This window comes from Miscanthus floridulus, chromosome 7, assembly GCF_019320115.1.
Source record: "Miscanthus floridulus cultivar M001 chromosome 7, ASM1932011v1, whole genome shotgun sequence".
Lineage (NCBI taxonomy): Eukaryota > Viridiplantae > Streptophyta > Magnoliopsida > Poales > Poaceae > Miscanthus > Miscanthus floridulus.
This window is the reverse complement of record NC_089586.1, coordinates 72,576,474-72,648,562: the sequence shown is the minus strand read 5'-3', so window position 1 is coordinate 72,648,562 and position 72,089 is coordinate 72,576,474. Positions and strand designations below refer to the sequence as shown.

Genomic DNA, 72,089 nt, shown 5'->3' with positions numbered 1-72,089 from the left:
ACTGCCTAAGGAATGGGGCGAGGCAGTGAGTGAGGCTACGAGAAAATGTGATGTAGGTCCCAATCCCAACTTTTTTCAGGTTCTTAGGCACACTGTTGGCATTCCTCTGAAATATGCAGGTTCAATAGAAGAAGTTTGTTGATACGCTAATACGAATTTAAGAACTTACAAGCCAAGCTTCGCTGATTATGCACAAGTGAAATAATTTTCTTCGGTCTCTTCTCCATTTTACGAATAAGTTTTAGATCAATTTTCCTCATTCTTCAGTGGCAAAAAGAAGACACTAGAAAGAAAAAGTTTCTCAACTCCGCCTGTAAGAATATTGGCCATCGTTCATTGTGCATCTATTCTCAGGCCTTTTGTCGAGTGTTTCCCTATGCGGTCATCCATACTGCAAAGCGTCGTATAGGCTTGGTTTTGAGATCTGGAACTTTTCATACCGTGGGTACAATTTAGATGAAAATCAATTTCTGAATATTTGTAGTGTAATCCAGAGTGATTGTAACGCGTTGATATACCCAGCTATTATCTAATATAATTCTTCTTTCGTCGAAAAAAATGGAACATAACATAACATTATAAGAGACGGGCGCTTTAATTAGGGCGTATTCATTTTGTTCCGATTAATATTTAATAAGACTTGTATATAGATGTCTGTATTTGCATCCACTTCTGATATGGATACTAAATAGATGTATTTTAATCCGCTTTTGGTTATCATTTTCTATCTAATTTCATATCATGGAATATCCGATTGTTATCCCTGTTCATGGAAAAAACTAGACAATGGCCCCGTTCGCTGGTCTGAAACTTGGCTGAAACTAGCTGAAAAATACTGTTCCGGCTGAATTGTTGTGAGAGAAAAACAATGTTCCGGTTGAAAAAAGAAGCCGAACAAGCCATTTTTAAGACAAGCGAACAGGGCCAATACCCCGTACGTTGTTGTGGGAATTTTGCAACAATTTACATGAAATTTTATTTGAGTATGAAATGATGAAACCATAAAAATAAAGCTCCCTCGCACCTGATATTGGTTTCTCATGTGACAAAGAACACATGTATGGGATCATGAAATAGACATGAATTGTTGCTCTGCCCACAGCGAGACTCTACCTGAAGCAATTCCATCTCACGTACTCTCTATCCTTCCATGTCATGTCATGTCACTCCCATGGAAGGACCCTGCAGCCCCAACCTCATGAGGGACGAAAACGAATCGGATACGGACGGATATCACTGATATTACATTTGTTTTTATATTTCTGTCCGGATTCGGATTCGAATACGGATAGTGTCAACTATGTCGGATAGGATACGATTGGATATCGATATTATAAATATGCGATTTGAGTATTCGGATACGGATACGGTATCAGATGTTAGATATCCAGACTCGGATACGGACAGATCTCAACCCCTCTAAACGGATTTAGTTTCGAATACGATCGGAAAATATCCGTAGCGTTTTTGTCCCTAGTCCTGACGTATCCTTATCATTGTAATGCACATACAATTAACTTTGGCTCCTCGATCGTATCGTCGCCCCTTGCTGCCACCGTGCCTGCGCCCAGCACAGCGGCTACCCCGGCCGAGCCACATACGCCCACATAGAGGAGTACGTGTAGGCGGTCCAGCGCGTGGGCCACTGGGGAACCGGTGCCCAACCAAGTTTTCACTGCTAAATTACCTGAAAATCAGGAGTATGTTGATCCATTTACTCGTTATACGATGGAGATAACCATGCCACACCTTTTATGGAATTGTTGACGGGATCAAGCATTAGGATTTTGGTGGCTCGACTGGAGATGGTTTTGGTTGTCGGTGCCGCTACGGGCTGGGGATCAACGTCGAGCAGCAGCCTCATCCCTGTGCAGCAGCAGGCTCACATCCCTGCGTGGTGGTGGTGGTGCTGGCGGCGATCAGGCGTGAGAATTTGGTAGTTTCACGTCCCTGTGCAGCGCCAGAGTGGATATCAATGTCAGGCAGCAGCATGAGGATCAAGCAATGGCTTCACGTCCCTGTGCGGCGGGCTCACGTCCCTGCGTGGTGGTGGTGGTGGTTGTGACTTATAGCTGATGATGAGCATGGAGACTATCCGGCTCCGTTCGGCTTACCCCATATTCAGTTTGTTTGGTTTATTTTTTTAGTCGAAATAGTGTTTTTTTTCTCACAATAATTTAGCCAGAACAGTATTTTTCAGCCAGTTTCAGCCAAGTTTCAGACCCTCTGTCTTCTTGCGTTAATTGGCTGGTGGCTGGCCTTGTGGATTCGATCCATGAGGATAATGGAGACTCTTGAGTTTTTTACATTGATTGTTGTGGAGTATTACTGTCAAGTGGAGCAGCAGAGGAATTAATGGGGAAATACCTTGGGGTGGTGTCGTGGGGTCGGAACCACGACAAGCATTGTTGTTCGAGTCGGTGTCACAGTACGAGTCTCCGGTGGCTCGGGTGGACTCAAGAACACAAAAGAATCACATAGAGGATGCAATGGCTTATCCTGGTTCGGACCGATTGATGCCCTACGTCCAGCAGCTGATGATCCTTATACTCAAGAGCACCAAAAATCAGGGGTTACAATAGATTGTACATGAGAAAGAGAAATTTGGTAAGAAGTTAGCTCGGTGCTAATCCTAAGGTTGCCTCGCCGTCGGTAGAGCCTTCCCCTCGTCAGAGAGGAGGAAGACGACGGGTGCGGTGGAGGAGCACTTGGTGCCCCTCTCTAGGTTGCTCTACCCTCGGTGCCGAGCAGAAGCGGATCGGTGAGGAATGGAATGATCTGTCTCGGATCATCCCCCCTTTAGAATCCGACCTTACCCCTTATATATCGAGATAGGTCAGCTATATGGCAATTTGGGGGGTTGAGCCTATGGTCTATATGCGCCGGAGTCTAGGAGGGTCTTCACAGCGGTGCTCTGTGGACCGTGACGATATTGTGGAGCCCAAAAAGCCCTAGGCGTCATCCGGCTGGCCTGTTCTGACACGCTGAGCGTCAGGCTGTGTCGGCTTGGACCGGCCTCCCCCAGGCACGCCTTCTAGAGTCTTCTTGGTGGCGAGGGAGGTCGGCTTGAGGGGCTGACGCGCGGGCCTAGAAGCCCTCGAGCCCCTGGAGGCTGAGGAGGAGCTTGTCTTCTTCTGTCATGCCCCGTGCATGACCCTGTCGGGGGAGTGGCCGGCGAACCCGCGCCCAAGGTGCAGCGTCAGGGAGCCCACGAGTCTCGATGGCTTGGGGCGTGTCTTCTTGCGCCTAGGCCTTAGCTAGCATCATAGTCCCAGCAAGAGCAAAGGATCGGGCTCAAGCTTCTCGTCGGTCGGGAGCCTAAGGCTCGGACGAGCCCCTGAGCCCTGAGTAGAGGCGGTGGCGTGCTCAGGCTCAGTCGAGTTTTTGATCTGAGGGTGTGCGCGAGCGTACCCGATGGGTATAGCCCTGAGCCCTTGGACAATCCTGGAGGGGTTGGTCAGGAACCATTGATCCTGAGGCTTAACATACCCATATGTTAGGATCTCAAAAGGAGCCCTCGAGCCCTTTGGGGCCTCACTTGGCCTATTCATGATGGCAATGAAGGGCTGAATTTGATCTTCTGGTGACCGAGCTAGCCATGGCAGGAATGGCTTTCGCTGATGTGTGTGATGCCCTGCATAGGGCCCTCTCCCTAGTGTGATGGGGACGCATGGCTGTCAAGGCTGAGTGATAGTGGTGCTGACCCCCTTTTTGGTCCTATGTCGCGTAAGTCTGTGGCCCGAGCAAGGGTTCGGTGAACTCATCTAGGAGTTACCGACTTTAGGCCTGGGGCACCCTTCTTTTTGGTCAGAGCGTGCCATGGGTCGGGTGATCAAGAGCGTCTAGGCTCTGGCTCGAGGCCACCTAATCATCCGACGCACCACGCCCTTCTAGGGGCTTTGGCAGTAGGCCCCGATCCTCTTGGGTTGGCCTTCTTAGGCCGACCTTCTATAGCCATAGGTCAGGGCGCAAGGAGTGCACTGAGCTCCGACGGGGGACCCTTGTTGGGCCCACTCAGCAGCTCTGGACCCAACTTCGGGGAGTTGGTTGGTTTTGGGGGTGCGCTGCCCTAGTGCCCATCGATTAAGGGGCCAGGTTTCTCTGTCTAGGGAGTCGATGTAGCCCCTGAGGCCATTGTGGGCCCTCCTTGCCAGTGGGAGTGGTGGCTTGTAGGCACATCCCTCCCACTGATGCTTTGCTCAGGCGATTGATCGTGCCTGGGCTGCCGCGCCTGACGGAGGAGTTATGGCGTGCACTCCCGCGCTGTCCCACTTCATTTGGGAGATGGGACGTCGGGCCATGTGGAGCAGATCTAGCGGAGGAGAAGCCATGACAGTTGGTGCACGTGAATCCGGACCATTGATGGCAGTCGATGGGCTTGAGGGCAGTCAGATCCCCTCAAGTCCCATGAGGAGGCATGCGCGGAGTGGACGGCGTGCTTGGGTTGGCTCGAGGGGTCGGGCCGATAGGGATGCAGCGGTTCATGTTTGCCTTGGGTCTGACAACCGCCGCCGCGTCGTACGATCACACGTGGGATCGTGGGAGCATGGCAACCACCGCTCATCGAGTACTAAAGCAAAGTTAGGGAGACAGGGAGGTGGAGTTACCTTCTGTTCGCAGCGAAACCTTTTCCTTGCCCTTGCTCATCCGCCAAGCTTCAATGGTGAGATGCTGTTGACACTTCTTAGCATAGCTACTAGGTTTGTATCCCTAGTAACAGCGCTGGAAGTGATTGTTGGCATTACTTAGCAACATCACTAGTATGTAGCAATGCTACTAAGAAATAGTCTTGATAGTTCCTTAACAATTTTAGATATTTATCCGCAAGCGCATGGAGCTATCATTGTAGCATTTCAACCGAAAAGTATTTAGGGTGTCATTATTTATATTTTCCCAAAGAAAGGCATTTGATTAAGAGTCTAGTATGGATATGAACATGAATAATAATGCTTGCAAGTACACCAATGTTTATAGCAGGGGTAAAAACGGTGATTTCAAGATAGTGGACACACACTTAGCATTCCTCAAAGGATAAAATAAAGAGAAAGAATAAAAGAATAATCCTAAGTCAAGTAGGCATTGGTCTACTATAGTCATACAAATATTAGTTAATGATCATATAAATTACATAATTAGTTTTAGGACTAAGTGTGAAGCAGGTCAGGAGGCCACCGAGTACTGGTCTGCCAGCAACCTCATGTGACAATTTAGACTCCTACACCCCAAACAAACATGGGGGATTACTAAGGATGGACAGGGCTATCACCATCTGCCACCTACCACCTCAACCATGGAGAGGGACAATGCATTCACCTGTAGCTCCATACCCAAGCACCACACTTGCATATATAGAAACTACCCAAATTCTGCTGGGTCCCTAACCCTACGGATCGATAGGTAAAGGACTTAGACACACCCGAAAGCGTGATGAACCACCACCTCAACTTAGCTCTAAACCTGATTATATAAGTTATATGAGTAGTTAAGCATAAAGTCATGTATGCTACTTTCATGACACACAAACTATGGGCTAGTTCATATATCAAGATCATAATATAATAACTATACTCTAGTTTATAAGTATGACTATAAATGTAAGATGAGAGCATGACTTTGGAAGAACTCATATTTCTATTCATACCCAAAGGTCTCTTCTTCCAAAGAGCCAAGCTCTCCAAGGTAGCTTTGCCTTGCTCTAAACTACTAAAAATAAAGCTACAAGCTACTAGAGAGGAGAGTGATGTTTGATCAATGTGTTGTGGAGTATGCCAAATGGTGTCTGTTGTAGAGGGGGTACCCCTCTATTTATACAAGGAGCTAGGTGCTGGTGGAGGCTATTCCTGGTATGAGGACCAAGCTGCACCGCCTCAGCATGGAGCCATGCCACCGCCCGTCAAAGGAGAGGCAGAGGAACATCGGCAAGGGGTCGCTTGCCCTAGGGGTCGGTGTGGCAGAACTGCCTAATCTAATACCTCCCAGGAGTACTTGTCTTCCATTAGACACTAAGTACTCAAGAGAGGACACTAAACTACGTAGTTCCATCGAGCGCACCCTAAGGGAAAACTCAAAAATCCATATTTTTCCATCAGGATTATAAATGAGAGAATAAAGCTTATAACATTCTTAAGTCATTTCCTACATCACTTTATTACAGTAGTAGAATATTACCTCAATTGATTATAACAGCGGAATATAACAATGTTATCAGAGTTACAGAGGAAGCAAAGATTAATTTAATGACATGGTGGAGCATTAACATAGTGGACATTTATATACAAGAGATGCTAGCAGATTTTACATCTTTTCTAATAAAAGTCTTTAGGGAGGGTTATAAATAAACACTACAGTCTAGCGTGAAAGGAATCCTCTCTGAGCCCACCAGGAGGTTTCCACACATAAGAGTCAGCTCTAAGTATCCTCCGATCACCTACAACAGGGGAAATAAAACCCTGAGTACTTAATTTTACTTAGCAAGACTTACCCGACAGGAGGAAAATAAAAGACTCCAAGGATATGCAAGGCTTATTTGGCTTGTGTGTTATTGCATCTACGGAAGCATTACTAAACGTGCGTCCTTATATTCAATTTTATTAGTAGTCATCATTAGTTCATTAACTAACCATTCTATATAAGCACCTATGCTACTTTCAAGCATGTGGTAAGCAATCAGAACCATTTTACCATCTTTCATATTCCAATTCTTACTATGGTGCTAGACCATAGCCAAGTCATACCGTCTCATAGAAACGGTGATTCGCGAATCAATGTATCTCAACTAGGTACCTCAAAACACACGCCTCGCTTGTACCCCAGGCACAAACAAGACCAACCCATTCCACTCCTGTCACGGGGTCTAGGTCCGCGTCCAAACTTGGACTCCAAGCCCCTACACTTGAGACCCGGTCGCAGCATAGTGCTTAGACCTCCACCTTTCCCCACCTCCAATCAGTCGGTTCAAAAAGAGCTGAAATCCACGACAAGAGCGTAATGAGCATTCCCGCTCCCATAAGCAAGTATGTGCTCAGGATAATAAGTATGTGACCTGACTACCATCCACAACAATAAACGATCCTCAGTCAACACAGGCAGAACAAGTGCAATCTGAGCCTCGCTCATATTCCTAACCAAGTCTAGATATAAAGTACCATTCCGCTCGATCTCCAATTATCCTCCATATATATTCCATGTGATAGTAATATAATAACAACAATAATATCTTTCCTATCTCTCACGAGTGATAGGTAATCACTCGACTTCTACCGGATCCTATAGCATAGCAATCTACATGATCCTAACATATATATATATATATATATATATATGCAAGTGGTTTCGTTCAACTCCTTAAAACTTAATGCACAAGCATAAAATAAAGTGCAGAATAATAGGGGTTATGCATCGGGGCTTGCCTGGGTAAGATATAACCAAAATTTGGCATTCCTTCATGGTGACATGATCATCAAGGCACCATCTTTTCTGCTACTTCAGTCGACTCCATGATCCATCGTTGTTCCTACTATGATATACGTGGATGCAACGCAGAGACATAATTAATCAATGGTAACCACAACTCTTAAAAATATGATTACGCCTCTCAAGCTAATGAGCTAGCTCTAACGACTAACGTACTAGGCTACGTACCATGTTGTCGAGCAAGGCTTCTTCTCCAGAATAATGTTTTAGTTCTAAAATCTCAAGGTGTTTCGGCCTTTTATTGATTAAATATATATTTTTGAACTAGGGCTCATTTAGCTACCTTAGTAAACTAATCTTTCTAGAGCTGCAAAAATTACAGTGAGGACCTAATAATGTTAGGAATTTACTGTGAAAGTTTTAGAGCCAACACTATCACCAATTTATCATAAAAATTTCTATAAGTTTATATCTTACAATATTAAGCATCTCAAATTAATTAGATAACTCCTAAAAATATTATAAAACTATGTGAACAAAATATACTAATAGATAGATCATGATTTTAGAAACCTAACAAAATTGGTTTCACAATTTTCATTTAACTACACAATTTTATATTGAATTTACAAGTTTACCTTAGAAACTAAATTATAAAATGCTTTAGAAAACAAAAAGGGCCGGTGGCAAGTATTTGGCCCAGCAGACCCGGCGGCCCAGTGTGGGATGCAGCCACGCTTGAGACGGCCCACGGCGGGGAGCCTACATTGGCACTTTAGCAAATGAGCCCTTAAACTTTTCCTAAACCACGACTAGGTCATAATACCATTTCTTCCTTTCTTTGATGAATTCACTTAACTCCCTAGATTTTTCCAAATTTCCTCGCGCGCACCCCTGACCATCCCGTGCATGGCGGCGCGGCGAGCCATGGCACTGGGCGTCCACGCCAGCCACTAGAGGCTTGCGCGGACCCATTTAGCGGGTCAATCGCCATCTATGACTAAACGCGCAAGGATGGGCGGCGGTTAGGGACTCAGAGGCACACTATCACGGGCTGCAGTGGCGAGTGGCTATCTACGGCGATAGCATGACTATTCTAGTGGCCTAAGGTTCTATCGGGGTGGTAGAGATAGCGGGTAAGCACCAGTAGCTCACCGGAATCCATGTTGCGGTGACGATTGAGGCGGAGGAGTGCCGAGGTGGCCTGGCCATGTGTGAGCCATCAGGGCAGCGGTGCTTCGAGATGGACACCCATGTGTCACCCCGTCTTTGGCAAGCGCCCTGGCAAAATGGCGCGAGCACCAAATAGAGGAGGTTAAAGTGAGCTCGTGGATATAAACAATTGAACCCATTCAGATCTTGCTTCAATTTCACTAGCACGGCGGCGCACCTGGCTAGCGGCGTGAAAACACCAAATTGGTGGCCAGTAGTGCTTGGCTAGGCATGGGGAAGATGGGGCGTCTAGTTGACTTCTTATGCCACCTACTGGTTCGAGGAATCAAACTATGAAGCCCTAAGCTAGGCGAATTACAGGGTGGAAAGGCAGAGCTCAAGCTATGGTCATGCCATGGAGAGGCACACGAGTGAGCACGAGCGGATTAAGATAGGCGGCTTCAATCGATAGCTGCAACATGAGCACATGCGCACAGGCGACAAGACAGTGGAGGGCTTAGCGCGACGCGTTTTAATTGGAGCTGCCAGACCTGAGCAGGGCTCACCGACGTCGGCTAGCGGGTCAGGACGAGGTAGGGAGGCATCCCATCGCCATTATGACTGGGGTCATCAGCCTAGGCATGACGAGCAGTGGAACACGCTCGGGGGTTTGGTGGGGTAGGTGGATCAAAAGGTGAGGTGGGCACCACGTTGGTCGAGCAACGACCACCATAGCCTAGGCTTACCCTACGTGCAGCATCACGGCCAGCCACCCGAGCACGATGCACACGTAGCAGCGAGAGCCAAGCCATAGCCAGCCGGGACCGGCCAATGTCGGGCCATTGGGGCTACGCGGCATCACTCGGGCGAGCGAGCTAGCTAGCGCCAGCAGCGCCCACACGCGCGGTGACCATGAACTCGGGCCGAGAGGTAGCAACTGGTGGCGTGCACGTATTTTAAAGCGAAGCAAAAGCTGCTAACGATCATGATCGAGGTTCAACTAATTCCCCTAACCTAAAGTCGATACTAACACCCAACTGGTGAAGCAAACCTCATGTCTAGAGAGCGACCAGAGAGGAAGAAAGGGAGGTGCCAACATGAGTTCATCACGCTGAACGCCGGTTCACGAACCGAGCACCAAATCATGGTTCACAATGCGTTCTAAGGAGGTTTGGGCAATTTTTACGAGAGCAACGTGACATCCTACACAACTTCGACCTACACCATGCTCAAGTGCTTACTTAGAAGTAGTCAATAGTACAAAAACATGGATCTAGTGTTTAAATATTTTAGTTAGAATTTAAATGTCAAGATGGCATTGTCTTACTACTTTTCCCATACTTAGAAAAGTTAAGGTTCAATTCGAACTAATAGCCATTAACACTTTTGTTACAAATTTTAAAAGGCCTAAACCCTATTAACGGCTACCAACAAGTATTTCATGCAATAGTCCATACCTTATACTAACCCATAGGAACAAAATATTTAAGCATTAATTAATTATTTCGCTCAATATAATTCGCAAAAAATAGTATTTTAAACAATAGTTCAAATGTTTGCTGACTTAACAAAAAGAGTTCATCTTAACGTCAAATTTGATTTTTGAGCTCCCAAGAGCACTAGTTAACACTATTTATTTTGATTTTTCCCAACCACAAAAGTGAGTCACATAGAATTTGTTTATCATTTCACGTGCGTTATAAATTTTTAAAACCCAAAAACTTGTTTGGCTAATCACTCTCGTACCTAAATCTCGGTGCTAAGCAAGCTCGTAACACCAGGGGTGTTACAGTCGGCCGCCCCTTGACCACGCCATCTCACCACCGCCTTCGCATGGTGGGCTATGGGCTAGACATGGATCACTCCTTGTGGGTGCTTTGCCCCAGTTGAGTTGAGTTGATGGGCGTCTCCCTTGTTCCTTCGCGTGAATCAGCGTTAGAAAGCGCCTTTCAGTGAATTATTCTATGTATTTGTGTTTGTGACCTACAAAATAATATTCTTCAAACACATGTAGAACTTGGTTAACAGTAAATGCATATATGTGTAAGGTTGCTAATTTCTCCTCTTTTTTACCTTAGTTGGCGGTCGGATTGGATCGTTAATGACCGCCAACAAAATCCCCCAAGTTTAACCTTTGCTCGTCCCGAGCAAATAGCTAAGTTATTGGTTGTTGATTAGGAGTTGCTACTATGCTGAATATAATTCACAAGTGCCATGCCTATAACAAAGTATTCTTCCTTAATTTAAATAAGTTTGGCATTTTATCCACCCTTTTAACTTAATTCCTGCGGGGCTTATTGCTTTTCTAAGTATTAGGTGGTTGCAAGATAGTATTATTTTAATAGAATTACCAATCATTCATTCTTTGATCAACCTTCTATCTAGAGGTTTTATGAGTTTTGCAAAATAAAATGTAAGTTCCTCAAATGATTCACTCGATTGCTCAATGTGTATGATTCTCACCAAGGCATTGATTTGTCTTCTTTTCATCCTATCTCTAAAAGGCTTTAAGTAAAATTTTAGGTAGGTATGAGAGGCATACTTACATCACATATATTGCTAAGTCAAAAACTGGATCCAAGGAGATGCAAGTCATATACTTTGATCAAGATGTGCAAGTGTGTGGAATATATTTTTTTTTCTAATCCTAATATTTTTTTGTACTCCTTTTGATCATGACTTTCTCTCTTTTGATAATTGCCTTAGAAGTTTTGGCTATCCATCTCTTTTTTCAATACTTTGGAATCTTCATGTATTCCATTCTTTTTCTTATTTTCTTTTGCTATTTTGAGAGCTTCATGTCTCTCTCTCTCTTTTTAGCATAGCCCCATACTTTTTTTTGGCATATGAAAACTTTAGAGAAAAAACTCATGACAAATGGATTGAGTTTTTATTTGGTGGATGGAAAATTTGTTTTTGTGTAACTCTCAGTGTAAGAATTAGTATTTTTTTAGGTGTACGTGAATCTTGATCATGGGTGCATGACTAGAATCTCTACAAGGGTCACAATAATTTGACAAAACTAAATGTGAATATAAGTAGCATATGACTAGGGTTTTGAATTTAAATGTGTCATATGGCTGTGGTAGGAATTCATAGTCACTGAGGAACTTTTGAGTTTAGCATTTTTAAAATGAAAACTCTGAATGTCAAGTTTCTCTTAGAATAAAGTCATAGCATATTCTATTTATCATATCATCACTTGCAACAACTTAGAAAATGATTATGCTTTCGTAACCCACAAGTTTCAAGTTTTAGGATAAGATATTTTTAGCCAACCAACTTAAATCTTGGAGAATATTAAGTTACAGCCTAGTCATAGATACTTCCTTTGCCAGAAATGTGTGGCAGAACCTCCTAAATTATAGGGCCCACATGCACCTGTCACTGTCCGACGACCTTTGACAACTATGCATATGTTTCCGTTAACTTAAGAAGACTGTCGGGTGTCCTCGGGGAACCTCGAATCATCCACGATTTCCGAGCAGGATCACATTACAGAGTCATTGCAGTATTACAACATTTATTCAAATATCTACACCAGAGTAAAATAACGGAAGTCTTACGATAACTTAGTTTACAAACCAGTTGTTTCAAACCATACAAACTAAGTTCGATAATTATTACAAACCATAATAGTAGTGGAGTGGCATAATTAACATAAACAAACACACAAAATAAAATTGTCCTGCCCAAAGACCACACATTTACTTCTCATCGTCAGATCGAACAATAGTCATGCAGCACGATCCAAAATAGATCTGCTCATGAGGCTCACCGGCAACAAGGGTCAACGAACCCTGAGTACAAAAGTACTCAACAAGACTTAACCGAAATAAGAACTGATAAACTCAGGAATGCAGGCTCAGGGATTCAAGGTATGGCTTTAGCAATAATCAAAGTTATTTTTGCGTAAAAGCTCTTTAACAAAATTCTTTAATTCGACATTTAAAACTTCATACCATCATATACAAAGCTGACACGATCCGTATGGAGATCATGAAACTTCATATCAACACTTTCTCAGACCAGCCTCAAGTTCCAGTTATTAATACTACGATGATGAACAGTGAGTTGAGTCTCCATAATCGAGGAGCAACGATGATTCGAACCGATTATAAACCCAGCTGGGAATTCTAGACCACACGACATATGCAGGTCCCCGACCTACATATACCAACCTACCCTCAGGTCTTCTAAAACAAGAATGGGTCCGCGCCACCCGATAATATAGTACTCCACCATTCCAGCCCATGGCCACGTGGGTATATGCTATTCCCGCCATCTCTCCACTCCCAGTGCGCAAGTAGTCATTCTCGTACTAGAATTGCCAAGTTAAGGCTTACTGGAGTATGTGGTTAGTACTATAAAGTCTCACCTCATGCAATTCAACAATGGTACTGACCTTAATCAACGCAGGCGGAAAGAAGCCGCTCACAAGACCTCCATGTCTTGTGGCTCACACACCGAGTCCGCCCGGTCTAGATTTATTACTTCCCATGCTCATATCTCATGATAACATAAGTAACCAAAGATCCATTTAAAATTCTCAGATGACAGGTAATCACCCAGCTAAGCATAACTAGTCATTTATGAAATAAAACTGGTAACAAGGTAGATATGGAACAAAACAATGTTGGTAATGCACCAATTAGGCTTCTACTTAACTCTTAATCACTTAATGCAGTATAGAAAAGCAAAAGCGAAATTAATTTGTAAAACACAAGGTAGGGTTGTATGCATCCGAGGCTTGCCTTCGTTGACGGAAAAGTCCGGTTCCTACGAAGTTTCACAAGTATTTGATCCGACCTCAATAGACGGACTAACTTCCTCAGCAACTTGGTTAACTATCATGTGTTCACCTTCGTTCACTACACATAGTAGCAATACCATGTTTAACATGATGCATAATACGAAACATGATGCTTGATGATGGATTCAAAAGTTAACACTGGAATACAACTTTCCTTCGCGGTATAGTTACAAGTCACACTAACTAAACCTATCCAGAATACTAACATCAATTGCCAAAGATCATTACCAACTAATGATCCAACGACATCACTCAATCAAAAATTCAAATAAAACCTAAATCGCTAAAGGTTACTATTTGCTTTTATGAATTAATTAATTAATTAAGAATTATGAAATAAATCAACTTGTCCCAATTGACCTCAAAATTTTTGTAAATGTTTATCACATGATAACTAAGTGACAAATTTTTTTTCATAATTTTTGGATAAATAAATAAGCCTAGAAAAATCATGGAAATTTATTTATTAATTAATTAAGCAATTTTCATCACATTCAAAAAGTACTGAAAAACATTATTTTATATTTTTATTAAATAATATACATCACAAAGAGGTCACACAAAAATTTTCATAATTTTTGGAGCTCTAAATAAATGTACACAAAAATAACAAAAACAGACACTATTAATTCATTCCAGAAAATAGAAAAATCCATTTATGAACTACACAGTTACAGACATCCCGACCCCACCTGTCATCTTCAACCTCAGGCTTGACTCCAGCGACACGCGCGCTGACCGGCGATATCTCGCCGATGGCGAGACCAACGGTGACGACCAAGGTACCAAAACACTACCCTCGACTAGACGCATCGATCTAGGGCACAAGCTGGACCAGCTACGGACTGGACCGAGCACTACGCCGGCCATGGCGGCCACGACGGCACGGATATGCTACTCTAGCGATGTGAGACTTGTAAAGCTTAAACAGATGGCCCAGGAAGCATCAACAGCTCACCCCAAACGTGACTAAGTAGAGCACAAGGCCGGAGGAGCAACGGAGAGGTGGGTCGACGTTCCGAGCAGGCATGGCGGAGCAGACCGTCGTCGGTGATGATGCTCCGGTAGCTGTGGTGGTCAAAATGAGAAATCAATGGGTCATAGAGTACCATGGCATCGTGGCGAAACTGAATCATGGCTCGGTAAGGACAGAGACTCACCGCAACGCGCTGACCATGACAAAACGAGATCGTGGGTGAGGTTGCCGGCCGCGAGGAAGAAGAGCGCGCACCGCGAGTTTTCGGTGAAGACAAGCGACAAAAGCAGGTTGGTTGGGTGTGCAAGTAGTAGGCGGAGCTATGACAAGCTTTGCAGCGGCTAGAGTGCGCTAAAGCGATGGTGAGAGCTCGCCGGAGTTATGGCCATGGCGTCGGGAAAACAGAGCAAGAGAGCGGAGGCAAACGGCGACGGCCAAGGCTAAGTAGAGCGGCTCAGAAGCGCAAGGAAGCTGCGCTGTGGCCTTCACCATGCCAGCGCAACGCCAAAGACGGCCACGACCGCGCCTAGAAGCGAACCGAAGGTCGCCGACGGTGTAGCTAGAGCGGTGAACACTATTCACAGAATTTACAGAATTGCCCTTCGTTTTCAAATTCAAATTACTCCCAAATTTGTGTAACAACTCAAAAATCTCCAAAAATAAAAGTTGTTCAAAATCAAAAGTTCTATAGCTTTGCTTTTATAACCAACCCCTAATTCGGTCTACATTTTGAAATGAACTTTTGAATTCAAATAGGTGACATTTAACGAATTACGCCTTTTCGAATTACTCCAAATTTTTCATAACAACTTTGAAATCTCCAAAAACATACTTTGTATAACTAGACAAGCTCTACACTTTTGCTTTTGGACTCAACCCCAAAATATGCTTAGATTTTGAAATGAGTTTTCAGGGTAGGATTTAAATACTGAAAATCAGGGTTTTCGGGAAAATTCAAATCCAAACCAAATTTTGACTTGATTCAAACAATTCAATTCAACACTCATAACATAAATGTAAACTTGTTTTAGTGAATGCATATCAAAGTTTTCAATATGACCAAATGCCTTGCAATGCATATGATGACATGTCCTATTTTTAATATTTAAACACCCGAGGTGTTACAATCCTTCCTCCTAAAAGAAATCTCGCCCCGAGATTCAAAGCCATAGGGTAAGTAATGGAAAAGGAAATGTGTCAGTCCAAAAACATCCAAAACTTGTCCATAAAACAACTGAGGTCCCTTTACAAAACACAACTTGTACAACCGAGCTCAACTAACATTACTCTATTCTATATTGACGCAAGAAACTCTGGAAATTTTTCTAATAAGTAATCTTCTGATTCCCAAGTAGCTTCTTCTTCTGAATGTTGATTCCATTGTATCTTATAGAACTTTATTGTCCTTCTTCGAGTAACGCGATCTTTTTGATCCAACACTTGGATAGGATATTCAGAATAAGTCAGATCTGGTTCAAGTTCCACTCCTTTAACCTCAACATTCTGCTCAGGCACTCGGAGACACTTCTTCAATTGAGAAACAAGGAACACATCATGCACAGCTGTGAGATGTTCAAGTAATTTCAAGCGATATGCCACTTTTCCATGCCTCTCCAAAATTTGATATGGTCCAATATATCGAGGTGCCAACTTGCCTTTAACACCAAAATGGGTAACTTCCTTCATTGGTGATACTTTCAGATATACAAAATCTCCTTGGTTAAACACCAATGGTCTACGTCGTCTATCCGCATAACTCTTTTGTCGGGATTGAGCTATCTTCAAATTACTTTGTATTTGCTTAACCTTGTCTTCTGTTTCTTTCACAAGGTCAACCCCAAAGAATCTTCTTTCTCTAGGCTCAGACCAACTCAGTGATGCTCTGCACCTACGACCATAGAGTGCTTCAAATGGAGCCATTCTAATGCTTTCCTAATAACTATTGTTGTATGAGAACTCGGCCAAAGGCAGACATTCATCCCACTTTTTGGAATAGTTAAGAACACAACATCTTAACATATCTTCAAGTACTTGATTGACTCTTTCAGTCTGACCATCAGTCTGGGGATGATAAGCTGTATTGTATAGAAGTTTGGTACCTAATGAAGCATGTAAATGTTTCCAAAAGCTGGAGACAAACTGTGTACCCCTATCTGACACTATGGTCTTTGGTACTCCATGTAAGCTCATGATTCTTGCTAAATACATCTTGGCATATTGGATCGTAGGATATATAGTCTTGACAGGAAGAAAATGTGCTGACTTAGTGAGTCGATCTACAATAACCCATACTAAGTCAAATCCTTTGGATGTCTTGGGTAGACCAACAATAAAGTCCATACTTATGTCCTCCCACTTCCAAGATGGAATAGGTAATGGTTGTAATTCACCAGCAGACCTCAAATGTATAGCTTTCACCTTTTGACAAGTATCACACTTTGCTATATATCTAGCAATCTCTATTTTCATTTTAGTCTACCAGAATCTTTGCTTCAAGTCATGGTACATCTTGTTGCTTCTCGGATGGATAGATAACCTAGTAGCATGTGCCTCTTCTAGAATTGACTGCCGCAACTCAGGAACTTTTGTTACCACCAGGCGATCCTTGAACCATAGCACACCTTCATCATCTATGCTAAAGCATTCTGCTTTTCCATTCTTGACTCTTTCCATGATATGGGCTATACCTTTGTTTTCCTTCTGAGTAGCAATAACTTGATGTCGAATAGTGGTTTCCACAATTATGTTAGTCAAACAACCTTGTTGAATTATCCCTATACTCAACTTTTCCATCTCTTGGCATAAAGTCAAACCCATTGTTCTCACTACCAGACAATTACAATAACTTTTGCGACTGAGAGCATCTGCAACCACATTTGCTTTACTGGGGTGATAATGTACTTCCAAGTCATAATCCTTAATCAGTTCTAACCATCTTCTTTGTTGCATGTTCAACTCTGACTGAGTAAAGATATACTTTAAGCTCTTGTGGTCTATATAAATATGGCACGTATTACCAAGTAGGTAATGCCGCCAAATCTTCAGAGCATGGACCACAGCTGCTAACTCCAGATCATGAGTCGGATAGTGTTCTTCGTGTTGCTTAAGTTGTCTAGATGCATAAGCAATGACTCGGCCTTCTTGCATCAACACACATCCAATACCAATACCTGAAGCATCACAATAAACATTAAATGGCTTCTCGATATTAGGTTGGGCTAATACTGGTGCAGTAGTCAACAATCTCTTCAAAGTCTGGAAAGCCTCTTCACAATCAGATGACCAGACAAACTTGACTTGGTTCTTCAACAATTCAGTTATGGACTTTGATACTTTAGAGAAATCTGGAATAAACCAATGGTAATACCCTGCCAATCCCAGAAAACTCCAAACTTGATGAACTATGGTTGGCGGTTTCCAATCAAGCACATCCTTCACTTTGCTTGGATCAACTGCAACGCCTTCAGCTGACAAGACATGTCCAAGAAATTGTACTTCCTTAAGCCAAAAATCACACTTGCTGAACTTGGCATATAGTTGATGTTCTCTCAAGCGGGTCAGAACAATTCTGAGATGTTCCGCATGTTCTTTCTTATTCTTGGAATATACTAGAATGTCATCAATAAACACCACTACAAACTTGTCTAGCTCAGGCATGAATACTGAGTTCATCAGATACATGAAATGAGCGGGAGCATTTGTCAAACCAAAAGACATCACCAAGTATTCATATAATCCATATCTTGTGGTAAATGCCGTTTTGGGAATATCTTCAGGCTTTATCTTGATTTGGTGATATCCTGACCTCAAATCTATCTTGGAGAAAACTTTTGCTCCGGCCAATTGATTAAAAAGCAAATCTATCCAAGGTAAAGGATACTTATTCTTGATGGTCACTTCATTCAACGGACGATAGTCAACACATAACCTCAGGTCTCATCTTTTTCACAAAAATTGCCGGACATCCCCAAGGTGAGGAACTAGGTTGGATAAACCCCTTCTCAATCAATTCTTATAACTGAGTCTTCAACTCGGCCAATTCCTTAGGTGGCATCCTATAAGCTCTCCAAGAAATTGGAGCTGTTCCAGGTTGCAACTCTATGTTAAACTGTACATCTCTATCAGGTGGTAGACCGGGTAAATCTTCAGGAAACACATCCGGAAATTCACACACTACCGGGATATCTCTAATCTCTTTGACAGCAGTTGCACAAACCTTGCCCACTGATCTTCTTAAAGTTGGAAGTTGGATGAGAAGTTGAGAATTACTATCAGGCAAACTCACCCTTAATGTCCTATTCAAAGCATCTATAATAGCCTTATGCTGATACATCCAATTCATTCCCAAGATTACATCTATATCCTGATCCTTAAGGATAATCATGGTAGTGGGAAAAATATGCCCACCCAGGTTTACGGGTACCTGGTATACCATTTCCTTAGTACACAGACATCCCTCGGGCGACTGTATAAAGAAATTTTCCTTTGTTGCCCTAATTGAAATTTCATGCTTTACCACAAATGTTCTATTGATGAATGAATGAGATGCACCCGAATCAAAAAGTATAACTACAGGGTGATTGGCAACAGGAAACATACCCATCATCACTGGCCCCCCTTTCGGAATTTCTCCAGCTTGAATATAGAACACCTGTCCTGTTTTCCTCTCATCTTTGCCCTTCTGAGCATTCTGATTGGGGTTCTTGTTTGGTGCCTGACCCTGTTGTTGATTGGCAGGGGCCTTCTGATAATTTTGATTAGCCTGCCTGGGATACGGACATTCCCTAGAGAAATGACCGGTCCTTCCACAATTGTAACACGGATAATTGTGACCCTGGGACGTTGGAGCATTGCCACCAGGAGCATTGGTCGACTGTGAATTCGGGTAGGTTATAGCAGGACGGACATTTGACTGTTGCCTGGCTTGAGACTACGGCGGACGATAAGGAGGACGATTATGATGTACTGGATGATAAATCACCATCTACCTCTTCTGATTTCCCCCAAAAGATCCAGACAGCATACTCTTTTTCTTCTTGAGCTCCTTATGCTGCCGATACTTTGCCTCTGAAGCAATTGCAATATTTACTACCTCATGGTAAGTGACATTGGTACAAGTGGTCATTATAGTCTGCAATTTGGTATTCAGATCTCTCATAAACCACCTCTTCTTCTTGGCATCAGTATTAACATGTTCAGATGCATATTGTGACAGGTGATTGAATCTTCCCACATACTGCATCACTGTTTGATCTCCTTGCTTCAAAGCAAGGAATTCATCCAGCTTCATAGCCATAACCCCTTTAGGGATATAATGGGCTCTGAAGGTAGTACGGAACTCAGCCCAAGTTATTGGAATGCCAGCTGATTGCATAGCCACTAAGTTTGCCCACCAAGCACTTGCTGCTCCTCTAAGTTGCTAGGCGGCAAACGTAGGTTTCTGATACTCCGTGCATGGAATAAGATCAAATTTTTGCTCCATGGTTCGAAGCCAGTCATTAGCCTCCAATGGTTCATCTGCCTTGGTGAACACCGGTGGTCTTGTGTCTGTAAAATCAATATATGTAGCCTCCTGTCTGTTATGGTGGTGACCACGATTTCCGTGCATCTGATTCTGATTACTCTGAGATATCTCATGAAGCAAACGAGAATTTTTGGCTGTCACATTGACAAGTGCGGTTATAGCATCAGCCAGATTTGTCGAAACTGGTGGCGGATCTAGAATACCGTCCTCATCTTGTGAAGTTCCCGGAATATACGAACCCCGCGTACGACGCATCTGCTCATAACAAACCAAACTTTATTCACAAGTCTTTATTGAATTGCACAAAAGCTTACTCCAGACACATTACATAGGGTTTACTAATATAAACACAAATCCGCAAATACCAAAACAAGACTACATAACTAAAACTAACTATTATACAATTCTACTCCTATCCTTGATTACTTCAAACTTCAAGCTCAGTATCCATTCTAGAAATATTACCATCTTCATTATCACTTTCATCGACCATTACTAATTCTTCAGGATCTTCTTCTTCTTCCTCTTCCGATTCGTCATCATCGGCAAGGATGACACCGGGGTCCATTGCATCAGCTTGGGGCTCATGATTTGGATTTAGTAGATTGCTAAGCCTATGAACTTCCTCATGTAGATAGGTATTATGTTCTTCTAAATCTTCTACATAGAATTCTAGCTCATGAGCTCTAGCTACATTTTCCCTATGCCAAGCTTCATTCCTTACTTTCACCGTACGAACTAACATGCTTTTGCAGTTCCTGTGCGCGGTGGTGAGACACCTCAATTGATCATGTAATTCTCCTACCTATATAGCATCCAAAGCCCTATCTCTAGTAGCTTGTGCTAACTCTCTAGAAATCCTCTGTATCTCTGCCTGGGGATCAGGCCTAGAGCTGCTACTGCTAGCACCATCATTCCTAGGGGCAAGTTGGTGACGAGGAACTCCTTTAGGTCCAGTGGACTTATGGGGCGTCATCTTGGTACGAGCCATACTGTAGGAAGCCAATTTAATCCAAGTAAGATCATTGATCAAAGTCTAAAGAGCAGTTAGGATGGATTACATTACTCAAACCAGACTCACTACTCAACTCTAGACTCAGAGGTGAAGGAAGTAACTAGTGAATTAATCATGATGCATGAATCGTTCTTATGAACAAAAACATCAAAGCTTATAATGCACATAAACAACATTTGTTTTTATATAGGGCATACTAAGATTACTACTCCACCACATAAAACCTTTTTAATCAAATAAGGAATGGTGAGAAAGAAATAAGATAAGTCAGAAGCAATTTGGACCAAATTATCAAGTTAAATTTAGTCATCCCAAATCATTTTGAAGTTTTTATAAAATAATACAACAAAAACCTTGTAACGATAGCTTTGATACCATTCTGTGGTAGAACCTCCTAAATTATAGGGCCCACATGCACCTGTCACTGTCTGACGATCTTTGACAACTATGCATATGTTTCCGTTAACTTAAGAAGACTATCGGGTGTCCTCGGGGAACCCCGAATCATCCATGATTTCTGAGCAGGATCACATTACAGAGTTATTGTAGTATTACAACATTTATTTAAATATCTACACCAGAGTAAAATAGCAGAAGTCTTACGATAACTTAGTTTACAAACTAGTTGTTTCAAACCTTACAAACTAAGTTCGATAATTATTACAAACCATAATAGTAGTGGAGTGGCATAATTAACATAAACAAACACACAAAATAAAATTATCCTGCCCAAGGACCACACATTTACTTCTCATCGTCAGATCGAACAATAGTCATGCAGCACGATCCAAAACAGATCTGCTCATGAGGCTCACCGGCAACAAGGGTCAACGAACCCTGAGTACAAAAGTACTCAACAAGACTTAACCGAAATAAGAACTGATAAACTCAGGAATGCAGGCTCAGGGATTCAAGGTATGGCTTTAGCAATAATCAAAGTTATTTTTGCGTAAAAGCTCTTTAACAAAATTCTTTAATTCGACATTTAAAACTTCATACCATCATATACAAAGCTAACACGATCCGTATGGAGATCATGAAACTTCATATCAACACTTTCTCAGACCAGCCTCAAGTTCCAGTTATTAATACTACGATGATGAACAGTGAGTTGAGTCTCCATAATCGAGGAGCAACGACGATTCGAACCGATTATAAACCCAGCTAGGAATTCCAGACCACACGACATATGCAGGTCCCCGACCTACATATACCAACCTACCCTTAGGTCTTCTAAAACAAGAATGGGTCCGCGCCACTCGAGAATATAGTACTCCACCATTCCAGCCCATGGCCATGTGGGTACATGCTATTCCCGCCATCTATCCACTCCTAGTGCACAAGTAGTCATTCTCGTACTAGAATTGCCAAGTTAAGGCTTACCAGAGTATGTGGTTAGTACTATAAAGTCTCATCTCATGCAATTTAACAACGGTACGGATCTTAATCAACATAGGCGGAAAGAAGCCGCTCACAAGACCTCCATGTCTTGTGGCTCACACACCAAGTCCGCCCGGTCTAGATTTATTACTTCCCATGATCATATCTCACGATAACATAAGTAACCAAAGATCCATTTAAAATTCTCAGGTGACAGGTAATCACCCGGCTAAGCATAACTAGTCATTTATGAAATAAAACTGGTAACAAGGTAGATATGGAACAAAACAATGTTGGCAATGCACCAATTAGGCTTCTACTTAACTCTTAATCACTTAATGCAGTACAGAAAAGCAAAAGCGAAATTAATTTGTAAAACACAAGGTAGGGTTGTATGCATCCGAGGCTTGCCTTTGTTGACGGAAAAGTCTAGTTCCTGCGAAGTTTTACAAGTATTTGATCCGACCTCAACAGACGGACTAACTTCCTCAGCAACTTGGTTAACTATCACGTGTTCACCTTCGTTCACTACACGTACTAGCAATACCATGTTTAACATGATGCAGAATACGAAACATGATGCTTGATGATGGATTCAAAAGTTAACACTAGAATACAACTTTCCTTCGCGGTACAATTACAAGTCACACTAACTAAACCTATCCAGAATACTAACATAAATTGCCAAAGATCATTACCAACTAATGATCCAAGGACATCACTCAATCAAAAATTCAAATAAAACCTAAATCGCTAAAGGTTACTATTTGCTTTTATGAATTAATTAATTAATTAAGAATTATGAAATAAATCAACTTGTCCCAATTGACCTCAAAATTTTTGTAAATGTTTATCACATGATAACTAAGTGACAAAACAATTTTCATAATTTTTAGATAAATAAATAAGCCTAGAAAAATCAAGGAAAATCATTTATTAATTAATTGAGCAATTTTCATCACATTTCAAAAGTATGGAAAAACATTATTTCATATTTTTCTTAAATAATATACATCATAGAGAGGTCACACAAAAATTTTCATAATTTTTGGAGCTCTAAACAAATCTACACAAAAATAACAAAAATAGACACTATTCATTCATTCCAAAAAATAGAAAAATCCATTTATGAACTACACAGTTACTGACATCCCGACCCCACCTGTTATCTTCAACCTCAGGCTTGACTCCGGCGACACGCGCGCTGATCGGTGATATCTCGCCGACGGCGAGACCAACGGTGACGACCAAGGTACCAAAACACTACCCTCGACTAGACGCATCGATCTGGGGCACAAGTTGGACCAGCTACGGACTGGACCGAGCACTACGCCGGCCATGGCGGCCACGATGGCGTAGCTATGCTACGCTGGCGACGTAAGACTTGTAAAGCTTAAATAGATGGCCTAGGAAGCATCAGCAGCTCACCCCAAACGTGACTTAGTAGAGCACAAGGCCGGAGGAGCAACGGAGAGGTGGGTCGACGTTCCGAGCAGGCACGGCGGAGCAGACCATCGTCGGTGACGATGCTCCGGTAGCTGTGGTGGTCAAAATGAGAAATCAATGGGTCATAGAGTACCACGGCATCGTGGCAAAACTGAATCACGGCTCGGCAAGGACAGAGACTCACCGCAACGCGCTGACCACGACAAAACGGGATCAAGGGTGAGGTTGCCGGCCGCGAGGAAGAAGAGCGCGCACCGTGAGTTTCCGGTGAAGACAAGTGACAAAAGCAGGTTGGTTGGGTGCGCAAGTAGCAGGCGGAGCTATGACAAGCTTTGCAGCAGCTGGAGTGCGCTAAAGCGACGGTGAGAGCTCACCGGAGTTATGGCCGTGGCGTCGGGAAAATAGAGCAAGAGAGCGGAGGCAAACGACGACGGCCAAGGCTAAGTAGAGTGGCTCAGAAGCGCAAGGAAGCTGCGTTGTGGCCTTCACCGCGCCAGCGCGACGCCAAAGACAGCCACGACCGCGCCTGGAAGCGAACCGAAGGTCGCCGGCGGTGTAGCTAGAGCGGTGAACACTGTTTACAGAATTTATAGAATTGCCCTTCGTTTTCAAATTCAAATTACTCCCAAATTTGTGTAACAACTCAAAAATCTCTAAAAATAAAAGTTGTTCAAAATCAAAAGTTCTACAGCTTTGCTTTTATAACCAACCCCTAATTCGGTCTACATTTTGAAATGAATTTTTGAATTCAAATAGGTGACATTTAACGAATTACGCCTTTTCGAATTACTCCAAATTTTTCATAGCAACTTTGAAATCTCCAAAAACAAACTTTGTATAACTAGACAAGCTCTACACTTTTGCTTTTGGACTCAACCCCAAAATATGCTTAGATTTTGAAATGAGTTTTTAGGGTAGGATTTAAATACTAAAAATAAGGGTTTTCGGGAAAATTCAAATCCAAACCAAATTTTGACTTGATTCAAACAATTCAATTCAACACTCATAACATAAATATAAACTTGTTTCAGTGAATGCATATCGAAGTTTGCAATATGACCAAATGCCTTGCAATGCATATGATGACATGTCCTGTTTTTAATATTTAAACAACCGGGGTGTTACAAAATGCTTCCCCGGCAATGACGCCAGAAATGCTTGTTGACATTTCTTAGCGTCGCTACTAAGAATAGAGTTGAATCTAGTCTCCGACAATGGCGTCAAAAATGCTTGTTGACATTTCTTAGCGTTGCTACTAAGAATAGAGTTGAATCTAGTCACCAGCAACGGCGCTAGAAATGTTTGTTGGTATTTACTAACTTGTCACTTGTTTTAAATAGTCACCTATTGCTTACCTACAACTCCTAACATTACTTTACTAGGTTGTCATCCCTAGTGATGATGCCAGAGATGCTTGTTTATACTACATAGCATTACTACTAGAATAATACTATATAGTTCTTTATTAATTTATATGACTAGAAAGAATAGATATGAATATATATATAGGGAGAGTATATTCAGTAGCCAACTACAAAATAAGTTATTCTGTAGCCACCTCTATTTACGATAATGTCAATACATATTTACGATAGTTGGGTTACTATAACACATGGGGATATTTACCATAACGTTATAGTAAACCACTTAGTAAGGAGTTACTATAATCTCGTAAATTAACATAGTAATTATTGTAACTCAAAAGTGGCTATAAAATAAGATATTTTGTAGCCAGCTACAGAATAGTAGTTATATATATATATATATATATATATATATATATATGAAAGGAATATGCAAGCGCACAGATAATTATACCATTATAGCACTTCATCCGGGAGTATTTCAGGTATTGTTATTTATATTTTTACCACAGAGAAGGTCTGACACAGACATGTATTGATAGCTTATACTATTGATAGAGAAATAAACCATAACCAATGTTCTACTCATAACCGGGTAAGTCATAGGATAAGATATATATATTGATCAATGATAATGATAAATCACTCAGAGTACTTCTTTCTATGGCATTAGCATGGTCAGGTAGAATATTAGAGGAATAATTCCTAAGTTATTCTTAATTACAAGTCAAAGCATACATTGATTAGTTCAATTATACCTAGTAGTCATTGCTAAAGATCATCTTTATATCTACACATAAGGGATATTACTAAGGAAAATTAAGAACAAAGCTTGTTCTTCCTTCGTAACCAGACCCTACGTGCGCCTATATTCGGGAGTGGACTACAAACGACTCAACAGGAGTGTCACATCCGCGATGTATCACATGACCCAGAATATAGGGTGTATCCGTAGGTAAACCACGTATAAGCACCACGCTTACACAATGTCGACCACTCACCCATGGCACCTTAGAGTGAGCGCTATACAAACTTATGTATGAACATGATGATAATCTAACTATACTAAGCATATAATCAAAGTAGACAATGAATATTATAACGACGAATATGAATAAGATGAATACTAATATTGTCGTAACAATTGTAACTAGCATATAAAAGTAATGGAGGTACAAAAGAGAGGGGGTACAAAGATTAACCAAACCACGCTCTTGACATGATCGGGAATCCAAGCGAAGCCTGCTTGCCCCCCTCTAGACCTAGCCTAACTAGCTATGCCCTAGAATATGGTGGAGCTCTAAGGATGATTAGGGTTTCTGTCTTCACAAATGACTTGATGACTGGAGTTATGCCTAGGGGCTGATATATATAGTCTAGAGCGTCCAACATGAGCTCTTGGCTCAAACCAACTTAAAGGACGGCGTAGATGCAACCTAGGAGGTGGTGGAGAATTGACATTCGAAGGAGGGGCTATGTGGGCCTAGGGGTCCGGGCGGCCTATAGGTGGTAGTCTCTGCCTCTCTGCCTCGACATGGAGTCTTCTCGAGTCTTCTAGAGTCTTCTGGTGTCTATTTCGCTGTGGATAAGCATGATTAAATCTAACATGTAGGTCCACCTTGACGGTTTTCGGAATAAACCTTGTAGAAAATACAGATTCACCAAAACTCATGGAATTTTTTAGTTTAAACACCTAGACCTTCGTTGGTGATTATATTTATGTCCTTATACATGTTATACCTTTGCTAGTCCCTTAGCAAAGCTAAACTTAGTAAATGGATCAGGAGTTGCTTCAATGCTTTCACTCTTCAAAAGTACACATGCGTTCAAACAAGAATTCTCCTTCGGATTAGAATGAACCAATCTGACTTTTAAACTTACCCATATTACCTTCAACCATGGGGCTTTTTAGCCTTCACTTGGGTATTGAGCAATTGAAAGACGGAATGATCAAGTCAAGCACTATGTCTCAAGTTCTTTGCTCAACCATTATTCCAGAGTTTTTATAGATTTTTTCAAAATAAAACTTAGAGCTTCCATTGTATGACACTCTCAAGTCTCTCAATATATGTGGTATTTGTGGATCCTCACCAAGGCTAAAGTAATGTTATGCCTTTCTTTCTTCCTACAACTAAAGCTCATGTGGAGCTCATAGGAGTGGAGAAAGCATAAAAGAGCTACTTGCAATTCATATATTGTAAAATCAAACCTCAGATCAAAGAGAGTTGAGTCATACAATCAAATCAAGATGTGCATGTGTGTGGATGTATGTGGTAGATATATATGGTGGCTAACCTATTTCTACTATGCTCCTTGAAAACATATCTCTCTTTTGAAACTTAGAAACAACTTTGTAAGAGAACATGGGCTATCTTAGTCATCTCTTCTTTCTTTCTTTTCAAGCAGGCATCTAAGTACCCATTGTTTTCAATATCTCAGACACTTGTCCATTTTTTCTCATCTTTTTTTATGAATAGCTTTTGCATAGCCATATGCTTCTTTTCTGCAACAAAACTTTTGAGAGATAGCAATAAGAACTTAGAGCGTTTATTTGGTGGATATCTTATCAAGAATATTTTTTGTGTTTACTCCCAGTGTAGGAGTAAAACATTTTTGGGTGGATCTAAATGGAATGGCATGTTGTTGTGCCTACCCCCAGTGTAGGAGTAGTGCATATTTGGGTAGTGTGTACGTGATCTTGATTTTAAGAGCATGGCAAATCTCTCATATTTCTAGGATAGTTAGCAAGCGAAGGGATTCTTCCTGAGAGAGTTTATCACTTATGATCACAAGAGAATCTTGATCATTATTTAGAAAAACATATTTAAGACTAGAAGGTAGGGGTTTAAGCTCAATGGGAGGCTTTGGTGGTTCCTTCAATTCATCTAAGGGTTCAGGTTCTACAAATTCATCGTCTTCTTCTTTGATGAAAAACTGATTATCTTCTTCAAGATTGGACTTGATCAAATCATCAAGAGATGTAGCCATAACCTCATCCATTGGGTCTTGCTTGGGGCTTGGCTTAGTCTCAGTATTTAGAGAATGAATGATGGGTAAGGAAATTTTAAAGTTTTTCTAGAGACTTATATTCAAACTCCTTATTTTTCCTTCTTCAATAAGTCTTTCAATTGGTTGTCCTATCAAAAGGTCAAACTCCATGATAACAAAGATATAAAAGCTCAAATGAACCAAGGTTTCGTTTACCTTGATAGGAAGGACATAAAGTATACCCAAACTTGAGAGGATGTATCCTGAAAGATTTTTTCAAAAACTTTGTTGTTGAGGTTAAAGGCATGCCTTTTAAGAATGTGCGAGCAAAAGATTTAGACATGACATTAGCACCCACAACTAGATTATAGAGAGCATCGAAGGGAGTTTTATTAATTTGGCAACGAATAGAAGTAGAAGGTGAATCTAAGCGAATCACATCAGAGCAAAGCTCTAATTCTTCTAACCATTCATTGCTTATGATTGCCTTCCTCATAGTATGATACTTTGAGGTGTTTCCGTATTCAGCAAAAAGTTCATCCTCGAATCAAGCATGAAATCCAGAATTGGAGTCTCCTCCTTTTCCATTGGTTCGGGATTTGGGATAGCTAAAGTTTGTGTTGGGCTAGGCAATGATTCAGGCTCAACTATTTGGGATTCCTCCTTTGGTAGCTTATCTTCTACTTCTTCAGGGAATTCATCGTGTATGCCAGTGAATGGGGTGTTTTCTAAGATTTTATGAAGAATGCTTCTCCCCAAATTAGCAGAGACATGCAAGAACAAACCTCTTGAAGTTATGTCAAGAAACTATGTGGTTTCCTTACTAAGGCCCATATAAAAGTGTTGAAGAAGAATAGGGTCTTGAATAGTAAGGTCAGGGTCAGTGGTATTAAGATCATTAAAACAAGCCCATGACGCGCCAAGAAATTCTTTATCTTTTTTTTAAAAGATAGAACCTCTGAACGAAGACCGACTACTCTAGAGATGGGAAAGAAAGATAAGCAAAAGCTAGAGCATAAAGCTTACCAATCTCATTTGCATACTTCCTATGGTTTGATTATACCAATGTTTAGCTCTTCCCATCAAAGAGAACGGAAAAAGCTTCCATCGTAAGGTTTCATCTGACATGCCCACAATGTGCAAGCATGCACAGGTCTGCTCAAACTCACATAGGTGGAAGTATGGATTTTTATCATCTTCTCCTAAAAAGGATTGTTCCCGGACCATGTTAATTAAACACGAGCGTTGTTCATAGCCAGGTGTTAGGACAGGCTTTGAAGATTTTGGTGGCTCTAGGAGTGTGCTTGTATGTGCAGCGTATTGATGGATAGGAGTGGTTTCCATTATAAAAGGATAAAAGATATAAGGTTAAGCTAGGTTCGAAGTTAACTCAGCAACTGTTTCTCCGATAATGGTGCCAAAAATGCTTGTTGGTATATTTTAGATGCACACAGGTTAATCTCCAAGCGCACGGATACTGATGTAGCACTTCAACGGAAAGTATTCCAGAATATTGAACTCAAGGAAACGTGTATGAATTACTAATTCTAACTTAACCGGGGGTAGCAACAAGGCTAAGGATAAACATGAGCGTAGAGAGGATTATTAAGGTTGTCTTCTTCTAACTTGGGCAAGCTGTCTTCTACTGTTTAACTGGGGACATTACTAGGGAAAGCACAAGCAAAGTATGCTATTCCATAGTAATAGGGTCCTACTTGGCCTAACAAACGGGAGATGGACTGGACTCAATGAGGCTATCACCCTCGCGATCTACCACTAATCCGAAATGTAGGGTGCATCCACGAGTAGCTGAGTCTAAGCACCACGCTTACTACTTTAATCCAAGAGCTACAAGGATTAAAGTACTCAAAAGAGATTTGCGATCCTGATGAACAATATAAACACTTATACTTACTTGAATCAGAAGTTGATTATCAGAGATATCTCAGAGGCAATAAGCTCAAATAGAACTTGAATCCTCCAAGGTACAAGCCGTAGAGAGCGCACCAATAGACCGGTACTTCCTCCAAACTCTTTCCTCACTCTCTATCTCAGTATTTCTATTTACAAAGGATAGTATCTAATGTGGAGAACTATTCTTCTCTTAATTGCTGACATGCCTCTGGAGTTGGAGGTATGGGGGTCCTTTTATAGGGGGCACCAAGAGTCCTATGGGCCAATGAATCCATGGCAACATCAATCTGGACCCTCAAATCGAACCGACCTTGAGCAACAGCGTAGATTGAATCTTAGAGGCGGTGAGAAACCGACGTAGCAAGCGGAGGCTGACATAGGCCGGCCAGCCCCACACTTTGACATCTGGGGTCAAGTCTCAGTGGTTTGTCTTCTACGATGATTCTAGACTCTTTCAAGTCAGTTTCATCGCGGATGATCGTGATTTGCTTTGACGATTGGGTCCACTTTGCCGGTTTTCTGATTAAATCCTCATGTAGTCATGAAATTACCAAAACTTGTGGAACTCATCAATTTAAAATACTATACATATGTTGGTGATCCATTTTGATCATATATGCAGGATATATTGACGGTTTATGATTGACATTAACTACCGTCAACGTCCCACGAGGCTTCGAAAGAAAGATTAGTACTCTTAGGAGCAAGTGAAGTGAGACCAACACTGCTCAGTATATAGAACCAAAATTGCCTTGCAAGAAGGTGTTGGATATTCTCTCATCATCCTAATCACACATCAGACACTGATCCGGGTGGGGCAGGCCCCGCCGAGCCAATCTATCCGCTGTGAGCTACAAGCCACATAAAAAAAAAATCTGCATTTAGGGGGCCCCAGGATTTCCATATAAGCTCATAAGGTGCAAAACTATGGCTCCTTGGAAGAGTGCATCATATGCTGATTTAGCTGTATAGATTCCTGTAGAAGAGAACCTCCAGAGATGCTTATCAGGGGTACCGTCCTGTTGTAACTGCACCTCTTCCAAGACGTCCCATAACTCTAGATAGTCCAACAGAGGTACCAAAGAAATTTCCTCCTGAATATCTTCCAGCCACTTGTCATCTGTAAGCGCATCCTTCACTGTGCGCTTGTTTATCCTCCGTTTGGGCAATAGATCATAGAGACGAGGCGCGAGGTCCTGAAAATTTTTACCATCCAACCATCTGTCTTTCCAAAAGAGAGTATTTGATCCATCTCCAACTTTAGTGTTTATGGCCAGGGAGAGAAAACATTCGACTTCCTTGCTAACCTGAAGTGGTAGGCAAGCCCAGGGTCGGTCAGGTTCAGATTTTTTAAGCCAAGGCCATCTAACTCGAAGTGCAAAACCCAAGGTTTTCAGATCAGCAATGCCTAGCCCCCCAAGCTCCTTTGCCCGGCAAACTCTTGGCCAGGCCAAGAGGCAGTGCCCACCTTTTACTTCCTTGCGGCCTCTCCATACAAAAGCTCTTCTAATTTTATCTATGGCTTTAATAGCCCATGGTGGCAAATCAACAGTCATGGCTACATATATCAACATGGATGTTAGAACATGCTGCACCTGAACCACTCTACCTGCCCGTGTCATCAAATCTTCCTTCCATCCAGGTAGATGGTCAGCAATCCTATCAACAATGGGCTGAAACTGTTCCTTGGACAGCTTTCTAAGGGACAGTGGCAAACCCAGGTACTTGCACGGAAAGTTCATGACTTCACACGGCAGTAAGCTCTGGATAAGGGCCATGTTGTCATCTGAACACTAGATCGGCATCACACTGCTTTTTTTAACATTAGTCCTGAGCTCTGAAGCATCCCCTAAAGAGTTGTAGCAATCTTAGTGTCAAAGAGATATCACCCGCTACAGGTCTCAGCAAGGGGCCACATCGTCTGCGTAAAGAGAAATTCTGTGCTGAATTGGCCTTCTGGATAGGGGCTGTAATAGCCCAGCCTCCGAGGCCCTTGTGACCATCCAGTTAAAAAATCCATGACCAAAATAAAAGAGCATTGCCGCATTGGGGATAGTGGGTTACCCTGGCGAAGCCCTCTTTTGTGCTGTATAAACTCTCCAGGAATGCCGTTGAGGACCTGAGTAGATGAAGATGCCAGCAGCCCACTCAGAAGATCCCTCCAACGTGAGCCAAGGCCAAGTTTCCCAAGCACCTCTAAGAGAAAAGCCCAAGACACCGAGTCAAAGGCCATCGTAATGTCCAGTTTGAGTAGAATACGTGGTTGCTTTTGAGAGTGCAAAAATCTCGACATGAAATTGTCATGTATGAAGCGCTTCTTGATAAATGCGCTTTGACTGGAGGAAACCATTTGGTCCAAGTGACCAGCCAATCTATTGGCAAGGATTTTAGTCACTAGCTTGGCAAAGCTGTGCACTGAGCTAATGGGCCTAAAATCTTTCACCTGGTCAGGTTCTGTCTTTTATGGAATTAGTGTGATATAAGCCGAATTCAACATCCACAAGTTTCCGAAATCTACTATGCTATACAACACATGGGTGTTTTTTGTTTGGTTGGCACATGGATTTTCTGGCCGTCCGATCCGTCTCGCGCGCTGCTGGGCGTTGGATGTCGTGACCTGGAAATGATTTGTCTGACCTGTGGACCGCGCTACAGTTTTGATTTTTGGGAGTCGCGCCCGATTCAGTGGCGTCCGTCCCCCACGGCCCCACCCCACCCCACACCCTCCATTTCCATTTCGTTTGGGCAGGCGACTCCAGGCGACGCGCCGCTCTCGTTCGGCTGGCGACCGGCGATTTCTAGGGTTCATCGAGGTAAGTTCTTCAGTGCTGCTGCCGCTCGTTGTTTGTTGGAGCACCCGCGGGGGCGCCGTCCACGCCGCTCGTGTCCATCCTCGTTGTTCGTGGCTGTTCTGTAGTCTAGATCTAGTTTTTGTGCGGTTTGATTTTTTTATTTGTTCCGTCGTTGGATGCGAGGTTTTCGTGCTTAGATCTGGTGCTCGTTGTGGTTTTTGGTCGCTGTGCTCTGAGGTTGCGGTTAGATATGGTCGCTGCTCGTGTCCATGTTTGATTTTTTTTATTTGGTCGCCGCTGTGTTTGTTGCATGTTCTATCCTCAGCTCAGTTTTATGTATGTATCTTTTGAGAAAGAAAATGCTCGTGCACAGCCTGTGAGTTTGAGTAGAGCTCTGAGCCTGACTGTGAAACAAACAACCCCTGTATCTATTATGATGCGAGGGATGGTGGTCGGCTAGAGGAGTCAGTGATAATGCATGTGTTGGTAAGATTGCTGGGTCTCAAATCTGTTGGATTCCGTTCCGATTTGGTTTGGGTTTAGGGTTTTTTTGGGTTGTGTTTGTCAATTTGGTTGCGGCAGCGGATGTGGTTGAGGATTAGGTTGCAGCCGAATCCTCTCCGCGCATCGGGTGGGGATTAGGTCCTTGTGTCTGTACCTGTCGATGAGCGGATGCTTGTTGTCTGTGTGGGTGAGGTTCGATTGCGTCTAGGGTTTGTTCTGTTAGTTCTTGTTAGGGTTTCTTTAGATTTGCTGATCTATTGTGTTCAGTCTTTTACAGCCGTGGTTCATCATGTGTCATCCTTTTTTTGTGACCTTTTATATCTGTGATTGGTTTCATTGTTGTACATCAAGCTTGTTGATGGCTAGTTGACATCCTGATTTTTTGTTGATGGCTAGTAACCCTAGCTTGCAGAGATCCAAGGCTTGGAGGAGGGTACCCACTAAAGGCTGTCAGCAAGGTAATAATATTGTAGCGAGTCCTATCATTTCTGTTTCTTGTATGTTTGTATGTTTTCAGTTGTCCCTTTTCAATTTCTATCAATTTCACAAGAGACTTGAATTAAGGTGATTCAGGACTGCATGCTTATTACGGCCAAACTGATGATTTGTCCCAATGTTAAAATGATGATTTGTCCCAATGTGCTATATCTGCATGCTTGTTTTTTAGACAGTTAGCTTTGCGTATATGGTGCCTCATGGTGTTCCATGTGCGGGTTAACTTAGTCTGAGCTGTCAATAGGGGATTAGCTGGTGGTTGAGCCACCCATAAGGGAATGATTTAGTTGGACCATGACATTTGTATATTTGGCTGTGTAGTGATTTCTGTCGAAAGGTCAGTTCATTTTAGGTACTATGTTTGTTCTGTCTTCATTCGTCAGCCTTTTAACTATTTTTGTCGCCACCGTGCTCTTTTGTTGTATATCTGTGTAACCGTACAAACTGTTCTGAAGTCAAATATGGTAACGTAAAATTGACGGTGCACATTGTGCCCTTGGTTCTGATAACCAGCTTTTAGTTGATTGAACCACCGAATTGTACTGTGGGTGGGTTTGATGTGAACTATCTTCCACAAGCCAGCTGCTCATTTGAGTGACCACTTCAAGTAGCTCCTGTGGGTACCATGTAGGACGTGCTGTATGTGATTTGTTTTATGAAGTATGGCTACTTCATTTGTTTATTATTTATTAATCATCTATCATCCTATTTTACAAATTGTGTCCTGAACTCCTAGTTGGGGTTCAGTAGAGTATCCTTTATCTTGAACCTATTATTTATTAATCACCTATCATCCTGTTTTGCAAATTATGTTCTGAACTCCTAGTTGGGGTTCAGTAGAGCAACTGAAGTAGGATAGGTTGTTAATTCAGCAACCGTAAATGTAATTCATGATATCAAAGTCATGAATGAATTCAGCAACTTTACATTTCTGATTCGGTAGGATGCTTATCATCTAGTATCTTTTTTTTGTCATTTATTTTAAAGTGCCTGTTTGATTATATACTTCTTTTTACTGACATTCCATATGTTCCCTTGGTAAGATTGTATACATCAATTTTCAGTTGCCTCTATTCTTGTCAACATTGGTTGTCCCTAAAGTAAACTGCATTAGAATTCTACTGAACTGTGATTTTATTCTATTACTTTATTTAGAAGCACCATTTTCTTGATTGCATATTTATTAGTAGTAAATTGCACACTTCAACTACTGCAATTATGGTGTGTAACATGTGCAATATCTGTTCTTGGAGCATGCAATTTTAGTTAACTTGGAGCATGCAATTGTTCTTGCTTTAGGGCATCGATATTCTTCTGGATGGGCTATTTGGGACTGGACAGTACATTTTTAAGGAGTGCATCTCATTTCTATTTTAATACAAGTCTTCTCTTTAAGGAATAGATCTAATTTGGCTTGATACAACAATTGTTTCCTTAACGGTAGTGAAAATGCTGGTTTTGCTTGCTTTACTGTGAAAATGCTGGTTTTGCTTGCTTAACTGTAGTGATACACCATTTTCCTTAATTGTTTCCTTAACTGTGAAAATGTTGAATTCTGTTATGCTTACTTGAACTCTACGCAGTTTCAAAGAACTTTGCTAAAGCAATATTGTTAGTACCAAATCTGAAATATTTTGCTTGTTAGTACTAGCTGCTACTTACAGCTTTAGCAATCTGTTCATTTCAGTCTTGTTCTTCTTTATTTAGTTTTTTTTAGAATTTCTATGTGTATGGATAAGTATCCTTGATACATTTATTGAAGAGTCTCTATTTTTTCAGCGCTTGTTATTTCAGTACTTCATAATTGTATGATATGTCATTTTCAAGCAATGGTGATGTATTGTTAATGTTCAGTTTCAGTGCTTGTGATTTGCTATTTTATTTTGAGCAAATTGTACAACATTGCGGTCTGACAGAGATGATGCAATATTTGTAGTTCCCAGTGAAACACATTGATTTAATATTTTCATCTTTGATCGTTTGAGTTTAGATGGACAGGCGCATGCGGAGCTCTTCATGTCCCCCTATTATTCAATCGTCAGCTCCTCGCGTTGAAAGGGAACCTATTTTAGTGCCTTTGAAAGACGACGATGTCTGTGCTATTTGCTTGGGTGTCTTAGATATCAGAAAAGAGGACGATGACGAAGCTGCTTTAGAGGCTGCCATGGAGACACTAAGGGTGCTGCCTTGTATGCATGTCTTCCACAAGATATGCATTTTTGAGTGGCTTGGTAGCGATAAGTCGTGCCCTCTGTGCCGATATAGGTATCCTAGTGTAAACGATGGTGATGATGTTGAGTTGTAGTTTGGTTAGTTGATATTATAAGTATTGGTTTTTTTTATGAATACCAGCTATTGCTGGCTTGTAATTATTATATTGAACTATGATATATAATATATTTGGCTCTAGTTATTCCAGTGATCTTGGAGTTTCAGGTTATTTTTTCAGGAAGGCTCTCAGTTATTTTTTTTATTTATTCTGTAAGCGTCCAATTACTTTTCGAGCTAGTTTTTTTGCTTCTTCTTTTATTGGCTGTAGCTAGCAATGAGGTCATTAACCAATTTTTTTTTGTTATGTTATGTAGCCATGGATGATGATTTATTTATTTCTGATGCTGATTCTGGATATGGTGAGAGTGAGGATGACTTTGCTATGAAGTCTGAAGAAGAAAACAACTCGGATTCTATGAATGTTGGCGAGGTACTAAGTTCACTTGATTTTGTTTTGTTTGTGCACTTGTGTATTATAATAATATGATATATGTTGTTGCCTTTTTTAGGATCGAAATCCCACAGATGATGATATTGATACTGCTGAGATGCTGAAGACTTTCAAGCATGTGCAGGAAGCTTTATCTGGAGTATGTTCTGAAATTTGTGTGGTGAAGATTCATGTATTTAAATTGTAGCGCAGTTGTCATCCTAGGCACTTCGTGTGCTGTTCTGTTTCCTGTTTTTTTTGTACTATACTTCTGTGGGTTGTTTCCCCTCTTAATGAAACACATGCATAGCACATTCTTTAAAAAATGTGCTTTATATCAGCAAAAGTTAGCTCATTCTAACGCATAGTGAAGGTTGTTTTAAAGTACTCTTTTCGAAAGTGTGCACACATGCCACATGATCCCGCACAGCAAATATCAGAAATATTTAGATTAACAAGTATTTTTTCTTACAGTTTTCTAAGTTTGTTGGCAACAAAGGGAAATCAAGACGGTCTGGCGTCCGGGTGCGTTCTGGAAAGGTAAATTCAGTACCTAACTAATCTTCTTTTTTGTTTGTCACCATGTTTACTGAATTCAGTAGCTTAACTAGAATTTTTATATTATTTTTTTGCATCGGTTTTCAGATTAACAGAACTGTCAGAGGCAGGGGTAAAGGGAAATCAAGTGCTGCTGCAAGTACATCAGAGAGAGCATCCTCTAGGTTCAATAGTAAGTATTTTGGAGAGATAATTGTGAAATTGGATGAGCGTAAGAAGAAGATTATTTGGGATCAGGGTTTCGGTACCTTGCTGGAGTATGATGGTTGTTCTGCACCTAGAGGCTTTGTGCAGTGGATAGCAGATCAAGTTGATTTGAATTGTTGTGACATAGTTGTTGGAGGGAAAGTGATCCCATTTTCTGCAGAGGTAGTTCATCTTTTCTTAGGCCTTCCAATAGGTGGTGAAGACATTAGGGAAAATCATAATGACTCTGCAAAGACCAAGTTTCTTTCTGAAATCGATGAGGCTTCTCTGCCCCTGATCAAGACCTTTGGTGAGAAGTTGTTAGGTGACACTTTGTCTGATGATGATGTGTTTCGCTACTTTATGGTTGTTGCTTTGTCCACTTTTCTGTGTGCAAACTCTAGTACTCTTCCCAGCCCGCAGTACCTTGGTGCTTTGATTGATGTATCTAAGGTGAAAGAATGGGATTGGTCCAAGTTTGTGTTTGATTGGCTGTTTGCTTCGATTTCAAACTACAGAAAGAAGAATAGAAGCACTATTGGTGGCTGCAGATACTTTCTTGCTGTAAGTGTTTCTGTATTCTGTTGTTTGTCTTGGATATGTACCCTATTTTAGTGATGTCTTTGAAATCTTTTGTAGGCTTATTATCTTGATTTTGTCAACTTTGGAAAACGTAATGAGCTCCCCCCAAATCTGCCAAGGATCCTCTGTTGGAAGGGCTCGATGATTAACAAATATGCTTCTTATGATCGTGTGTCTGGTGAGAAGTATGGAAAGCGCCCGGTAAGTGTTGTCTGTTATATCACCGCCAAACTATGTGATGATTTCATTGTTTTTGAGTTCTCTTGTTGTATTACATGACACATACATCTCTTGTTGTTTTTGAGATCACTGGCTGACTTGAATACATTTTGTGTAGGTGAAATCCATTGAGGACACTTGCTATGCAGAAGCATACCTACCCGCAGATGCTCGTGATTCCTTTAGGAATACTCTGGATAAACATTGTGATTTCATCCGTACAGAGGTAGGTGCTTTGTCCAGTATGTTTATGAGTATTCTTCTATTTTGAAAAATACATGATTCATATGGTACTATTAACTTGACATTACAGGACAAAGATGTTATGTGTGAGCTTTTCGAAAACCACTTGACAAACCTTGGCTATAGGAGTCCCGGCACACTTGTTGCCAAAATGTTCAAGTACATGCATGAGCGTTATTGTCATGCCGCCGACCCACCTGAGAATTCTGCTGCCGGAATCCCTTCTCCAGCCAATGTTAGTCACAAAGATGATGATGCAATGGCTCATGAATTTGAAGCCCCAATGCCAGCTGCTTCAACTCATACCATTGTGGAAGATGTTTTGGATACCACATTGCCTGCTGCTGGTGTATTTAATGTGGAAGTTGTTGATCCCACAATGGCTGCTGCTACTAAAAATAATGATGAAGAAGTTTCTGTGACTGAAAAAGTTGATTCAGATAGTGCATATAATGTTTTTGGTAGTGACAATTGTGGTGCTTCTCAGGCAACTGTAATTATTTCTTCCAATAACTCATCAGATCGAGGTACATAAAGTGTTTTTTGTAGCATTTTTTCAGCATTGAGTTAACTTTGTATCTCTTGTTCATACTCTTATGAATATTTTTGAGGTGCAGATTCAGGTAGAAGGAAGAGGAAGAGGAAAAACTATGCATCACAAACTTCCACTCCTGATAGTGTAGCTTCTAGGACTCGATATGGACTATCTCAATGTCTTGGAAAATCCCCTCTCAGTTGCAGAAAAGATGATAATGTTGAGGTCAATGTTCCTACATCTTATTCATTTTCCTTTTGTTTCGTATTTTCTAAATTGATGGATCATGTGCATTCAAAATTTTCCTTTTGTTTTGAATTTCTTGTATGCCCGACATGCTTTTTACTGTAAATGGACATTTGACAACACCAGTGCCCCATTGGATTATATGTATTTATTTGGTTTAAAAAATAGAACAAGTGCTAATCCAATGTACTACTTACAGCCATAACTAAACAAGTAGCTTAGAGTTATACTTGTCAACATGTCACTACTGCTGTGCATGAAACTATCTGAATCCTGTTGCATTGCTTTAGTATTTCTGTTGTCAGAAACTCTCTGAATATAGTTATATAGCTGCTATGTCTGAAACTCTCAATTTTTCAATCCTTTACAAGTTTGCTATTTTCTGTTGTTGCATTGCTGTAGTATTTCATGTGTTTAATACCATGAAGGGTTCTTGCTACTGCATACTTTAGCAAAGTTGTAGCTGCACCAGTCTGTTTGATTGTATTTGTAGATCAGCAATCTGGTTTCTTGCTTGATTTCTTCCAGTGGTACACATGCAAGGTGCCTTTTTGGCTGATTTTTTTGCTTGAGCAAGTCATTGTTGCTTCTCATGTAAAGAGTTCAATTTTCACTTATATTCAAGCGATTGGCTGGAAGGAATATCTGCAGATTGAAAAACATATTATTATTAGCAGTAAATAATATGTATTTGTGAAATTTAGGCAAGTGTACTGGATCATGCTGGAATTGGAGGTAGAAAGGATAATGCTATACTTGTTGAAGAAGCCCAAATATTAGCTTCTAAAGCTACAACCAAACGTCAGAAGCTTGAACTAAAAGTGAGTTTCTGTGTTTCGCTGTTTTTTGTTTCTGTGTGTGCTGTCTTGTGGCTGTTGTAGTAGAATATCATGAACTCACATCTTTTAACTGTATTATACTATACAAGAAAGCTGTGTTTAGTATCCATTTCTTGATTGCACATTTATAAGTAGTAAATTGTAATAAGCTATAATGGAAATTGCAAGTATCGGGAACCGCAATTGTAATTCTGAGCGTATGCAATATGCTGGCGTTGAACTATTTGCCTCCTCATTTTGTCTTTTTTCTGCTAGCTGATCTATGTATTCTGCAAGTGTATCTGAATAAGTGAAGGCTAAGTAAATCTGGAAAGTTTTCATCAAAATTCCATCTGCTTCTTTGGTTTGCCAATTTTTTTTATTTATCAGAATACAAGTGGAATCACTCACCTTGTGGTTAGACTAATTCGCTAGTTACTCTATTGGTTGCATGCAGGACAATGTACTTGCTCCCATCTGAAAAAGGACCGAGTTGAAGAGATAGAGGTGATAGGCATTTTGGTTGTTGAACGCAAGCTCACAACCATCAGCTAGTGCCGCTGCAAAATTATTTGAAACCATCCAAATATTGATCTTGGTCAGTCGATATACTTCTTTTGTTTGCCCATATTTTTGTCCTTGTCCTTTCATAGAAAAAAATTGTTTATTGTGATTTGTGCTAGCACACACCGCATTTTTGTCTTTGTCCTTCCATAGAAAAAAATTGTTTTTGTGATTTGTGTAACACATTTCAAATATTTGTCTTTGTTTTTCTGTAGTAAAAATTATATTGTGTTAATTGTGATTGTGCCAGCACACACCTAGGACCTTCCTTGTTCTAAAATGCTAGCACACACTGCTGCTGCGTTCGGAGCTAGCGCGGCGGTTTTCGGGCAGGGGCAGGTATGGATGAGGTCGGATTTGCGTTGGATTTGCTGCTTTGCTTGCTGTCTTGCTGTCGATCTGTCTTTTGTGGATTGATGTCGCCGTGGATTTGTCTTTGCTTGCTGCCAGCGATGGCGTGTCTGTTGCTAGCATGGCTTGCAGCCGCGTTGGGAGACAGGCTGTGGTTTTCTTTAGGTGTGTCGGTAGATGGTAGGAAGTCTCACTATAGGTTTCTGTCTGTGCAGGATCTAGTTGTTCCTATTAAGTTCAGTAGCAGCAGTAAGCAATTAACTTATAACATTTCTTGGTTTTCAGATAGCAGCAGCAGGAACTCATGAAGCCTTCGCTGTTTGGGCTGGGCAATTGTGTTTATTTTGTGGAATGCATGCAGCAGCAAGGTAAGCAACCTGGTCATCCTTAAGGTATATCATCACTGAGAATTGAAGATGGATTGTTAACAGGTTTATCATTGTCTAGGTCACCAAGCTTTGTGATTTGGGGGTACAAATCAAAGAAAAGTTCAGGTTATGTCCCATTCTCAAGTATAAACATTATCCTACTGAAGCTTCAATTTTCTTTTCTGGTAACGTATGGTCCCTAATCTCACATATTTTCCAGGTTTATGGACTCAAGTGGTCTTATAACAATCGTCAGCTTGCATCAGGTGGCAATGATAACAGAGTAAGATGTCAGCAATCCTTGTTTATCTCTCTTGTCACCATTACAAAAATTGCAATCATTTTCTGAAGGCCTGTCAGCCTGTGATAATTGTCATGGAATTTTGAAGGCGTAAACGTTAAAACTGTGTTTTTTTAACTTAAAGCTGGGAATGGTGAAGACATTTTTACACAAAATGGCAGCTGGAACTTCAACAATAAGGTCAGTATTTGTTAGTCTGCAGTCAGTTAGTTTGCCCTGAAATGAGAAATGTCTTGCATTCATAACCCCACACTAAAGAAACTCTGTTCTGAAATAAGAAATGTCCTGGCAGACATGTTTGGTGCCTGCAGGAGGAACATACTACTGAATTTTTCAAGTGCTCTGTTACTATTATTACCTGCCACTGACGAAAACAAGACAAATATAAAATTCGGTTACACAATTGCAATCACCGATAATATAAATTACAGATATTGGGCACTGCAATTGTAGTTCTTAGCATATGTAATTTTAGATCTAGGCATAATTTAATTTAAGGTTTGTAACATCCTGCTCATTACATAAATTACATAAATATGTTGGCTACTTAAATTTTGCTTCTATCTGCTGATCATCATGAATTGCTGCATGTCTTTGATCACCGTGTCCTTAGTGTGGTGTGGCTTCGGGATCAGTGCTACCATTTGATGTTTCCTTCCTCTTCTTTCTTTTTGGCTTGACCGGGGAGCCTACAAAACATTATTAGTTCACATAAATAAGAATTTTTGCATTTGGATTCAAATTCTATTTGTATGTCCTTAAATTTTATACCTGCACTGTCTGTGTCATTTGTTTTCTTCTTTTTCTTCTTTTCTGCTGCCACCAGTTTCTTCTTTATTTCTTCTATATGTGTCTTCATTCTGACAGGTTTAGGTGGCCTTCCCTTTCTCTGAATTCTTTCTGGATCATCTATTTCAGTCTGTGGATCTCCAGCTTGTGCTGCTATAGTTTGTCCTTCTTCATTTCCTTGCTGGTTATTTTGTGCTTCACCTGTTTGCTGAGCACATAGCATTCTATCTAAATTGATTTCCATCTTGTTGAATTCTGCCATAAGGTATTCCATGGCTTTTTCATTTTTTGATCCTTTTGAATTCAGTATTGTTGATCTCTTGGATAATATGTTGAATCTCAACAATGAGCTTGTTTCAACTGTTTCTTCTTCTTGTCTTTCAACATGTACCTTCATATCCTTTTTTCTCCACCTGTCTAAGAAGTATTTGTCTGGAATTGTGCTGATTTCCTTTTCAATGACTATTTTCAGGATATGAGAGCAGAATATGCCATCTTTGCTGAATTTTGCACATATGTAGGTAAATTCTTCTTCTCCTTGTGTTAGTTCAGTGTTTACTGTATATCTCCTGAACCTATGAACCTCCTGAATCTGGTTACTTTTTTGCCACACCTCAAATGTTTTTCCATCTTCAGTTTCCCTGTAGTTCAGCCTTGATGTTGCCTTCAGTTGTAGCTGAAACTTTTTGAATATGTTTCTGTTGTATAGCTGTTGTGCCTGCTGCTCTATTCTGTAGCCGAATATAAATTCCTTTGGCCTTTTCTGCTTACTATAGCTGTCCTCTAGCCTTTCTGCTCGATTTATGGTATCAACAATCCGATTGTACTCTTTCAGAAAGCTGATGATACTATAGGTTGGCCCTACATTGTCTTTGAACCTCGCATTTGTTGCCTCACTCCTGGATGTGGTCTGTACGAAAGGGAAAAAGTCATTTTTGTAGTAGACCGGGATAAACCTTTTCCTCATTTCCCACATCTTGGAAAAGTAGTTATTCCCTTGAAGGTTTCTTTCCTCAATCATTCTCTTCCAAAGTCGCTCAAATTCTTCCACCGTTAGACTATTGTTCACTATATCTTCGAAGTCTTCATATAGTCCTTCGTTTGCTGCAAAGACCTTGACATTCTTATTGTAGCATTTGGTCTTTATGTGGAACAAGCAATTTCTGTGCTTTGTGTTTATGAAGACTTGCTCTATTGCTGATTTCATCGCCATGTCTTGGTCTGTGATGATTGTTTGAGGGTGTTTTCCTCCCATTGCTTCAAGGAAAGTTTGAAATACCCACTTAAAAGTGTCCACTGTCTCATCATGCAGGAAAGCACATCCGAAAAGGCAACTTTGCCCATGTCCGGTGATTCCAACAAATGGTGCAAAAGGTAAGTTGTATCGGTTGGTCATATATGTCGTGTCAAAACTTACACATTCTCCATAATCTGCATAATATTTCATAGAAGAACAATCTGTCCAGAACAAGTTTCTCACTCTCTTGTCCTCATCTAAATCAAACTTGTAAAAGAAAGACGGATCCTCAGTTTGTTTCTTTCTGAAATAATCCAGTACTTGTGTCATATCTGATCCTTTAACTTCTCTGTTCAGCCTTGTCCTGTAGTTGCTGATATCTTTCTTTTTCATCGGTATAGCTGTAAGCCCCCCTCTAAGATACGATAGAATAGAAACCATCTTCCTAGTCGGGATATTGTTATCGTTCAGAGTCTTGATAAGTCCTTTTTCCATTTCTGTCATATACTTGTGACCAGAAAATAGCTGATCCCTGTCTCCAGGGCATAGCTCATGATTATGCTCCAAATCAAGAGTTTTAACCTTCCATACAACTCCTTCTTCTTTCACCATCATAACACAAGGACAATCTGACTTCTGCTGAACATTTGTTTTCCTTCTTCTTACCGGTTTGTTTCCAACATCCTTGTCTACTTCAACTTCTTCTTGCTCCAAACACTTTGGTTCCTTTTCTTTTCCTTGACGAGTGCATCTCATTGTCACTTTGACTACCTCATTATTTCTCTTCTTACTTTGAGTTCTTGTTGTATGTGTTATGGCAACTTGAAATCCAGCTAGGAACGCATAGAAGTTGAAGAAATGGTGAGCATCATCCCTACTTTTAAATTCCATCGATAGCTGTGGGGTGTACTTGCTGTTGATTGGTGCATTGTTGCCTTTAGATGCTGCAACCTGCTCATTTTTGATGAATTCTTCAATCTCTTCCTCCGTCAGTTCCTGGCTGCCATTTACATGTTCATTATCATCTGTTACTGTTGATGTAATATCTGAACTTGTTGGTTCTACTGCTATGATCCTCAAGTCATTTTCTCCCATTGTTGGTTGGTCATCTTGATTTTCATGCTGCACCTGTAAATATATTAGCAGCAGTCTCAGTTTCTGAGTAATGCGATTTATAATACAAATATTTTTTTTCAGTGTGGACAGAAATAGTTGAAGAGATCATTTTTATGTACCTCATCAATGTCCATGTTATTGAATACATCAGTTTGCCAATGGTATTGTTGAATTTCAGATCTATCATCATCAGCTATGCTTGTCGTTGCTCCATCATCATCAGCGACGATTGCCATTTCTCCATCCTGTTTTTGCAAAGATAAGTTTTACTTTGATGCCAGTACATATTTGTATTGCTTATAAATGTAATCAAATTGGCTCAGCTGTCTGTATGTACCTCATATGACAGCCTTGACTCTGATATTGACCAGTCAGTTTGTGGTCCAAAGATTCCATCTAGATCTTCAAGTCTCATATTCTGTTTTATTTGTTTGATAATGAGAATGGTTACCATTTATAATATAACACAACTAGTCTGACAAGCATATATAATATAGTTTTACCTCATTCCTGTCATTTCCAAGTATCATCTTTGTTAATGATCCTTGCATCTCTTCATGTTGCTGCGCAGTTTATAATGAAGCATTGAAATTAAAGTACTGTTATGCTGAAATTACATGCATATATGTGTGTAATTTACATATGTCTGAATTGTAATTTTTGTGTACTGGTATTATAAAATTTTACCTGCGTATTCCAGTCAGTCTGATTATCTTCCTGAGAGTTCCTGATCTGTTCCATCATAAGTTCAGTGTAGCCTCCCTGCATTGAAATATATTATAGTCGAAAAACAACCTTCTTATGTTGGCATTTTTTGATTCTGAGCAATGATTTTGCTCACCTTTTTGTATCTGTAGGTATTTGAAAGGTCACTGGAACAATTTGTGCCTGCAAATATTTGGTAAGGAGCTGACTGCACTTCCTTAATTGCTTCTTGTGACTTCACTGATGTTGGATAATCATCACATCTACTTGTTGTGACATACATATTATTCTGCTTCATAAAAAAAGCAAGCAGGTGAGTACTTACATATCTTTTCATTGCATCATTGAATTGTGTTTCTTACCTCAAGTAGTTGATCAAACTCAACTGGTGCTTGTATTAGTTGCATAAGGGAAGCAATTGAAACCTGCAAGAAAATGAAGAAGCCATTAGTTCTCATTTATTTATTGTTTGTGTCAACTGTTTTGAATTAGGAGTAATTTTACATCATTGCTGCTTTCTTCTTGGCGAATCATATCCTCATAATTGTGAATCTGATATTGTGCCTCTGACATTTCCTGCAGCCTTGTTCTTCTTTCTAGATTCATGTTCTGTTAAAACATCCAGAAATAGAAAGCATAGTTTGTAGTGTTATTCATGCTACCATCATTGGCTTGCATATTTGTTTTTGAACACAATAAATGTATAGCACTAAAGGAATTACTAACTAAACTTGCAGAAGCTTTTGAACTTGATCCTACGATGCATAAAGCCTACTACCGGAAATGGTTAGTGGCACTCTTCTTTTTTCAATAAAAGTTATACATGAACACTCCCATAATTCCCTCTGCTACATTTTTGTCTATGTACTAAGTTATTTCTTGTTTACAGTGCTGCATGCATTAAGCTTGAATAAATAAATGTATTTGTCTATTCACTAAGAGGTAATCACTGTCCATTCTATGTTGATGTTGCTTTTCATACTTGTTTTCTGTTACTAAGGTGTAAGTCAACCTATAGCTAGCACCTTGCCTTCAAGACAAGGGTCAGATACAGAATATAAATTTATTTATGATTTGTAGCTGCTGAGTCTCAATCAAAAGGTCAAGAGTGGAAAATTTAAATAACTTTAGAGAAACAAAACAAAAACACATATAAGCTTCACTTTACCTTTCTTCAAAAATGCTTGTTTAATCAGTATAATTACATTAGCAGCAAATACCAGTTGCAGTATTTGAAATATGCAATTTGTTTTTAGGTATTCTGTATTTTTGTTTCCTGAGTTCCTTAATTTATGAATCTGTATTTCTGATTCCTGAATTTGGTTGCAGCAAATACTAGCAATCTTGGATTACATATTTACGAGGAAGTCGGTGTGCTTACCTTGGCTGTTGAGGTTAGTGGTTCCTCTTGAATGTGTTGGTTGGTTGCCCTTTTCCTCTGGTCTGCTTGCCCCCACGCAGAGGAGATCTTCATCTTTGATCTGCCGGTTGTTTTCTCTTTTCCCCTGCTCTGATCTGATCTCATCTCCACGCAGAGCAGTGCTTTGCTTGCCCCCACGAAGAGATCTGATCTCCACGGAGGGCAGAGGCTTCCCCCTGTTTGCCCCCACGAAGAGATCTGATCTCCACGAAGAGGCTTCCCCACGAAGAGATCTGAACTCATCTCTGTCTTCTTAGTTATTGGGCTCTGGGCTGAACTAGGCCTCTCTGTCTTCTTAGTTAGTGGGCCTCTCTGGCATGTCTTTATTGGGCTGAACAACAGTTGTGGGCCTTGTTTGCCTGATGGAATTTGTGTGTTGCATTCTCTTAAAACACATGTTTTTTTCCAGTGTTTCAATTCGTGTGTTTCTTAGGCATCTAACAACCATGTGCTAACTAGTCCAAAAACACATGGTTTTTCTTATGTTGAAATCTGTGTGTTTTACATACAGCCAACAACCATGTGTTGGCTTATGTTAAAACACACGTGTGTACAGTAGACAGACTCTTCCGAAATTCTTGTCACAAATAGTATGCAAGGTGGCCATAATATCTTCTTTAATCACTGCCCAACAAGACTTGTAAAATCTCCGTGTGAACCCATCCGGACCTGGGGGCTTATCAGATGGCAAAGTTTTGATAGTGTTCCAGACTTCCTCTTCAGAAAAGGGTATCTCCAGGACATCTAGCTCATGTCTTGGTAAGGGGAGGCCATCTAGATTGATTGTTCTATCCCAACTGCTATCTGCACCAATCAGGTTAGAATAGAAGTCAAAAACAGCCTCAGCTTTTTCTTCATGTGAGGTAATAATTCTATCCCCCTCCTTCCTTAAGCTTGGCAATGAAATTTTTCTTCTTCTGATTGCGTGCATGCATGTGAAATAGCCTAGTGTTAGCATCTCCATCTTTTAACCAGCCAATCCGAGATCGCAGTCTTGCCACTATTCTCATCAGAGAGGCAAGGCCTAGAGCATGCTTCTTGAGGTTATTACGCAACCATAATTCGTTGGACCAGAGGGTTTGGCTGGTGGATGATCTCCTTTGCAAGAGAGAGTTGCGAGGTGATATGTCCAATCCTTTTCTGGCTCCAGCTCTGAAGAGCTTTTGCTGTTGCTTTGAATTTCAGGGACAACATCTCCACTAGGAAAGGGCGTTGTTGAATAGAATTCCATGGCGCCTCAACGGTATCCAAATATCCATCCATACCTGGCCAGAAAGCTTCAAAATGGAAGCGTCTTTTGCTTTCTCCACTGTCACGAAGGCCTAGTATGAGAGGGAAGTGATCGGATTCATCCGAGGCCGAGCTCTGCAAGAGACAATCAGGGAACAACTCCTCCCAGTCTAAAGAACAGAAAACCTGATCCAGTTTCACAGGAGTGGGGGAAGCACTGGAGGAGGAACTGGACCAAGTGAACTTACGTCCATGGAGGGGTAATTCCTCCATTGTCAAATCATTAATCCATCCTCTAAATTTGTCCATCATAGCACGATTCAGATTATTATTGTTTTTGTCCTCATCCTGGTAAATAAGGTTGAAATCCCCTGCCACCATCCAGGGTCCTGTGCACTGAGCACGAGTTTTCCTGAGCTCTTGCAAAAAACTGTATCTTCTCTTGAGTGTCCAGTGGGATGAAAACGGATCGGATACGGACGGATATCACCGATATTACATTTGTTTTCATATTTCTGTCCGAATTCGGATTCGAATACGGATAGTGTCAACTATGTCGGATAGGATACGATTGGATATCGACATCATAAATATACGATTTGAGTATTCGGATACGGATACGGTATCGGATGTTGGATATCCGGACTCGGATACGGACAGATCTCAACCCCTCTAAACAGATTCGGTTTCGAATACGGTCGGAAAATATCCGTACCGTTTTCATCCCTCTGTGGTCCATATACGCATGTGAGCCACCAGGCACTGCCAGAAGATGGACTGAACTGAACAGAAGTGCTATGGACGTCCACACGACTGGCTTGGACATCCCCCAAACGAGATCTCCAGGCAATCAGGACCCCTCCACTAGCTCCGACCGAAGGAAGACAAATGAAATTGTTGTTGAAATCACTTCCAAGCATGGAAAGTATAATCTGAAGAGAAAAAGAGGCCATCTTCGTTTCCTGAAGACAAACTATGTCAATCTTGGCAGAGTCGACAAGCACACGCACAGCATCTCTACGTGCTACTGAATTGAGACCCGTGATGGTTCCATTTAAAAACATAGCAATACACGACCCGACTCAAAGAGCTAAACCAGGCACTCTACTGTCACAGCAGCATAATCGTCTTCTATAGGTGCCCATCCAAAGAGGGCAGCCAGAGCTCCAGTGTGCGAAGATGATAAGTATGTTAGATTAATTTGGGCCAGACCCATTATTTATTCTAATTAATCAAATAAATTTCAAAGGCCCACAATTATTGTTAAGTGGAAAAGTGATTAGTACCACATGGGAAATTCACTAAAAAGGTTCTCAACTTAAATAGTGAGTCTTAGGACTCTCACATAGACAAGTTGAGAGGGAGAACCGGGAGGCCACACGCGCGCGCGCCGCCGCCGAGCCGAGCCGCCCGCAACGGGCCGAGGCCGTGGGCGTGGGCTGGTTTGGCCTGGTTTTGTCGCTTGGCCCAACCGAAACCCTAGCCGCCGCAGCCAACTCCCAACGCCCAACCACCCTGTCCAGGTTCATTCCCCCGACAGGGCCTAACGAACAGATGGGGAACGGCGCGGCTATATGGGGGGGGGGCGCCCCTGTCCGGCAGGGGATAGACCCGACTCTTCCTCTTCCTCCTCTCCGCAACATCTGAGCGCTGAGCTGTTCGTCTGCATCTCCGACCGGAGTTCCCTGCGCGCACAGGGAGCTTCGGTAGCAGGCCTCCGGAACTTCCCCCATCAAGCATACCTGCATGGGTAGGCGGGGAATCAAGTTTTTGGGGAGCGCCGGGAAGCCGGCGCGACTGCTGCCCCGTCTCCGCTTCTGCAGGTTCTTGTTCGGGGGCCTCTGCTTCCTGACGGGAGCTTCCCGTGCTACTGCTCCCACACCGCACCCGACTCTTCCTCTTCCTCCTCTCCGCAACATCTGAGCGCTGAGCTGTTCGTCTGCATCTCTGACCGGAGTTCCCTGCTCGCACAGGGAGCTTCGGTAGCAGGCCTCCGGAACTTCCCCCGTCAAGCGTACCTACACGGGTAGGCGGGGAATCAAGTTTTTGGGGAGCGCCGGCTTCCCGGCGCGACTGCTGCCCCGTCTCCGCTTCTGCAGGTTCTTGTTCGGGGGCCTCTGCTTCTTGACGGGAGCTTCCCGTGCTACTGCTCCCACACCGCACCTGCAGGAGTCTCCCGGCGCGACCTCCTCTGCAACATGGTGGACATGAGGAGGACTGGTGGCCGCACCAACACCACCGACGGAGAAGATGGTGGCTCACTGTCCGCGGGTACCGGCAGTCCCACCCTAGGGTATAAATCTAATCCCACTGTGCGCTATTGTTCATATGCTATTCTGTTAGCGTTGTTAGCGTACTTGGTTGCTGCACTATTAAATACTACCTGCAGTAATGATGGTGTTACAGTATGGTTAGTGGTACTGTTACTATTGTTTAAGTCGTTTTTATGGATTAATATAAGTCATAAATTGACCAAATGTTCAACAATCCAAAAACTTGATAGGTCTTTTTCGGCTGCTAGTTTTGCTGCGTCACTAAAACCACCACCATTGAAAGATGATGGATCCAACTATAAAGTGTGGCGTGTCCGTTCCAAGCTATGGTTCACTAGTATGCGTTGTGAGCACGTGATCAAGGGAAAGCGCATTGAACCTCCTTTCTCTCACGAGGAGGAGATTAAGTTCAATGAGGCAGATAACTTGTTCAAGGGGGCTCTCATCAGCATATTAGCTGAAAGCATAGTGCAAGTGTACATGGATATGGACACTGGCAAGGACATGTGGGATGCACTTGAGGCCAAGGTCGGTGTTGCCGATGCTAGCACTGAGTTGTACATCATGGAGAAGTTCTATGACTACAAGATGGTCGATGACCGATCTGTAGTAGAGCAGGCTCATGAGATACAGATACTGGCAAAGGAACTCTAGAACAATGAGTGTGAGTTGCCTGACAAGTTTGTGGCCGGTGGTATCATCGCTAAGCTGCCACCTACTTGGTCGAGCTTTGCCACTACTCTAAAGCACAGGAGGCAAGTGTTCAGTGTGACTGATCTCATTGCTACTCTTGGTGTGGAGGAGAATGTGTCGATGTTTTACCACCAATAGCCTGCCACGGGGGTACCCGAGGCAGTATGTTCGGGCTTCAGCGTATGCAGAACTCGATGGTGAACGCAAGAGACAAACGACTTATCCTGGTTCGGACCCTCGATCGTTGATCGAGTAACAGCCCTACGTCCAGCCGGCGTTAGCCTCTACGTTGGATTGATTGTAAAGTGTCGTACAATTGTTGTTCTGTTGTTCTCTTCTCTAGGAGCCCTGCCCTCCTTTATATAGTCAGGAGGCCAGAGTCCTAGTCGGTTTACAATGAGAGTTCCTAGTAGGATTACTGAATAGTACTACTACTAAGATTACATGGGGAGAATCCTAGTTAGACTAGATCTTCTCTCTCCCTTGCGGGGTATCCTGTGGGTCCTACATCGACAAGCCCCCGAGCACTTCATGGTTGAGCTCTGAAAGTCTCATTTTGCTCCTTTAGGTCTTGTTGAGTAGGAACAAACATCATCCGAGTGCTTTCTAGAGTGAAACCTTGTAGCGTTTCTTGGGATCTTCGAGTGGTGAGTGCTTTTTGAAGAAAAAGTACATCCATCTGGTTGTAGCCCCCGAGCCTCTTGCTATTTGGAACAAGGAGCTAGAGGATCTTGTCTTGAAGTTGCTCTGATTGTTCGTTGAAGTTTTATAAAAAAGAACTCGAATATGGCTCATTCCGGGTTCTTTTTGTCGTAATGTCTTAAAGTGGTCTGCGTTGAGGAAGTCTTTTGGTGACGTGCGCTTTTTCAAAGAAAAAGAGCACTCACTGAGTGTAGCCCCCGAGCCTCTTGCTATTTGGAACAAAAAGTTGGAGGGTCTTGAATCTTTATGTTGTTTGAAAATTTATGTTCTGAAGTAGTCCCCGAGACTTGGATTATGTCATCATCCGAGTAGTTTTGCGGTGTTTTTCCGAAGCAGCCCTTTAGTCTTGGATTAAACCATCATCCTTGTAGTTTCGCGGCATCCAGCCTCCGAGCTTATGTCCGGGTTCTTTTATTCGGAAAGGACTCGGTTACATGGCCTTGGCATACTCTCCGCTAGTCTTCTGTTGTCGGATGTAGTTGTGTGGAGTTGGTTGGGTGTAAATGCTATTTGTTGACGGGTTGTACCGTGGTGGTATATCCTTCCGAATATGCTTGTCCTTGGTCACTGTTCCTTCACGCCTGAGTCCTTTTTCATTGAGTTCTATCTTTTCACTGTTTCCTTTGTCAGGTCTTTACCTTCGGTGCTCCTGGTTCATGTGCACCGCTCTTTTGGTCTATAAATACCCTCCTATGGTGCTTGTTTTTGAATCATTGAGCATTCTGTTGTATGGCCTGAAGTCTTTGTAGTCATGGATATGGTAGTTTGTGAAGTTGAGCAGCCCCCGGGCGTATCTTGTAGTTGTTGTGTATCTCGTCATAGCTGGAGGAAGTCTTGTGATAGGGATTAGAGGTAGGCTAATCCCGCGACAGCATTGTACCAGGATGTACGTGGCGGTAGTTGGAGGAAGTCTTGTGATGTGGGCTTCGTTCCTTCATCTGGCAGTTCTGGGTTGATCGTCGTCGCCTGACCTAAGACTGTCCGGTGCAGATCAACACCATATCCAGCATCACATCGGTCTTGGGTAGATAGATGCCCGCCGGCCTTCTCTGCTCCATGTTGTCCTGTTGTGCTGCTGATTTCCACCTTGGATGCACTGCGTTCGTCCTTTGAAGAAAATAGTATAGCTGATGGCGGTTTGTCCTTTTGAGTAGCAATTTAGGACACGTAGTCGTTCCAGAGCCTAGCCGTGTCTGTGTTCTTCTTTGCTACTTTGCTTTTCGTGGTACCGAGTTCGTTGGGTCTTGTAAGATTTGTAATCTTCTATTTTTGAAGTCGCTTGTAATGGAACAAATCTTGTCTTCTGAGTTGTCCTTTACTTTTCTGCTGTGATCCCTGTCGTTCATGAGATTACCGAGTTCTTTCTTAAATAACCGGGTTCTTTTGTTCCTTGCGAGGTAGCCCTTTCTTTCTTCTTGGTTGACGGGTTGTTCTTGTAGTGATCTGATAACCCTACCGTGGTGCTGGACGAATAAGTCTGAAATCTGCCCGTTAAATTGTACCGTTGTGTGGGTTTGTGCTATCCGTCATTTTAGCTGTGTCTGTAAATGGACCGTTGCGTTCCCACACCGTGCTTTAACGGGCCTTGTGGGCCGTTTTTATCACTGAAAAATCTATTTAAAGACCTTTTATCTTCCTTTCCTTTGCTGCCCAACTCTTGCTTTGAAACCCTAGCTTTTAGAAATCCGCCGCCGTCATCGTCGCCGTCTCCCGAGCACCACCATCCTAGCTTCATCTTCCCCAGTACCTTTTTGCTTCCGCTAGTTCATGGGTAAGAAGAAAACCGTGACCAAGTCCCAGGCGACCTTTGTGGACGAGGAGTCATCCCTTTCTTTGATCAAGAACCAAGAGTTCGTGGCCATGAGGGCTGCTCAGAAGGTTTGGCCGGCTCCAACAACAAGCGAAGATTAGCTGCGCGAGCTCGTCAGCGACGGCTTGATCCAAAGCAAAGACATCGCTGAATGGAGAGTTTCGGGCGAGCATCGGGTTCCTGCTCCGGGTCCTGGTGAGATTGTCCTTTTCGTTTCCTTTGTCCGCGCCGGACTTTGCCTTCCTACTTCTGCCTTCCTTTATCAGTTTCTTGGTTATTTCGGGGTTAGTCTGAACCATCTAACCCCTAATGCCATTCTCCATCTTTCTGTTTTCGTTCATCTCTGTGAAGCTTTCCTTGGAATTCCTCCTTCTCTATCTCTTTTTCGCTACTTCTTTCGTCTGAAACCTCAACCCCGTCGTGAAGAGACCAATGTTCTCGGTGGCTATGGGATCCAGTTTAGCGTGCTGATTGGTTTTATGCCGCAAATTTGATTCCTTCTCTTTCCATACATTCTGGGTCTGGTCCCTTGGTTAATGACCGGTGGGATAAGAACCCCGTGTCGCTCACTGAAGTCCAGGCAATCCAGCCACTCCTTAATAAGATTAGTATGCTGAAGCAGCAGGGTTTAACCGGTTTTGGGATTGTTTCGAGTTTCCTTCATCGCCGAGTTCAGCCTCTGAAGGAGCGTGAGCATTTTGGCTTCGAGTACTCTGGGGCTGAGGATCCTTCACGTATGGTCCCAGCTCTTGAGCTGACCGATGAGGAGGTACTTGAGCGTCTCCAGAAGATGTTGAAAGGAACGAGCGTCGTCCCGCTTACTATCGCCGAGTTCTCTGCTAACAACTCGCCTCCAGCTATAAGTTGTTTATCTCTTTGTCCGGGTACTTTATGTACTCTTATTGTATCCATTTTTGTTTAACTTTTCTCTGTCTTGTTGTATAGGAGTTAGGGCGCAACTTTGTTGACCCGATCCCCCTAGATGTTCTCCCTATTTTGGAGAAAGCTAGGGAGAAACTTGCTGGAGCTTCCACAACTAGTAAGTTCCCGTTCTCCACAGTGCTTCCTAGAGTTTCTTCTGGATTTGTTGACGTATATGAAGAATATGTTCCTCGTCTAGTCCCTCGCGGTCCTCGTAGTGTCCCGAAGAGGGGGCGAACGGATGGGTCTTCATCTGGCCTGCCTGCTTCCAAGAAGTCTCGCAAGCCAAGTACTCTTCCAGGTACTCCAGTTGTAGCTAGCATGCTCTTAGGTGAGCATATTTAATACTCTTTGTCTCTTTGTCTTCTCCTTTCTTTTTATCTTGAACCGGGTACTTTTACCTTTCCTTCAGCGGGCGGTCTGGTGGCCTTGGTTGAAACCGAGGAAGAAGATGATGAAGTTCCCCTCATCGTGCGGCAGTGAGTTGCTTTTATATTCCCTTTCTATTGCATTCCTCCTCTTTGTCTTGATTTCTAGTCTTGATCTTTTTGAAGGAAATGGGCGTCGGGTACGAGTTCTTCTGAGGTCTCTACGCCGGCTTCTTCTGAAGCTCCAGTGTTGAGTTCCTTGGTACCGAGCTCCTCCACACTTCCGATGCCTAGCTCTTCCGCGGCCTCAGCTCCGGCTTCTTCTGAAGCTTTGGTATCAGCTATGCCACTCCTGTCGCCAAGCAGTGGGGACGTTTTCGCCGCCGTAGTTCCCCCTGCGAAGCCTTCTTTGTGTTTTACGAAGAAGAAGATAGTCGGGTGAGTAACTTTTGGCTTCGTCTTTTTGCATCTGTTTCCCTTTTCCTTTGTTCTTATTGGTAAGTTTATCTCTCAACTTTTCAGGCCTTCATTTTCTCTTGACCCTCTGCCGACTTCTTGCCAGTTTTCTGGTGTGCTACCGAGTACCGAGCCTCAGGGTTTGGAGCGCTTGGTAGGCAAAGCGGTTGCTGAGGAGACAAGGTTTCCTGGTGAAGGCGCTGCTGTTGGCTTGGTTGCTTCTGAAGTGACCACGGCTATGGTGGCAGGTTCATCTGAGGGATTGGTCTTGACTTCCCGTGAGATTGCTCCGGTCGTGCCTTCTTCGCCTCGACCGGCTTCTCCCTCTCCTTCTCTTACTTTTGGTGGTCTGCCTTTTGCCGATGAGGTGGTGCAGCAGTTTGATGCCACCCATCAACTATCGGAGTTAACCGCTGCCTGGGGGAGCTTATCGACCCTCGTGACTTCTTTTGGTGAAAAGCTCCAGGTAAGTTTTACTGTCACTCCTCCTTTGTATGCTCGTTTTTCTTCTGTGCTTACGCCTTGTTTTTCTTTGTCTCTTCTTGCTCAGTCTTTCTCTCGTGATCATTCTGGCTTCTTTTTCTCATCTAAAAATGAGAAAAAGTTGTCTTCTGAGGTGAACGCTCTGAAAGCCGATCTTGACCTCCTCTAGGCTGAGTTGGAGACAGAGCGTCAAATGCACCAAAAGGAGGAGAAGACCCTTCGTGCCTGGCTAGTAGAGATGGAGAAGCAGAGGGATGCCGCGGTGGAGTCTGCGAAGAATGAATGCAAAGGTGCCACGGGTTCTGCTTGTTTCTTCTTGTATTTTAACTTCTTTTTTTGCTGACTTGTTTTTCGGTGCCTTGTCTAGTTCTCCGAGTTGAAAAGCAGAAGCTCTCGGAGAGTATCGATGAAATGAAGGCTCTTGTCTGCTCTAGTCATAACAAGGCTGAGGAGGTAATTACTCATGCTGAGGAAGAACTCACCCTTGCTAAGCTAATTAGGCATGGAGCTGACAGAGATCTTATGCAGGCTCAAAGAACTATCGAAGACTTATCTGGCAAGTTGGCGACGGCTACCGAGAACTGGAAAGCTTTATGGAAATCCTTTCGTTCAGTAGCCGACGCACTCCGAACTCCAGCGGACGATGGGCAATCTTGGGCTCAGTTTATTCCCCGAATTCCGACTCGTTTTCAAGAGTTCGTGAAGAGGTGCGCCCAACTGTGTACCAAGAATGTCTTGGCTCAGGTCCGGGTTCTTGCTCCAGAGGTGCCTCTGTCCAAGATAGCGGAGGAAGCCGATAGTCAAGAGTACATTGACGCCATTGAGTGGATGGAGCCTGAGGTCGAAGACTTAGCCAGTAGAGTTGTAGATAATCTTAATGTTGTTATCCCCTCTCCTAATGATGATGTTTGAACATAATCGACCTCTGTACTTTCGATTTTTTATAGCAGAGTAGTTATATTCCTTTTTGAATGAAGATACTTTGTTGATACTTCCTCTGCTTGGTTGCCTTGTTTATTCCTTGGATGAGTTGTCCATGTGATCAAAGTTTATTCGACTCACCGAGTACTTGGTCTTGCCTTTGTCTTTGCCATGTAAACAACTCTGTGCGTTATCCTGATGAAATCCCTCGATTTGTCGAGTACTTTTCTTTTCTTCCTCTTTTGTGATCCGTCGAGTGCTTTGTCCGCGCTATGACTTGTTAGATGTAGATCTTTGTGTTGACAACCTTTCGTCTACGCTATGTAAAACGACTCGGCATAGAATGTTGCCTTGACAAACTTCGGCATCCGAGTGCTTTCTTGAGTGGCGCTTGTGCTTTTCTGAGGAAAAAGTATTCCTATCTGGATGTAGCCCCTGAGCCTCTTGCTTTTCGGAATGAAGGGCTGGAGGGTCTTTTTAAGCTTAATTCCGGTCAACTAGTTTTAGGTGTTAGCTTTTAGCTACCCTCATCGGCAGGCTCAAGCATCTTTTCAGCTATTTTGCTCTCAGCCGGGATGCTCAGGCATGTTTTCAACCATTTTGCTTTTTTATTTCGGGTGTTAGCTTTTAGCTACCCTCATCAGCGGGCTCAAGCGTCTTTTCAGCTATTTTGCTCTCGGTCGGTAGGCTCAGGCATGTTTTGGCCATTTTGCTCTTTAGTTCGGGTGTTAGCTTATTAGCTACCCTCATCGGCGGGCTCAAGCATCTTTTTAGCTATTTTGCTCTCGGCCGGCAGGCTCAGGCATGTTTCCGCCATTTTGCTCTTTTGTTCGGGTGTTAGCTTATTAGCTACCCTCATCGGCGGGCTCAAGCATCTTTTTAGCTATTTTGCTCTCGGCCGGTAGGCTCAGGCATGTTTCAGCCATTTTGCTCTTTTGTTCGGGTGTTAGCCTATTAGCTACCCTCATCGGCGGGCTCAAGCATCTTTTCAGCTATTTTGCTCTCGGCCGGTAGGCTCAGGCATGTTTCGGCCATTTTGCTCTTTAGTTCGGATGTTAGCTTATTAGCTACCCTCATCGGCGGGCTCAAGCATCTTTTCAGCTATTTTGCTCTCGGTCGGTAGGCTCAGGCATGTTTCAGCCATTTTGCTCTTTTGTTTCGTGAAAACAACTCGTTGAAAGTCATGACAAGACATGCTGTGGATGAATATCATCTTTATTGATCATGAATATAAACTAATACATATGTTGTCGAGGGATATTGTCCTTTGTCGATTGTGAACGTTGGTCCCTTATGGCTTGCATATCTGTTTTTTCTTGAGTTGTTTTTACGCGTAGAATCTTCTTAGCTGGCTGATGTGCCATGTATTGTTGACTTCTTTTCCATCTTCGGTTATTAACTTGTATGTGCCTGGTCCGGTGACTTTTGTGACAATGAACGGACCTTCCCATGGACTGAGTAGCTTATGTCGTCCGTCCGTTTTTTGTATCCTTCTTAGCACTAAGTCTCCGACTTGTAAAGATCGAGGATGGGTATTCTTGTTGTAGTGTCGTCTTAAACCTTGTATGTATCTGGCTGATTGGAGGGTAGCATTTACTCTGACTTCTTCTGAGCTATCGAGTTCTAATCTTCTTATGTGTTCTGCTTCTCCTTCATCGTATTGTTCTATCTTTGGTGATGTCCAGATCAAATCAGCAGGCAGTACGGCTTCTGACCCATAAACTAGGAAGAAGGGTGAGTAGCATGTTGCTCTGCTTATTTGAGTACGTAGCCCCCATACTACTTTAGGTAATTCTTCAATCCATTTGGACCCATAGTCCACTAGTTCTTCGTATAACCTTGGTTTTAATCCGGCTAGTATGAGTCCATTAGCCCTTTCTACTTGTCCGTTGGCTTCTGGATGTGCAACAGATGCATAGTCTATACTGAAACCACAGTCTTGTGCCCAGCTTTTGAATTCTGTAGCTGTGAAGGGGGAGCCTAGATCTGTGATGATTCGATTGGGCATGCCGAAGCGGTGCATAATGTCTTGGATGAACTCGACTGCTTTGGCTGCACTGTATTTCGCGAGTGGTTTGTATTCAATCCACTTGGTGAACTTGTCGATTGCTACAAGATGTACTCGAAGCCGCCTTTTGCTTTCTTCAGAGGTCCTACTTGATCCAGCCCCCAGCAGGAAAAAGGCCAAGCAGGTGGGATGCAGATAAGATTGTGAGCTGGCACATGGGCTTGTCTTGCAAACATTTGGCAACCTTTGCATTTTCTGACAAGTTCTTCTGCGTCTTTCAAAGCGGTTGGCCAGTAGAATACGGTGCGAAATGCTTTGCCAACCAGTGTTCTTGAAGCGGCATGATTTCCACAGCAACCTGAGTGTATTTCGTCTAGGATCTATTTGCCTTCTTCAAATGAGACACATTTTAGGAGTACTCCTGATGATGCTGCTCTTCTGTAAAGTCTATCTCCTACTAGAACGTAGTTTTTGCTTCTATGAACAACTTGGGTGGCTTCTGCTTTATCTGCTGGCAATTTATTTTCTCTGATATAGTCGATGAAAACTTGGCTCCATGAAGTGTTGATTACCAAGATCTGAACGCCTTTAGCCTGAATTTTAGGGGTTGTCTCACTGGGTTGTTTGATAGAGGGAACTGATAGCTCTTCTATGAATACGCCGGGTGGAACCTTCGCTCTGTCTGATCCGAGCTTGGCGAGGACATCTGCTGCAATGTTGGAATCGCGCAGGACGTGTAGAATTTCTAATCCTTGGAAATGTTTTTCAAGTTTCCGTATTTCAGCACAGTAAGCGCCCATGTTTTCTTTGGTGCAATCCCAATCTTTGTTGACTTGGTTGATGACTACTGCTGAATCGCCGTATATGAGTAATCTCTTTATTCCGAGGGTAATTGCTACTCGTAGCCCATGGATGAGGGCTTCATATTCTGCTTCGTTATTTGTAGCTTGCCATAATATCTGAAGGACATATTTAAGTTGTTTTCCGTCCGGAGAAATTAGGAGAATGCCTACGCCGGCTCCTCCTAGCTTGAGTGACCCATCAAAGTACATCTTCCAGTGGTCAAGGATTGTATCTGATAAAGGCTGTTGAATCTCTGTCCACTCGGCCACAAAATCGGCAAGGGCTTGAGATTTGATTGCTTTCCGCGGGGTGAAATCGATGTTAAGAGCTCTGAGTTCAACTGCCCACTTTGATATGCATCCCATCGCATCTCTGTTGTGTAAGATGTCTTCGAGCGGGAAGTCTGTCACCACTATGATCTGGTGGCTTTCAAAATAGTGGCGAAGCTTGCGTGAAGTGATCAATAGGGCGTAGAGTAGTTTTTGCACATGCGGGTACCATATTTTTGATTCAGATAATACTTCGCTGATGTAGTATACGGGTCGTTGTACTTTATACACGCGTCCTTCTTCTTCTCTTTCAACGACTATTACCGTGCTGACCACAGCAGTAGTCGCCGCAATGTATAGCATCATATCTTCGTCTTTCCTTGGGGGTGTGAGAATTGGTGAGGATGTGAGGTATGCCTTAAGTTTCTTGAAAGCTTCATTGGCTTCTTCTGTCCATTCGAACTTATCTGTCTTCTTTAGTAGTTTAAAGAAAGGTAGTCCTTTTTCACCGAGCCTTGAAATGAAACGATTGAGTGCCGCCATGCAGCCCGTTAGCTTTTGCACATCTTTGATGTTTCTGGGTGGGCCCATCTCCGTTATGGCTCTAATTTGCTTGGCGCTTGCTTCGATTCCACGATGACTGACCAAGAAACCGAGTAGTTGTCCTGAAGGAACCCCAAACACACATTTGTTCGGGTTCAATTTCCATCTCCACTTTTTCAGGTTCTCGAAGGTTTGTCTTATGTCTTCAATCAGTGTGTCCGGGTTCTTTGTTTTTACAACTACATCGTCCACGTATGCTTCTACGTTTTCACTGATTTGATCACCAAGGCATGTTTGGATAGCTCTTTGGTAGGTGGCTCCAGCGTTTTTGAGTCCAAATGACATGGTCTTGTAGCAGTAGGCACCAAACGGGGTAATGAAAGATGTCTTGCTCTGGTCTTGCTCTTTTAATGCTATCTGGTGATACCCTGAATAGCAATCAAGAAAGGATAATAGGGCGGATCCTGCTGTTGAATCAACTATCAGATCAATGCGTGGTAGCCCGAACGGATCTTTCGGACAGTGCTTGTTGAGATCTGTGTAATCAACACACATGCGCCATTCATCAGTGTTCTTTTTCTGTACTAGAACTGGGTTTGCTAGCCAATCTGGATGAAGGATTTCTCTAATGAATCCGGCCGCCATTAGCTTTGTGATTTCTTTTTTAATTGCTGCCTTCTTGTCAGGTGAGAATCGTCGTAGCCGTTGCTTTACAGGCTTGGAGCTTTCATTAACATCAATTCTATGCTCAGCCAACTCTCTTGGGACACCTGGCATGTCGGCCGGCTTCCAAGCGAAGATATCTTTGTTGTCCTGAAGAAAGTTGGTGAGCGTGAGTTCCTATTTTGCCGAGAGGTGAGCACTGATGGTTGCTGTCTTGGAGGTATCGCTAGTGCCCAAGTCGATTTGCTTGACGTCGGCTTCTTTTGGTGGTGCGATGATGCTGGGCTTTTTAGCCGATATTTCTAATTCTTCTTGGCTCATCGCTGCAGCAATTGTGGCTATTTCTTTTCTTCCATTGTCGGCTTGTGCTTTGGCTGCGATTTGGATTGCCTGAACGTCGTAGTCAAAAGCACGCTTCAAATCACTTCGAAGAGAAAGGACACCGTTGGGTCCTGGCATCTTAAGCAGTAAATACGGGTAATGCGGTATCGCCATGAATTTTGCTAGTGCCGGTCGTCCGAGAATTGCGTGGTACGATGACTCAAAGTCCGCCACCTCAAATTTGATGAATTATGTACGGTAGTTCGAGGGTGTTCCAAAAGTGACTGGTAGAGTAATTTGTCCAAGCGGCATGGCTGCTTTGCCAGGTACTATTCCGTAAAAAGGTGTGCTTGTTGGTGTGATCATCCCGGCGAGTTGTAGTCCCATCTTCCTTAGTGTTTCTGAAAAGATGATGTTGAGTCTGGCTCCCCCCATCGATTAGTACTTTGGTGACAGTCATACCAGCAATAGTTGGATCTAGAACCAGTGGATAATGGCCTGTGTTTCCCACGCTAGTCCATTGGTCTTCTCTGGTAAATTGGATAGGATACTGTGACCAATTGAGATATCTTGGTGTAGCCAGTTCTGTTGTCATGATAGTCCATAGTGCTAGTTTTTCTTGATGTTTGCTTCTGCAATCCGAAGCCCCTGAGAAGATCACTGCTATCGTTCCCCTGGGTTTTTGGAATCCTTTGTCCTCATGGTTGTCTTCATCTTTTTTCTGATTGTCCTCTTTGGTGTTCTCCTTACTATCTTTTCTTGTGTATCGATCATTGAAAGTGTAGCAATTTCCGATGGTGTGCCTCCCATTAGGGTGCAATGGGCAACGTATGTTTTCAATGTCATCATATCTTCTGGGTTTGGAAAACTTCTTTGATTTGTCGGCCATTGCCACGGTATTATCTGGTCTACGTTTTCTTTCTTGATGTCTGCTATTTCGATGATTTTGCTTGTCCGGGTTGTCCTGGTTGCTTCTATCCGGGAACCTCTCTCGTGTTTTTTCTTCTGCAGTAATCATCTTTTCTACTGTTCGTCTGAATTTTTCATTGTTTCTCGGATTTTCTTTGCAGAAGTCTTGAAATTGCCACCTAGCCATGATTCCATGAGAGAAAGCTTCAATTACTTCTCGCTCGGTGATGTCATGTACTTGAGCCCGTAGTTCGCCGAATCGTCAATAGTAATTTCTAAGACTTTCACCTCCCTTTTGCTTGAGTCCTTTTAGTTCTGCATGAGTGATTGGGTGTGTAATGATTCTTGCGAAATTTTCACAAAAAGCTCTTTGCAAGTCCTCCCAATTTCTGATAGATCCTGGATTTAATTTGTCGAACCATTGGAGGGGCATGGCTTCTAGTGCCATGGGAAAGAACAGGGTCTTGATATCGTCGTCTCCTCCGGCTAGTTCAATTGATTGTGAGTATATTCTGAGCCATTGCCTTGGTTCAGTTTTGCCATCATACTTAGAGTGGTTAGACGGTTTGAACTTGTGAGGCAATCGCACCGATGCAAGCCTGTTCGCGAAACAGGGGAATCTGTCGTGTGTTTCGGCTTCTTTGAATTCGAATTCGGCACCTCCTTCTGGCCAACTGTTGTTTTGATGGGAATAATTCTGCGAGGCTGTCTGAGTAGGCACCCTACTCCTGGTCTTTCTTGGTTGTTCAAATTGGTGGCCTTGATTATGTTCCTTCCTACTTTCTCTGTTATGGCTTCCACCTGGCCCAAGTCTTTCGAAAGCAGACTTCCTTTGATTTTGATCTTCTTGCCTGTGGGTTGTTGATCTGGCGGGTAGTCCTGATTGGGCTCTCTCTTCATGCGTTCTCGGGATCATCGATCGGAGCAAGTCTTGGAGCTGTTCGTACTTCTCACCAGGATGTGAAGTTGCTCTGAGTTCTTCTAATGCTTCTCAAATCTTATCGTAAGGCATATTTGTCGTGCGTCTTCCTTCGACTTCTCGTTGTGATTTTCTTCTGTCGTATTCAGCCAACTCTGACTCATATCTGATCCAGGCTTCCCTGTGCTGCCTAGCGCGGTGTTGGCGCCCTTGCTTTAACTTGTTTTTTCTTTCTCTAGCTTGTTTCTGACTCTCGGTTTCTCCATCGTAGCCCTAGGCAAAGGGTGATATGTTGGATTCTAATTCATCTGATGACCTGACATCGGGTGCTTCTAGGGGATTTAATGGTGACCGAGGACGTTGAACCATGAGTACTTCCCGTGCGTGAGCCGTTCTGTTATTGGTGTTAGTTTTCATATTGTTAGAGTTGCTGATGACTTTAGTAGATGCCTCGATGTCGCAGATCGAGTCTCCTTCTTGGTAAGGTAGAATAGTCGTCGTCGTCGTGTTGTCCAGTCGGGTACTGTTATCCTCAGGAACAGAGTCCGGCCAGTGAATGATGCAGTCTTGAGATGTTATAGTCAGGACGAGACCTTCCTGAGCTCCCTTCAGTGGCATTCTTAGTACTGGATCGAGGACTTCTTTGAGCCGTGCCTGATAAAATGTTGCCATGTTTAGGAGTCCGAGTGGAGGAAGATCCGACTTCTTGAAGGGATTTCGCGCGTACTCCAAGTTGTATTCTTGATAGGTCAGGGCCGCATTCTTAAGTCCCATCAGAAAAGAACTCAGTTTCCCTAAAGGACTCGGATAAGACTCCAACTCGGATGCGGAGCTCGAATTTGAGTCGGATGCGCAAAGCTGCGGAACCTGAGTTGAATCAGACACTATGAGCCGCACGAATCCTCTAGAGATTTGATCTGTCGTGGTCGTCGGAATAGAGTCGTCTTCATGGTGTTTCGAATCCTCGAGGAGACGACTTTGGAGCTTTCCATTGTTGTCCACCTCGCAGATCCATGAGTCGAAGATGAAAGTTGATCCCGTTGAGAAGATCATGTTGTTGAGGTCCATCGAGCTCTTGGATGCAAATTCGCCAAAAGCCCCTACCTGGCGCACCAGCTGTCGATGTTTTACCACCGATAGCCTGCCACGGGGGTACCCGAGGCAGTATGTTTGGGCTTCAGCGTATGCAGAACTCGATGGTGAACGCAAGAGACAAACGACTTATCCTGGTTCGAACCCTCGATCATTGATCGAGTAACAGCCCTACGTCCAGCCGGCGTTAGCCTCTACGTTGGATTGATTGTAAAGTGTCGTACAATTGTTGTTCTATTGTTCTCTTCTCTAGGAGACCTGCCCTCCTTTATATAGTCAGGAGGCCAGAGTCCTAGTCGGTTTACAATGAGAGTTCCTAGTAGGATTACTGAATAGTACTACTACTAAGATTACATGGGGAGAATCCTAGTTAGACTAGATCTTCTCTCTCCCTTGCGGGGTATCCTGTGGGTCCTGTATCGACAGAATGCTAGGGCAAAGGACACTCATGGCAAGAAAGCGCATGAGGAAGGTTCTAGCGCCAATCTGGTGCAAAAGAAGAACTTTCATGCCGCACAGAGGAAGAAGAAAAACAAGCCCGCAGTCAAGCCTAAAGCTGCAACTTTTAAGAAGAAGGGCAAGGAAAAAGAAAAGGGTCTTTGCTTTGTCTGTGGTGCATCTGACCATTGGGCAAAAGAGTGCCTTGACCGCAAGGACAAGCAGAAGAAGACCACAAACATGGTTGTTAACGAATCTAGAGGAACTAGGTACGGTAATCATCTACCTGCAATTTTTTTAGTTTGTCTCTAGCCTGAGTGGTGGGTTGACACAGGTGCTAACATTCATGTATGTTCTGATATTTCTTTGTTTTCTTCTTATCAGGAACAAAGAGGTTGCTCCTTGCTGATGGGAAACGGTACTGAAAGCATCTAGGCCCCTAGTTGGATTTTGGTGATTAATGTCAATACAAGATTACTATGACTAACGTGTGTTTTGCAAAGGCAATTAAGTTAGGTCATGGTAATGGAGATTGATTGGGCAATCGAGGTTGTCATGCCCCTACGATGGAAATCATTTCAGTTTTCAAAGGATGGACGACAAGGTTAAGGATAACTAGTTCTAAGTGTCGATTGAAGTTGGAGAGACACTTAGAGTAGTTTAGGACCTTGCTTTTTCCTTTGGCCATACTATGAAGGGGGGTATGAACGGGTAGCTTGACCTAGTTGAGTCTAGTGAGTTAGGTGTGGTGCACACTTGTTAAAACTAGCTCTAGGTAGCTCCTATGAATGTCTAAGATCCTTTGGAGCAAACTTCATTCACATATGTTCGGAAGTTGGAAGTGAATGGAGGGTCAAATACTGACCGAACGCTGGCTCCGGTGCGACCGGACGCTGGCCGCAGGGTCCGGTCAGTTCATTTGACCGAGAAGATCAAGTCTGGTGTGACCGGACGCTGGGAGGTCATGTGACCGGACACTGAGGGCCAGCGTCCGGTCAACTCCAGTAAGGGTCCAGACTTGGAAAAGTGTGACCGGACACATCCGGTCAGTGTGACCGGACCCTGAGTATCCAGCGTTCGGTCGTTTACAGTAAGCATCCAAGAGCGACCGGACGCGTCCGGTCGGTACTGACCGGACTCTGACAGCGTCCGGTCATCACTTGAATGCTAGTTCGTGGGTTGAACTGACCGGAGCGTCCGGTCATCACGACCGGAGCATCCGGTCATCCCGCAGAAGCTCATAACGGTTAGTTTTTCAGGCTGGCTTATAAATAGAAGCTCCACTTGTGAGTGGAGCATCCTTTGCTCATTCCAACAGCTGAGAAACACGTTTGTGAGTGCCAAGAAGAGCAAGATCCTAGTGAGGTGTTTGTGATTTGAGAATCCAAGAGAGTAGCCTCACTAGCAAATCAAGAGTAGCAAAGTGTGCATCCATCTTCTCATTAGGCTTCGCGTGGTCAAGTGAGAGTTCGTGCTTGTTACTCTTAGTGATCGCCATCACCTAGACGGCTTGGTGGTGATTGGGAGTTTGGTGTTCACCCGGCGGAGCTTGTGGGTGACCCAACTCAAGTTGTGAGCGGCTTTGGGTGATTTGCCACGATGGAGTGTCGAAGAATCAACCCATAGAGAGCACTTGATCCTTGCGCGGATCAAGGGGGAGCTACACCCTTGTGCGGGTGCTCCAACGAGGACTAGTGGGGAGTGGCGACTCTCCGATACCTCGGCAAAACATCGCCGCATTCCTTTCTCTCTCTACTTACTTTGAGCACTTACTTTGAGTATTTACTTTGAGCAATTCAATACTTGTTTTACATCCATAGAATTGCTTGCTAGAGTAAGTTTGGAACATAGGTTGAGAGGTTGTTGTGCATTAGTTTGATATAAACACTTTTCTAGGCACAAGGGGTTAATTGGGCTATCCGTAGGATTTGATTATTGCAAGAGAATTTAGAATTAGCCCAATTCACCCCCCCCTCTTGGGCATCTTGATCCTTTCAATTGGTATCAGAGCCTCGTGCTCACTTTTTAAGCTTAATCGCTTAGAGCAAGATGTCTCACGGGGATGGACCTCCTCCTATCTTTGAGGGAGATGATTTTCCATATTGGAAAATCCGCATGGAGGCATACTTAGAAGCTCTAGATGTTGGAATTCTTAGAGCTGCCTCTCAAGGGTTCCCCGCACCTAGGAATGCCGCACAACTTCAAGGCGATGAAGTGAATTATGAGAAATGGAATGCAAAGGCTCGCAACACCATTTTTAGAGGCCTTTGCAAAGAGGTGTTCAATCGTGTAAGGAACCACAAAGACGCCCATGCTCTATGGTCGGACGTTTGTGCGCTCCATGAGGGAACCAAGAGTGAGCGTGAGGAGCGCTATCATCTTGTGATTAAAAAGCTAAATTCTTTTGAGATGTTTCCCAAAGAAAGTGCTAATGAGATGTATTCTTGATTAAATGTTCTTGTAGAGGAAGTCAATGGGCTTGGACTTACTCAAATGTCACCATCCGATGTTGTGAGAAAAATCTTGAGTGTCCTCCCCATTGATAAATATGGACACATTGTGACCGTGCTACATCAAGGTGATCTTTCCACCGCTACACCGACACAAATCTTGGGAAAGATCAATGCTCATGAGATGTACATGCACATCACACCACAAGATGGCTCATCCTCTACAAAGAAGAAAGAGAAGGACTTAGCATTCAAAGCTAGCCAAGACAAGGGCAAAGCAAGACTTGAGTATGAGAGCTCAAGTGATGAAGATGATGAAGAAAGCCTTGCCCTCATGGTGAAGAAGACCACAAAGATGCTAAAAAGGCTAAACAAGAGTGGCATCAAGTTCGACGGCAAGAAGAAGAAGTTCTTCACAAGCTCAAGAAGAAAGCCAATCTCCGAGATGGATTGCTACAATTGTGGTGAACTTGGCCACTTAGCTCATCAATGCACAAAGCCCAAGAAAGACAAGTTCAAGAACAAGGGCAAGAAAGATGATTCAAGTGATGAAGATGAAAAGAAAAAGAACAAGCCATACAAGAAGAGAGATGGCAAAAAGAGGGACTTCTACAAGAAGAAGAAGAGTGGCAAGGCCTACATTGTCGGTGATTGGCTCACGGACATTGATTCATCAAGTGGATCATCCGATGATGATAGTGACGATGAAAAGGTGGCCGCCATTGCTATTGATCTTGCATCTTCACCGCCACCATCGCCATCATCCTCTATACACCTATGCCTTATGGCCAAAGGTGAACGCAAGGTAACTAAGAGTGATGATAGTAGTGATGATGAACATGCTAGTGATGATGATAGTGATAGCGATGATGATGACTCACCCACTTATGATGATCTTGTCAAAATACTTAGAAAATATACTAAGATCATTAGAAAGAGTAGAGCTACAAATGAAAAACTTGATGCTAAAAATGATTCACTTTTAGCTAAGTGTGATACATTAGAAAAGGCTAATGATGAGCTCAAAGAAACAAATGATTCTATATCATCCAAACTCAAGGAGCTCAAATCTTCTAAGAAAGAGCTTAAAGATAAAAATGATAAACTTGAGTGGGTGCACAATGAGCTTGTCACTAGTCACCATAAGCTAAAAGATGAATATACAACTCTAAAGATCAATTATGATACCCTTATTATTGCACAAGAATTCTTACCAAATGAGCCACATGATGCTACTAACCATGTTGTTAAGATTGATATAGCTACCTCATGTGATGATTTAATTGATGAAAGCATTGAGCATGGATCTAGTAGCAAGGGCAAGCAAGTGGTTGAGTGCATTGACTATGATGAGTATGTCAAGCTCAAGAGTGACAATGAGAAGCTCATGAAAGATCTTAAAGAGATGAAAAGTCATAACACCATTGTGCTAGAAACTCTTGATCATGACAAAGAGGTGATCCTTGAGAATGAGAAGCTAAAAGAAGAAATCAAGAAACTCAAGGAGGAGAAGAACAATGATATTCTCAAGGAAGAGAACAAGAAGCTCAAGATGGAGAAAGAGCATCTCAAAGTGGGATTGAGCAAGTTTGCTAGAGGCAAGCATCTCCAAAGTGAGCTACTCATGAATACCGTCATGAAGATGGATAGAAGTGGCATTGGATATATGGCAAGTGTAGAGAAGAAGAAGGCTCAAGCTCAACACCAACAATCAAAGCCAAAGCCAAAGCCAAAGAGATGTTTTGAGTGTGGACAAGAAGGTCACTTTGCTCATGAGTGTCAAACTCCACCACCACAACCCTTGCCCAAGCATGCTAGACCCTTTGCTTTCAATGCTCACTACATGCTTAGAAAAGATTCGAGTGGAAAGATGAAAGTCATGTTCTTAGGTCCCCCCAACAAGAGTAGGCCTAAGAAAGTTTGGGTGGCTAAGTCACTTGTTGAGAAGGTGAAGGGCCCTCAACAAGCTTGGATCCCTAAAGCTTGAATCTCTTGTGTGTAGGTGAACTACAAGACCGGTGGAAGTCATTGGGTTATTGATAGTGGTTGCACTCAACATATGACCGGTGATCCTCGTATGTTCACCTCACTAGATGAAGAGGTAGATGGACAAGAGAAAATAACATTTGGAGATAATTCAAAGGGCAAGGTTAAAGGATTGGGCAAAGTGGCAATATCAAATGATCATTCCATCTCCAATGTGCTCTATGTTGCTTCATTGAGCTTCAACTTGCTATCCGTTGGGCAATTGTGTGATCTTGGCTTTCAATGCTTATTCACCGAGAAGGAGGTGGTTGTATCCAAGGAAGATGACAATCAAGTGATATTCAATGGATTTAGATACAACAACTTATATCTAGTTGACTTCACCTCCGAAGATGCAAACTTGAAGACTTGCCTATTCACCAAAACAACACTTGGGTGGCTATGGCATAGAAGACTTGCTCATGTTGGGATGAGCTCACTCAAGAAGCTTATGAAGAATGATTTGGTGAGAGGGTTGAAGGATGTGAAGTTTGAGAAGGACAAGCTTTGTAGTGCATGTCAAGCCGGCAAGCAAGTTGCAAACACTCATCCAACCAAAGCTTTCATGTCAACCACAAGAGTGCTAGAACTCCTACACATGGATTTATTTGGACCAACAACATACAAGAGTTTGGGAGGAAATCTCTATTGTCTTGTGATTGTGGATGACTATTCAAGATATACATGGGTGTTCTTCCTTCATGACAAATCCAAAGTTGCATCTTGTTTCAAGAAGTTTGCCAAGAGAGCTCAAAATGAATTTGAAGTGAAGCTCAAGAAGATAAGAAGTGACAATGGCAAAGAGTTTGACAACACAAATATAGAAGCTTATTGTGATGAAGTTGGAATCAAACATGAAGTCTCCGCAACCTATACTCCTCAACAAAATGGTGTAGTTGAGAGGAAGAACCGGACTTTGATCACTCTTGCAAGGACAATGCTAGATGAGTACAACACCCCCGAAGCTCTATGGGCGGAAGCAATCAACACCGCATGTTATGCATCCAATCGCCTATTTCTTCAAAAGTTCCTTGTCAAGACTCCATATGAGTTGCTCAATGGGAAGAAGCCGGACGTCTCCTTCTTTAGGGTGTTTGGTTGCAAGTGCTACATCTATAAGAAGCGGCAACACCTAGGGAAGTTTCAAAGGCGTTGTGATATAGGTTTTCTTGTTGGTTACTCATTGAAGTCCAAAGCATATAGAGTATTTAATCATGCCACCGGCTTGGTTGAAGAAACATATGATGTGGAATTTGATGAATCTAACAGCTCCCAAGGAGCACATGAGAATCTTGATGATGTAGGTGATGAACCATTGAGGGAGGCTATGAAGAATATTCCAGTGGGAGACATCAAGCCAAAAGATGATGAAGATGATGTACAAGTCATTAATCAACCCTCTTCATCAAATGTACCACAAGATGGTGAAAAAGTTGGGAGAGTAGAAAATGAAGATACTCATATCTCCCATGAGCAAATGGTGGTACAAGCACAAGATGTTGATGCTCCACAACCTCCTCCTCAAGTGGTCAATAGAAGAAATACACCTCTCCTACAAGATCATCCACAAGATCTCATCATAGGGAGTCCAACAAAGGGGGTGATGACTCGATCTCAAAAGCTTACTTCATTTATTGCTCATCACTCTTTTGTCTCTTGCTATGAGCCTACCAAGGTAGAAGATGCTCTTAAAGATCCGGATTGGATCAATGCCATGCATGAAGAGTTGAACAACTTCACTCGCAATGAAGTTTGGAATCTTGAAGAGCGACCAAAAGATGCAAGAGTCATTGGAACAAAGTGGGTGTTCCGCAACAAACAAGATAATCAAGGTGTTGTTGTGAGGAACAAGTCAAGACTAGTGGCAAAGGGGTTCTCTCAAGTTGAAGGTCTAGATTTTGGAGAAACCTTTGCACCGGTTGCAAGATTAGAAGCCATCCGTATCCTTCTTGCATATGCATCACATCATGAAATGAAACTATATCAAATGGATGTGAAAAGTGCATTCTTAAATGGCTTTATTAATGAACTAGTCTATGTTGATCAACCTCCCGGGTTTGAAGACCCTAGATATCCTAATCATGTTTATAGGTTGTACAAGGCACTATATGGGCTTAAGCAAGCCCCAAGAGCTTGGTATGAGCGCCTTCAGGACTTCCTTATTGAAAAGGGCTTCACCATTGGGAAGGTCGACACCACACTATTCACCAAGAAGCTTGATGGGCATATCTTCATTTGTCAAGTATATGTTGATGATATCATCTTTGGATCATCAAATGAAGACTCTTGCAAAGAATTTGGTGAATTGATGTCTAAGGAGTTCGAGATGTCAATGATTGGTGAGCTTACATTCTTTCTCGGTTTTCAAGTCAAGCAAATGAAAGAAGGCATATTCATCTCTCAAGAGAAATACACAAAAGATCTTCTCAAGAGATTTAAGATGGATGAATGTAAGCCAATCAAGACCCCAATGCCTACCAATAGACATCTCGACCTAGATGAGGGAGGTAACTCGGTTGATCAAACTCTCTACCGTTCTATGATTGGTAGCTTGTTATATTTAACCACATCTAGGCCCGACATCATGTTTAGTGTGTGTATGTGTGCTAGATTTCAAGCCAGTCCTAAGGAAACACATTTAATTGCCGTAAAAAGAATCCTTAGGTATCTTAAGCACACACCAAGCATAGGCCTTTGGTATCCCAAAGGAGCTTTATTTGAATTAATTGGCTATTCTGATTCGGACTACGCTGGATGCAAAGTTGATAGAAAGAGCACATCCGGAGGGTGCCATTTGCTTGGTAGATCACTTGTGTCTTGGTCCTCCAAGAAACAAAATAGTGTGGCTTTGTCCACCGCCGAAGCGGAATACATTGCCGCGGGTGCTTGTTGTGCACAAATATTATACATGAAACAAACTTTACTAGACTATGGAGTAGTTCTAGAGAAAGTACCTCTTTTGTGCGACAATGAAAGTGCGGTAAAACTTGCAAATAATCCGGTTCAACATTCTCGCACCAAGCATATAGATATCCGC

At 42.5% G+C, this 72,089-nt stretch overlaps 2 protein-coding genes across 2 annotated transcripts; one reads left to right on the top strand and one right to left on the bottom strand.

Moving 5' to 3' along the window:
• The first annotated feature begins 35,778 nt into the window (after positions 1-35,778).
• Positions 35,779-41,434, top strand: LOC136465650 (uncharacterized). The gene is made up of 12 exons (XM_066464303.1): positions 35,779-35,965; positions 36,362-36,477; positions 36,557-36,637; positions 36,952-37,017; positions 37,123-37,785; positions 37,861-38,004; positions 38,141-38,248; positions 38,336-38,792; positions 38,883-39,025; positions 39,751-39,867; positions 41,065-41,147; positions 41,368-41,434. Exons 1-12 carry the CDS (start codon positions 35,779-35,781, stop codon positions 41,432-41,434), a joined length of 2,232 nt encoding a protein of 743 aa, XP_066320400.1.
• A 623-nt stretch (positions 41,435-42,057) lies between these two features.
• On the bottom strand, positions 42,058-47,276 carry LOC136465649 (protein FAR1-RELATED SEQUENCE 4-like). Its single transcript, XM_066464302.1, has 10 exons — positions 46,677-47,276; positions 45,800-45,904; positions 45,658-45,720; positions 45,432-45,584; positions 45,278-45,352; positions 45,094-45,153; positions 44,928-45,008; positions 44,710-44,835; positions 42,220-44,602; positions 42,058-42,137 (listed from the first exon to the last, which is right to left on the bottom strand). Exons 1-10 carry the CDS (start codon positions 46,956-46,958, stop codon positions 42,058-42,060), a joined length of 3,408 nt encoding a protein of 1,135 aa, XP_066320399.1. The 5' UTR covers positions 46,959-47,276.
• Between the last annotated feature and the right edge of the window lie 24,813 nt (positions 47,277-72,089).

Bases quoted from the DNA above. Each gene is read 5' to 3' on its own strand.
- LOC136465650 (XM_066464303.1), top strand. From the start codon at position 35,779: ATGCGGAGCTCTTCATGTCCCCCTATTATTCAATCGTCAGCTCCTCGC. The intron at 37,018-37,122 runs GTAAATTCAGTA...ATCGGTTTTCAG, and splicing joins TCCGGGTGCGTTCTGGAAAG to ATTAACAGAACTGTCAGAGG. The intron at 39,026-39,750 runs GTCAATGTTCCT...TGTGAAATTTAG, and splicing joins GAAAAGATGATAATGTTGAG to GCAAGTGTACTGGATCATGC.
- LOC136465649 (XM_066464302.1), bottom strand. From the start codon at position 46,958: ATGAGTTCAGATCTCTTCGTGGGGAAGCCTCTTCGTGGAGATCAGATC. The intron at 45,905-46,676 runs GTAAGCACACCG...ATGTTTTAACAG, and splicing joins CACTAACCTCAACAGCCAAG to AACATGAATCTAGAAAGAAG. The intron at 45,721-45,799 runs GTAAAATTACTC...ATTTTCTTGCAG, and splicing joins AAGAAGAAAGCAGCAATGAT to GTTTCAATTGCTTCCCTTAT.